General features: G+C 31.6%; 1 protein-coding gene, 2 long non-coding RNA genes, 1 other non-coding gene and 2 pseudogenes across 11 annotated transcripts; 3 read left to right on the forward strand and 3 right to left on the reverse strand.

The window, feature by feature from the left end:
* Nucleotides 1–15,330: 15,330 nt before the first annotated feature.
* Nucleotides 15,331–18,168, forward strand: LOC112707287 (AUGMIN subunit 5-like; annotated as a pseudogene).
* A 225-nt stretch (nt 18,169–18,393) lies between these two features.
* On the reverse strand, nt 18,394–20,064 carry LOC112705334 (uncharacterized). Its single transcript, XR_011864342.1, has 4 exons — nt 19,335–20,064; nt 19,076–19,177; nt 18,614–18,682; nt 18,394–18,501 (listed from the first exon to the last, which is right to left on the reverse strand). It is a non-coding gene; the product is annotated as an uncharacterized protein (transcript).
* A 4,755-nt stretch (nt 20,065–24,819) lies between these two features.
* On the forward strand, nt 24,820–27,583 carry LOC112707286 (AUGMIN subunit 5-like; annotated as a pseudogene).
* A 347-nt stretch (nt 27,584–27,930) lies between these two features.
* Nucleotides 27,931–30,989, reverse strand: LOC114924321 (uncharacterized). Of its 7 annotated transcripts, none has more exons than XR_011864820.1 (7): nt 30,504–30,989; nt 30,253–30,419; nt 29,222–29,264; nt 28,982–29,041; nt 28,723–28,824; nt 28,261–28,329; nt 27,931–28,148 (listed from the first exon to the last, which is right to left on the reverse strand). It is a non-coding gene; the product is annotated as an uncharacterized lncRNA (long non-coding RNA). The 7 variants fall into 7 exon arrangements; XR_011864823.1 differs by having other exon boundaries at nt 29,222–29,253; nt 30,504–30,982; XR_011864822.1 differs by having other exon boundaries at nt 28,982–29,057; nt 29,222–29,253; nt 30,504–30,982.
* A 2,108-nt stretch (nt 30,990–33,097) lies between these two features.
* Nucleotides 33,098–35,571, forward strand: LOC112707288 (uncharacterized). Its single transcript, XR_003156028.3, has 4 exons — nt 33,098–33,608; nt 34,387–34,451; nt 34,605–34,670; nt 34,754–35,571. It is a non-coding gene; the product is annotated as an uncharacterized lncRNA (long non-coding RNA).
* A 381-nt stretch (nt 35,572–35,952) lies between these two features.
* On the reverse strand, nt 35,953–38,731 carry LOC112707289 (DNA repair protein recA homolog 3, mitochondrial). 2 transcript variants are annotated; one of them, XM_025758963.2, is made up of 4 exons: nt 38,282–38,731; nt 37,816–37,964; nt 36,985–37,157; nt 35,953–36,346 (listed from the first exon to the last, which is right to left on the reverse strand). In XM_025758963.2, exons 2-4 carry the CDS (start codon nt 37,895–37,897, stop codon nt 36,314–36,316), a joined length of 288 nt encoding a protein of 95 aa, XP_025614748.1. In that variant the 5' UTR covers nt 37,898–37,964; nt 38,282–38,731; the 3' UTR covers nt 35,953–36,313. The 2 variants fall into 2 exon arrangements, 1 of the variants encoding a protein (XP_025614748.1); XR_011864827.1 differs by lacking the exon at nt 37,816–37,964 and having other exon boundaries at nt 38,282–38,698.
* Between the last annotated feature and the right edge of the window lie 33,358 nt (nt 38,732–72,089).

The raw sequence follows: 72,089 nt of genomic DNA on the forward strand, positions 1-72,089 counted from the left end.
ACGTCGCTATTGACATTGCTTGAAAATCAATAAGGTTGCTACCGCTGGTGTAAATTGAAAATAAACAAAAGAGGATTTAATACATTTAATTACTGAGCTTCGACTAGATCGAGATAGGGGATTTCATTTTAAAATTAAAGATTTTGATTTAAGAATGCCTGTAAAGCTTATTGAATAATTGTAAAAATATTATAATAATTTAGAATGATTAATTGTTGAGTTTGATTCGGATTATGATTGAAATTATGATTGATTTGAGTATAGTTATGTATGGTAGTTGATTGGATGATTATTATAATAATTTGGTTGAAAATTCTTATTTTGATTAATTATGTGAAATTGGTTTGGAAATGATTTGTAAATTGTTGTGAATGAGGAACTTTCGGCAACAAAGTTAACCAGAATCATTGAAACTTAAAAACACTAACCAGCATTTAAACCTGAATCCGCTAAACTAGAATCAATTTTCAGGCACTTTCAACGATAACTATAAATAGGAAATATATAAGACTCAACTTGATACTTACCCCATGCCGCCCTCTGGCGAAATATTTAACCATACGATAGGAGGTGGTGGTGGGGCATTAGTCCGTTAAACCCGCAACCTGTGGTGTCAAACGGGGTGGTCGGAGTAGAGAAAGGGGAGCCAGAAGTCCCGAGGCCGAGGGTACCAGAAGAAATCCTCCCTCTACACCGATCACAGTTATGACCATGACCAGCAGCCTGATTCGCAGCACCTCTACCTGTCGACATGCCTGCAAATATCAAAATATCAAATAATCTCAGCAAAATAGTCATCAACGCAGCAATTTACACAATTAAATAATTTTAAACACTTCAAAAATTCAAAACCTAATGTGTATTGAATCTAAGCTAACTTAATCAACCTAAATCCTCTAAGATTAGAAAACTAAACTGAACTAACTTTGAAACTGATTTAAAATTACAATTGAAATTTTAATCAAACCTAAACTAAAATTAAACAAATCAAATTTCATAGGGTAAAGTGTATCAAACTTGCAATATTAGGTAAGAAACTTCAAACATTTAAAATTAAAAAATGTCGGTTAATGGAAAAACAAATCAAATTCCATCAATGCAAATAATCAAAACTAGTGCAGAACAAGCAACGATTTCAAGAGATTGAACAAAATTTTCAATAAAAAGCTTTTTGAAGCATATTTACAAACATTCGACATCCAAAGTCATAAACAACATAATTTAGCAGCCTAATTAAGTCATATCCAAGTAAACTGTGCAACACCAATTCACAAAATTCAACATCAAACACAAAACAAAAAATCAGTAGCGTTGATCATAAATTCATTAAACAGCAGCCTAATTAATTCAAAATAGAAAACTAACAAAACAGGAATTAGCACAATATGAATGAGAACAATCAAACAACTAACCAAGTAAACTCAGCAGCAATTTCTCCATTAATTCAATCATCAAACTCAAAATAGTTTCAGACACTTTCAGCAACAATTTAGAACTTATAAATCTAAACTAAACTATCCTAACCACATAAATCCACTAAAACAAAAAATTAAACTAATTAAACAAATCTAATAAACTAAAACTAACTAATAATATTTGAAAAAAAAAGTTCAAACAAAGAACCTTGAATGCAGGGTGCAGAAAGCGACGAAGAAGGAGAGAGGAAGGCGACGGGGATCGGATTGTTGCCGGCGCTAGAGGTGGCGGTCAAGAGCTGCCGGAGCATGGAGATGCAGGCTATGGGCTGAGAAGAGCGAAAGGAGAAGGAGGAAAGAACCGCGGCGGCGCTGAGAGGGAGGGGGAAGAAGGAGAAGAAGGAGGCGTCGGCAGTGGGGTTGACGGCGATGGAGAGGGGGTGGCGACAGTGGTGGTCTCGGCGGCAGCAGCTGGAACGCGAGAGAGAGAGAGGGATGGTGGTGGTGTCAAATAAGGGGAAGGGGTTCGTGATTTGCATTTACGCCACCTTTACTGTCGGATTTACTGTCGAAAACTTCCAACGGTAAATCATTGCGAGTCACCAAAACACATCGTTTCACTAAATTGAGTTACAGTCGAATTAATCCGACGGTGAACCGATGGTAAATGACGCGCCAATTTAATTTATTTTTCCTTCAAAAATTACCGACAGATTTACTGTCGAAAAATAGAATTTGCTAGTAATTAAAAAATCTTACGAATTCGATGTAGTTACTGTCGATAAATTCAACAATAAATCTGCCGCTACTCTACAACGCTAAATCCGACGATAAATTTGACGGTATTCAACATTTTTTTGTAGTAATTAGTTGTGCCTTGCAAAGTAATAGATGCTTTGGGTCGTTTGAATTCAAGAATTGGCAACCTTGGTGTTCATTTACATTAGATTTACTGACAGGATAATTCCAATGGTAATGCGCAAGTCATTAATAAGTTAAACAATACGTTTGATACAATTGATTTATATGATCCAACGACAAATTCGACAATAATGTTACATGCCAATTTTATGCCTTATTTTAATGTCAAACTTAGAGTTAAAAACTGAAATCTGACAGTAAATTTTTGTGATAACGACTTTTTTTAATTCTGTGTAAAATATTCTGATATAAAATTCGATGGTAATTATTGTTAAAATAATTTTACAATAATTTTGACGTTAAAATACATTTTTCTGGCATTGTAAAGCATTAATGACACATAAATGAGAATAATAAGAAATTAATTAATAAATTAAGATGTTATTATAGACCTTTGATTTGAAAAATGAAGCATGTCCCAACTACCAAATTAGTGCAATCAAAATGCTCAGTTAGGACAGAATTGATTAACATTAATTTCATAAATTCTCCTGTATGCTGGACAGTGGTAAATGCAGCTTTACCTCAATCTTCTTTTGTTTTTCGTTTTTTTCTTAAATTTCTAAAGTGAAACTAGGATACCTAACATTTCTCTATTTTAGAAGAAAATGCCTACAAGTGGTACGGTCATGTATCTAAGGTCAGGTTTGCAGATTTTAAAATATTGTACATAATTATTTAATTATATTCATACATTTAGATAATCTTTTAAATAATAAATTTAAAATTTTATTACTTTTACTCATGTGATAATACCATTAATAATTTATGAAAATTTCTTTTACATTGTCACATTGGTAATATATAAAAATTAAATTATTCTCATATACTGAAAAGTTAAAGATAATGAAAGTAGAGATAAAAATAAATAAATATGAATATAATTACGTTTCTTTTCTGTCCCAAAATCTTTATCAAACAGAAATTAAGAGGTGGGTTAGATATTTAATTTATGCAATTCTTTCAGGTTGAATTAGTCTTTAACTGTAGAAAACCATAATTAATCACCTGTCAGCCTAGTTCATGTTTTCATCATGCCCCGTAGCGGGTTACGAAACTTTGCATCGAATATTTACCATATATATAAGAATCTCCAGCAATCGAGGAATTCTGACAATAATTTCATAATACTGCGCATATCAGCATCATAAGAATACAACAATTTGGTCCATAAGAATGAAGATAATGATTTGTAACATAAGCATTAATAAATGTACAGTATTATTCTTTTTCTTTTATTAAAAATGATCTATTTTTTACTTAGGGTCAATATAAATTTTCATATAAAATTATCTAAATATTCAATAATGTACTAATATATACAAAAGATGAAAACAACTACTTGTATACGTATTAATTAATTTGGTGACCAGTTTTTATTCGTTGTTTATCTAAAGAAAGTTTATACTAAACAGTACATAACAAATAAATTCAAAAAATCAAATACTTATACAAAAATGTTAAAAAATTATTAGAATTTATTGTTTTTAATCATTATTTTTAATCATCAATCCAATTTAAAAATATATTTTAGTCTATATTTTTAAACATTAATAATAAAAAATAATAAATTTTAATAATTCTCTATCATTTCACATATTTAAATTTAAAATATTAGTAATGTATAATATCTTTTATAATTTTTTATGAGCGGTTCAAGTAAGAAATTTTTTTTTTCCCTCTTTAAAGTGAGTAAAATAAGGTGAAAACTTAGATGAAATCGACTTTACGTGAAGTTAATATTTGAGAGCTATTAGATGAAAATTTAGTCAAATCATCTAACAGCTCTCAGATATCAACTTCATGTGAAGTCGATTGCACCTGAGTTTCCACCTAAAATAATCATACACGATAGAAGCATGAAATTAAGCGCAAAACCGTGTTCCCCTTACTCCTAGACTGGGGCTCGGAATAATTGAAGTACTACGATACGAGTATCTATTATTTCTTTTAGGATGTTCATACAACTATACAACTTGATGTGGCTCGTGGAACTAAAAAGGAAAGGCAACAAATTGATCTTTACAATGTAGTTAATTAAAGTCAAAATCCAACATCCTAAGTAGGACATTGGTAATGGTAATTGATAATTGATATTTGATAGTAATTAAAGAGATTAACATCTTTTTAAGGCAAAGTTAATTAAAATTCTGTACCAATGATGTGGTCCTTAGTATCATTGCTTCCTCTCAGGGGTGGCAGGGAAGAATATTGTCAGTGGAAGCACAAACATGGAGGGACATTTGAAAGAATCCATGAGAGAAATCATCATGGCCACCTCGTTAACAAGCTTGGATTTTGCCTCAAAATTAGATATTTCCATATTATTTACTATATTAATAATAATATTAGGTTCAACTCTAATTGGCTCAAAGAGATCCAGAACAAAGTTAGTTAAAAAAAAATAGAATATTTTGTTGACCATCTTGCTATTTGTGACATATATAATAATATGGTCATATGGTTAAAGGTAATGCAATATTTTTTTTCCCGCTATTATATTTGCACAAGAATCAAAAGCATTTGAATTAAGATGTAACTTTGATTAATTTATAAGGCAGAAAATATACATATACTTTTGAAATTTTGGAATTTGGAATAAGCTTTTACCACATTAGGCGCTTAATTGAATTCCTTCAAATTCGTGCAATGATGTTTTTTAATATAATTGAGGAGTCCTGAACTTCTGTTTTACCAGTTCTCATGCATACCTGACCCATGCATCATATGCTATGCAATTGCATGGACCTTTAACCAAGTTAAAAATGATTTAGTTTTAGTTTATCAGAAACAATAACTTAGACATTTTTGTGGGCTTAATATCTTAATTACAGTCTCTTATTGAATATAAAAACATTTAAGCCTCATTGATTATATAATTATAATATTTGGTCTAATAAATTAAAGTACTTGATTAAAAATAAAAAATGGAAGTTAAGAAACATTTTGGAAGGTGTAACTTGTTAGTGTTATTCTATTATTTTGAGAAAAATAGTTTTATATCATAATAATATCGGTATTTCTAAAACATAAAGATTTAGAATTCGATCTTTGTTGATACTAAAATTTTTTTAACATTAGACCAACACAAAAAAAATCCTATTCACAAATTATGCAAATTCCAAAAAAAGAAAAAAGACTCTTTTGTATAATTACATATTAGAGATAAATTATTTACATATTTTTTTCATCAATTTTAAGTTTTGGAAGAAAGTAGTTTTTATCACGGGAGACATTGTAAGCTAAGCTAACATGAGTACTTTTATCTTGAGGTAGCTTCTTCTATTATGCAATCTGTAAACTCTTAGATCTATGTGAAAAGTGGTCCAAATTTATCTCTGGTCCACATTAATATTAATCTAATTATTAAGTCATTTTGACAGTATTATTCTTGAACGTGATGATTTAAGACTCACATCTCAATGCAGAAATTATTATTAGAAAAAAAGAAATTAACATCGCTATAACACAACACAAAACCCTAGCACTGAAAAAAAAATCTCTTCACTTGAGGCTAAAATAGAAAAAGATTCTTAATAAGTGTTCTTTTCTTTGTCATTATTAATTTTGGTACATTTTTAAACAAAAATTAAAAGTAGTGGCAGATAAAAACTAAAATGAGTGGGAAGATAATATACAGTTGATTATTAAAAAAGGAAATTGAAGCTAGTGATGAAAAACAATTTTCTAGTGCAATGCATTATTATATTGGTGGATATAATGACTAGCATATATATCCATGGAAGATGACATTAGTATTTTAACTTTATACTTGTGCTATGATTATTATTGAGGTTGAAAAAATTGATATTACATTATCAGCACAATCTCAATTATCTTCAAAGCGTGTTGCAAGTGCATATATTTATATATATATATATATGCACATCATTTTCTTAATTATCAATATATCAACGAAATTAAAGATGGCCACATGATGAGTCTTGTTTAAATATTTTCAATTTCACTGTTCCTGTTTCTCAATCTACAGTTTCCATGTCCAATTTCGTATGGTGGAAACTTAAACCTCACCGACACATATTCTGATCCTCATTAAACCGACAACACAACAAGATCTTCATCATCATTCATCATATGCTGCAAAATTAATTTGATATGATGATACATATGAGTAACTTTTGTTATGTCTTTCTTGGCAAAGGGATATATTATTAGTACTATGCTTAGTGCAACCTTTGGTATGATTAAAATATTGCAGAAATATTATTAAGTGAGAAGAAAATTAAACAATATGGTAGAAACGCTCATGCAGTTATCTTTATCTGAAGTTAATATTTAAGAATCGTTAGATAATTTGATAAGTTTAACTAAATCATCATCTAACGATTCTTAATTATTAATTTCACATAAATACAACTGTACGTAAATTTTCACTAAACTTCTGCATTGGATATGATTATATGAAACGTATGCGGAGAATAATAATTATTATAGTTTGCATTATTCACAATTATTGATAACATTAGTATTTGTAGATACTTTAAACAATAATTGAAAATATTATATATATAATTATTTATGTATATATTCAACTCTTTTTATCGGTTAAAATTTTTGGAAAAATCGATAAATATCATATATAATAAAAAAATCTAAAATTCGATTCTCATAAAAACTCTCAAAAGAATTGATATAAGACAAAAATAAAAAAATATTTATGTAAAAATTTATATAAATTTAAAAAATATTCTTGCATGAGTTTATGTATTTTTTTATTAAAATATATAGGAAAAGTAGTATCACGGAAAAAAAAATAGAAATGATATTCATTGAAAATAGAAATACCATGGCCAAATTAAGTACTCTGTTTATAAAGGCAAATAAAGTCAAACTGGTCAAATTTATAATTTCCTTCGTCGAGTTGTCGAATCAAAATCTAATAACAGGGAGCATTCACAAAAATGAGAAACGAACAAAAATATTTAGAAGAAAACATAAATAAATTTAACAATTTAAAATTATTTTTAATTATTTTTTATTTTATTTTATATTTTTAATTATTACTGAAATAATTGAATAATATTAAAATAATAAACTTAATGATCAAAATTACTTATTAGAATAAAATATTTATTAAAATACATAATATATATAAAAAATGAGTTAAATTATATATATATATATATATATATATATATATATATATATATATTATTTGATTTTAATATATAAATAGTATTTTTTGTTATAAATATTATATACATATAATGTTATAAATATTAAACCAAATAAAATAATTTTGGACACATTGCAATACTATTTTCAAGCACTTAGACTCATTTAACTGTTTGAGCTAAGAACATATTAGTTTAACCCTCAACAATTATTTATATGAATGCAAATAATAAGAGAGAAACAAGAGAAGATACAAAAGAAATGAAACTTTAGTGGAGAAAACACGTTACTACCCAAGTGGTATGTTAAAAGTAACCTGCACATAAATTTTATTTATGATTCTTGGTCTATATAGAGTAGTCTTCCATTTTTTCAATAATTGATTGTTCATAACTCAATATAAAATATCTATTCTATATATCTACATACTAAATTTTTTTGATATAATTAATTCTATATATTTATGGAATACTTTACCATTATTCACATTCTTTTTAATGGTTTAGGATATTTCAGAATCTTTTAAAAATATTTGAAATTATTTTTATTTTTTAAGATATTCTAGGACCTATCGAAATTTTTAGAATACTATAAATCATTATAAAATAAAGCTTTTAAAAATATTTCATTATAGCATCCTTAGAATTAACAGCTTAAATTTTTACCAGAAATATTGCTTATGAACACTTAATAGTTACAATTTTTTTTTTGTGAATTTTAATAATTACTGTCAAATTATTGAAAGAATTTTAAGTAATCTAAAAATACTAGTATTTAAGTGATTTTAGGCGCTGATTTTAATTATAAAAATATATATAATATATATTAATTAAAATTAACAACTAAGATTAATAAAATAGCGATATTTTTTATACATTTGAAATTTTTTTGAATTTATTATCGTATATTATTAGTTCTACTACATGAGGGCTTGCATGCACATACATATGTTGGGAAGGTGAAGATTCAAAGTCCTTATCAGAGACACACGTAGCCATTTGAAAAGACATATGCCAAATAATTTGGTACTTTATTTATACATAAGACATTCTCTTTTTCTTTTTTCATATTTTTATGCTTTTACTTTTCGTTATGTCTCTATTATTCATATACCAATCTTTTTCTTTCGCTTTCAATGATAAGTTAACCCGTGAAAATATGAAAACGTTGTTTTCACAGCTTGTGTGGTAATGGAGCTCTTGCAAATTGCTTTATCCACTTACTGTTTAGGCCATTTTGTTGGTTAGTTGTCACTATGGAATAATAATAATAATAATTTACTGTATATAATTAAAATGAAAATATTTTAGTGCACAATTCTTCTTTTATCAACTAGTCTTATATTTATATCAATTAATATAATGACCAATTAATATAGACACTTTATTAATAATAATAAGGGTAGTTGTGTTCATGGATTTCTCTTGAGGTTGAATAGTTGATTCATTTATGCAATTTTAATTGCTAATAATGCTACGCAAACAACAATGCAAATTAAAATTATTTTATTTAATTTAATATTTATAATTTTATGTATATAATATTTATAATTATATAATATTATGTATTTACTAGTGATTAACTCACTATTCTAGGTTCAAATCTTTATTGTTTAATAGTGTATATTAAGTGTTGTTTCTTAAAGCTCTTTTTCTATTTTACTTTCTCTAATGATCATTATTGACACACAAAATATAATTTATCATTAATTAACATTTAACTGGGAAAATAAGAAAAGACTAGGACAATGATAATTAACAGAACTTGCATCATAAGTACAGTTTTAGAACAATATTCAGTGGGAGTGAATAAGTAGACCAACCTCTACAAAAGGTGAATAAAATATTAAAATTATAAATCATTATTACAAGATAACAAGAGAAAAAAAAGATTGAGCAGACATAATCTAATTAATCAACTCTACACTATAGCAGGATTCACCTTTTGAGAACTTAGCGTGGATTTATTATGGCATTGAACATACATTATCTCTCCAAGCTTTTTGAGCCATTATTAGCGTTATACAATTGTGTTAACATTGAGCTTAATTTTGAGAAAATATTTCTAAAGGGTAAAACACTTGTATAAACAAAAAAAACAATTCAACATTATATGAATCATCCAAAATAAAATACCTTATGTAAAGGTCTTTATGCATATATCTATATAAATTAAATTTATTGAATTCAATTCACACATTTTAATAATAATTGGAATTAATTATGGTAACACACTAACACTACATCGAATAAGTTTTTATTACTGCACTATATATATATATATATATATATATATATATATATATATATATATATAAAAGCTTAATTCTATTTATCTGCTGCATTCTATTTCAGCAGTTCAATCTGCATCTGTTTTAGCCGTTCCATCTACGCTCTTATTGTGCTGCGCCATCTTTTTTTATTGTCCTCTGTGCGCCCTATGAAGACCACTCTTATTACGCCATACCTGCTTATTTTTTCATTTTTTTAAAGATCGTTGCTCAAGCACAACATCTCTTTTTATATTTTTGCCGCCGGCAACTCAAGCTCCGCGGCACACATCTTCCTCCGTGTCACCATGTCATACGGCGTCTTCCTCAACAATTTTATCGGAACTTATCCAAACTATGGATTATTGATATCTTCTATCTACCAGCTTGACCTTTATTACTTTTAAGTTAATTATATTAACTTTAAAACATAAATGTCAATAAAGAAATATCCCATTTGAATTAACAAATCTAAAAATTTACGTTTTTATGCGCTTATAAATTTAAAATGGAACAATAAACGATTTCTAAAAATTTATTAAAAATTATCATTTGACTCATTAGTATTTAAAGAATCGTTACCGAGACTTTTGATGTTAAAAAAGCTAATATAAAGTATAGCGCTTTTAAGGTAGCATGAGAGTTACTATATATATGGTCCAGTAGTAAATCGAATTAACTAAGATTTGATTTAGTGTCACAATTTATGTTTAAATATAGTGTTCATGTAATTCGATTTACATAGATATATACATAAAAACATTCAAGTAACATTTTTGTTTTGGATGATTCATGTAATATTGGGTTACTTTCTATCTATATAAATGTTCTAAAAATTCATGAGATATGATTGAAATTAAGACAAAAATCAGTGAAAATTTGAATTTTTAGAACACTTAAAATGTATTATAATATTAAGGTTCAATGAATAAGTGTTTATACAGATTAAAAGAGAAAGCTTTTATTTAAAGATTTAAGTTTTAAATATAAAGAAATATAAAAAATTAATTTTTTAATAGTTAACGTTAATAAATTTTTTATTGTAAAATTATTTTTTTAAAAAAATTAAATTTTAAAATTATAATTTAAGATTTAAAATTTAAAATATAAAATTTAAAAAAATTACTTAACATTGACTATTTATAAAATCTCTACAAAATTGTAATTTTTTTTAATTTTATAATGACCAAAAAAAAGTTAACTCCATTGAAGTAAGCTAATCCAGATATACACGATGATATTGTGTAAGAAGTAAACCAAATGGGTGACTTGGTCATCTATATATTTAGGCCACAAATATCAAAATGCAGAATCCAGCATGAAATGAGTTTGTCGGCTTCTTTAATTTATGTTCCAACATTAACAATTCTCAACAAAACTTTAATGGATTATGATCTAGCATATAGCCTATCATAAACTTTAATTATATAGTTGAAAGGATGGATGACAAGATGGATCAGAAGAAAGTAAGAAAGAAACAATATAATGTCATTACTCATTAGTAATGCACTACTTGTGAAGTTAGTTGGTCATCTAGTCATACAAAATCAGTTATTTTTTTGTTGCAAAGCACAAACTTATATAATGTATGTTTAGTTGGGGTAAAACGTGATACACATTTTGATAGATAAGATTTATATAATTTTACATGTAAAAAATTTCCCTTCATTTTTGTTGCCAAAACAATTATACCTTAATATATATTTATTTAATTTTTGGCTCATCAATTGGAATTAAAAGCATTGAATAAACTAAACAAGTTAAAGGTTACCTTATCAAAATCTTGTGTTAACTTGTAAATTCCTATAATAATAAGTTGAATTTAGATTCTAATCAAATTTGTGAAGTAAATTTTAAGATTCAAGTTGTTATAAAATTATTCGTTTTTTAAAAAAAATTAAATTTACAAAAGATTATACACAAAAAAATTTACATCTTTAAAATACTCTATTATTCTCTCATACAAGAGATTTTTTGAGTTTGAGTAAATTTTTTTCATAAATATTTTTTACTTTATTATTAACTTTATGCTGAATTTTTTAAAAGTTTAAATTGATAGAAGGTGATACAAAAATAATTATATTATTTAACACAAGTAAACCTAAGTTCCACAAGTTTAAATTAACTATTTCAATGGAGGTAAAGAACTTGTTTGATACACTTCAGAACTGAAATTCATGTGATCATCATCATGTCTAATATCTATACATACATACAGTTAAATCCGATTTAGGTGGAAAAACCTTTCAGCCCACCGTTTCTATCGTGGGACCTTGTTGAATTAAATACTCGAATACCCGAATCTTGAATTCAATTCAAGTACCAGAAAAAGTCTATTCTCTTTTAGGTGATGATTGCAGTCATATGGAGTAAGAGACATGCTTTGAACACTCTCAAAGTGAGTTCCATCTTTGTGTTTTTTGTTGGGGGTAAAATGAATAGTGTGACACAAATAGAATAATATTATAGGTCGAGATGGATAATAAAGAAAGAGGGTCCTTAAGACAATTTAATGTGTGGGACAATGTTGAAAAATAAAATATGTTACTAGGCTTGTAGGTTGTATCACAGTGTTCCTACCTTGCTCTAAATGGGATTAGCGGCTACCAAACTTTCCAATATAAACTCTTTTAGATTTGAGGTTTTTTTTTTTTTTTTGTGCTATGTTTTTAAAATATGTTGAAGATCATTCATAATCGTTCACCCTTAAAATTTTACTTAAACATTATATACTTTATATTAATAAAAGTGGAGTGACATTAAAAAATGCATTAGTTATGTTTTTGAAAAATAAAAATACTATTTGTACACTAAAATTAGTTACTATATATTTGTGTATGAATATATGTGTAAGTTAACTCATTTTTAATATATATTTTATATTTTCATGTGTATTTAATACTGGTAGCTGATTTTAATGGCTAATTTTAGTATACACATAACATAATTATTTTAAAAAATATGAAAGTATTTCTTGACGAGTATAAAATAAGATATAAACAAAGTATAGTATGCTTTTTGTCTTTAACGTTTGCGATTTTTGTCAAAAATACTTCTAACATTTAGTTTTATTCAATTTTGTTTTTAATGTTTTTTACTTGTGTCTAAATTATTCCTAGACATCAATTCTATATAAAATATTAAGAACAAAATTAAAAGCTTTTAGGAATAATTTTGACATAGAAAAAATATTAGAGACAAAATTAAATAAAATTAAACATTAAGAATATTTTAAAAAAAATTATAAATATTAGGAATAGAACGTATGCTTTACCCGTATAAATATTTATATATTTCTACTCAATAAATTAAACGTTTGAGACAAGTAATTTTATTATATAATATCATAATTTTTTCTATCAAAGTATTTAGAATAAGAAATTTCTATATAAAGAAAATAAAAAATGAAAACAATTTGAACAAATTCACGTAAGCCGAAAAAGATAAGTTGATTCACGACAATAATACTAGTTAAAAGAAGCTTGTACGTAGAGCATGATTGTTATGTTTAGATAGTGCTAAGTAATGTGGATATATGTAACATTGTATCACAAGGATTAAAATTGACCTGTGTTCAAAGTTATGAGGTTGTTTGAAAACTAAGTGGGAGAGCTTTGCATGGTGGATAAGTTGGTCCCATTTGTATATTAGCAAATGCTTCTAAAAAGAGAATGAAGTGGTGTGTCTAATGTCTTGTCCCCTCAAGAATGACCCCTCATGAAAGAGTGGGGTTTCATAATTATGTCTTATGTTATTTCGTATCTTTAGAGAACTACCTATATGTTTTTCTCATGTCTTTAATATGTGAATAAATATATACCTTTATATTTACGCGGTTTTATTTATAATAGGCTAAATTGCTAAAGTACAGTTTTCACCTTAAACATTTTCTAAAGTTTTTGAATTTATCACTAATTTTTAAATTATTTTAATTTTACCCCAGATATTGTAAAAAAATTGAGTTTATCTCCCTTCTTTTTCAAAAGAATAGCAAGTAGTATGTTTAATACGTGTTTTAAGAATATATATGGTCAAAGACTAATTCGTTGTTGATTTGAGCTCTTTGCGATTGACTAATGAATTGCTGCATATACAAGACGGGATCCGAACTTTCAAAATTTGTTTAAGCAAATGAGTGAATTGACCACTCAACAATTTTTTTTTTTTTTTGTAGTCAGGGCCATTACTCTTTGATATTAAGTTGTGTAGTCGCAGGCTCACAGCATTTTTATTAGGTGGGTGCATTCTGGATCTAACATTTCTTTTTTCTTGGGATGTGTACCCTATTTCGTATAGAGCCCTGATCATTTTTACCGCAAAAGGGTCTAATTCTTGTTGGCCCGTTTTATTTATTAATCTTCTTTTACAGCGTTTTGTTAGGCGTGCTGTCTAAAAGCTGATACAAAAAACCTCGGAATATGTAAGAAAATGAAAAACTGAGCCATGACTCTGGACTAACTTGGCCCAAACTCAAATTGATTGATCACATTCAAGTTCTTCAAATTGGGCCTTATTGGGCTAATATAGCACATCAACCGTTATGGAAATTCTTTGGAATTGTTGTCAATATAAATTTCCTTCAATCCGTCCAAAACTAATTTCTTCTTCAAGAAAGAAAAGGACAAAAAAGTAAAAAAACCATTAGTTATATTTGGATCATCAATCAAACTTGTCTCTATATATTTGGACCTTTTTTGGGTAGTAAAATTATATTATTTTTGATGGGTCAAGCAACAGCAGATTGGAACCCTTACTCAATATAATAAAACATAAAATTTCCCAATACCAACAAAAAAAAAAACATAAAATTTCCGAACTCCAAAAGGAAAAAAAAAATACACCTGTGTATACTATCTACATGACCACATCCAATGATTGAAAAAACAAGAAATATTAAATCTAATGACCAAAAAAAAAAATCTCATGACCAAAATAACAATTTCAAAATTAAGTCCATTTTAAAATAGAAAGAATTTGATTCCCTCTAAAATATAGACAGAGCAACGAAGGCAGATTATATTCCCTAATAGCATGTGGATGAAACTTTTGATAAAAAATAGTAAAAAATTATATATATATATATATATTATTAACTGAACTCAATTCAAGTTTTTGGCTTTCAACATTTTTCATAGGTGTTTGCTACGGTACGATGATAAATTAATACGTACCGATACGTTTAAGATATAGACAAATAACAATAAGACATGTGGAATTTATTTTCCACATCAGCATTTAATTTTTTCTTTTTTAAATATATAGTATATCACCACTTTTACTAAAACACCCTTTTAATTAAATAAAAATAAAAAATATTTATTTATTTAATTTTATAAAAAGACTTAAACATCCTTTCTTTATTTGATTAGACAAAAATACCCTTTTAAATTAATCAAATTTTAGAATTCAATTAATCCTAATTTTATAATTTCAAATAATTAAAACAATAAAACACAAACATATTAAAAAAATAAAGAATCAAAATTGTTTTTTATCTGTGTTAAACATATTAAAAAAACAAAAAATCAAAATTGTTCTTCATCTGGTTCAGAAACCTTCTCATTCCCGCCTCCGAAAGTTTCAGTCTCCATCGTTTTGCTGGGATGCCCTAGCCAATTACCCAACCCAGCAACCTTAGCTCCACACAACGGCTAAACGCGAACCCATCCCTCCCATCACCCTCGAGCTCCTCCTTCCTTTCTTCGTCATCGATCTCACTCCCTCACCTCCGTCCATCTCCCGCCGCCGTCGCCGAAACGAGCTTCGAAGCCACCATCGGTATCGTGCAGCTCTGTTCCACCATCGTGCAGCTACTGTTTCAGCTTTGAAAGCACCGTCGCGCAGCTCGGTTCCATCGTCGCTGGGCTCGCCTCCTTTTTCCGTCGAGCAGCTCTGTTCTATCGTCGCCGGCGCTATGTCTGTTCCACCTGTCATCCCTTCGGTGTGCCCTTGTCCCCCTTTTGCTCAGGATCTAGGGCTTTGTTCTGTTCTAGGGCTTCTAGCTTCTAGTTATTTTTTATAACAATTATTGAATAATTGTTGTTAGTTAATTTGTGAACTTGTTCTGGGTTGAACATTCATATAGTACTACCTTCAACATTTCGCTCGGCTATGGCATTTTCTTGTATAGCTGTTATAAATTCAAACTTGTTTATAGAGATATAGTTCACAAATTAAGTTGAATTATTAAAAAGAGCCTTTTGATATAAATTGTTTATAGAGATATAGTTCATGACAGAAGATTATGACTTGGCTTGACCCATATAGAGCCAACCCCACCACCTAGTGAGTGGGAGAAGGCTATGTTTGTTGTTTTGTTGTGGAAAGAGTTGCATTAGGTATTTAATCGTCTCATATTTTGTCATGCTTCAACATAACTTTATCTTCAATACTGGTTCACTTAGGCACTGCTAGAAGCCATGGGGGCCAGTGGATCATCAGGGCAGGAAGCAATTGCAAATGTAGAAATGAATGCAGCAATTTTAACAGCAAGAGCAGGTGCTCGGGATCCATCAGCGATTCCATCTATATGCTGTGTTTCAGCTATCCTTCAGTATCCAGCTGGTATGTGTATTACTGTTTTGCATTCCCAATTGGCTATGTGAGATGTCTCTGATTATTAAGTGTTTTGGAGACTTGGAGTTAGGATCTCATGCATTATCAATTATGTAAATTGTTTTGGGTGAAATAAAATTGTCACTTGAATTTGAGGTTGGTATGATGTGATCAACATAGTCTATTTTATTGACTTGCGATCAGGTAATTCCTATAGCATGAGTAAATAGGGTATTAACTTTGTATAACAATATATATCTTATTTTTATTGTTTCAAGTCTATGTATTACTGTTTCATGTAATTTGAAGAGAAATTGTATATATATAGTGTGGTAAATTAATCTCTTGTTAAATGTGGGGTGGACAGGCCTGGAGGGTTCAGATGCTGGTCTAGCATCTGTGTTGGAGTCCCTGGAGTTCTGTCTGAAACTTCGTGGCTCTGAAGCTTGTGTGTTGGAAGATTTATTAAAGGCTATTAATCTTGTTCACATTAGAAGGGATCTTGTTCAAAGTGGTCATGCTTTGTTAAACCATGCTTATTGTGTTCAACAGGAATATGAAAGGTAAATATTGTATCTAACCCCAGAATTTAACATGTAAATTTGATTTTTCTTCTCTTTATCAGTTAATTGGAAGGTCAGGATAACTTGCCTTTTCCATCCTTTTCAGATTCATACCTTCAGAAATTGAATGCTCTTTTTTCTTCTTTATTGACATTTGATGTATTGATGTAGGACAAAAAATTATTCCGAGTTTGGCTGCAGAACAAGACAAGACCGTTATGGAGAAATGGTTGCCTGAACTTAAGGCTGGTGTTTTGAATGCTCAGCAGAGCTTGGAAGCTTGTAAATATGTCAGGGGTTTGGTGAGTTACCACTGTTATTATTACTGATCAAGTTAATATAATAATTGAAGTTGAGATGAAAAATTATAGGATGGGTTCATGCAGTTTCCAAATTTCTCTCTGGAAAACTTTCGCCACAATTTCCTGTTGCATATTTGTTTAGCAAAGTGTCATACACATGGATGAATAAAGAAAATTCACCAGAATTGCTGGTTTTTTTTCATATCCCTTTTGCAATTTCCATTTAAATCCCTGATTTTTAACCTTTTTATGCAGCTTGATGAATGGTGGGAGCAACCAGCATCGACGGTTGTTGACTGGGTGACAGTGGATGGGCAAAATGTAGCTGCATGGCATAATCACGTCAAGCAGCTTCTTGCATTTTATGATAGAGGAGCATCATGAGTAACATGAATGAGCACCCTTAAGGCATGAACTTTCTGAGGATTCCCATTTGTCTATACACTTCCCACTTTGTTGTCGCCATTGAAGACTTCATATCCTCCAGCCTCAGCTTCGCATGCCGTGACTGGGAATACCTTTTCTGGTAAACTTACCTTGAGATGGAAATGGGACTGCTCTATGTTTCTTGATTGACAAGAGACCACAGGCACAAGAACCTCATCCCTACTTCCCTTGCCCACTTTATATCCAGAAGTGTGATTTTGGTTGGTTTTGGAGTTTAGGTGGTGGTTTTGATTGTTCTTTTCACTGAATGTGATTAACAGCTAGCGGCAAATGGCAATGCAATGTTTTATTTTAGAGGTTGTAATTTAATTTGTTTGTTTAGCCAATTGAGGTTGAAGGCATTTTCAGCTCCATTTACTCTATATATTGTTTAAGTGGTGTGTACAATTTGGTAATTTTAGACTATATTTTAACTTTGCTAAGATGATGTAATAGGCTGAACTTTCAAACTTAATCAAAGTTCTACAAACTCAGGTTATAGATAAGCTCGTCATGTACCTGGGACTAAACTTGATGCTTAAATTCATACTAAAATAAAGTTTATTGCGCTTTATTGCTAAGTAATGTGCATTTTGGTATTCGAAAGTGTTCATAATCAATTAATCATGTTCTATAATTCCAAACGACGCAAGGTACTATACGATTGAACCATTGATTATGAACACTAGAACTAAATATATTCATAATCTTGTTCTGGCATGTGATCAACAATTCGGTCCAACTTTATTATGTTACAATGTAACATACTTGAGTTTTCATCAACTAAACAATTCTTCCGGACTTTTCATATAACATTGTCTGAACCAACTGAAAACAGAACATCACGAGCAAAAAAAGACTTCTACTCTACTTTTACTGTTCGCCAGGCAGTGTCTTAATGATATCAGAATCACCTGAAAATAAGATAATAATTAACAATCGAGTCATTAAAAACCTAAATAAGCATCGCTGGTTTGTTATAATATATTGTGTGGAATTTTATGTGGTCATGGAAAGAAATTATACCAGGATCAATAATGCTGAGGCAGCACACTCTGTAATATTTTCCACATGCAGTGCCCAAGTCGACATTGTCTGAAATCAACAAGAAATACTTTGTTTAATAAAAACAGAAAGAAACAGGAACCTAAATAATGCGAGTCAATCAACAAATTTCGGTAGACATCAACCTAATAAGTTGAGAAAAGGGAAACAACAAGCTCACATCATGTTCCTCGGAAAATACCATGTGCTAACAATGAAAATACCAAATGCTCACAGAATAAGAGAACATTTTTCAAAAAGATAGATGCTTCATTTTGAAGCAGAGTGCGAAGCAACAAAACAATATCGCTTTAGACTAGTACAATAATAAAAATATCCATCAGCTACTCGTTCTAATTTTACATCAACTGACGTGACTCTAGAGGCTCAAATTCTAGCTAACCTTAATAACACAATAACATTAGAGAGAGATTTAGAATTTACTCCCATCGTAATGATGGACTCCAACCTTTGCCAACATGGCATAGTACTCTATTTCTGACTTCCTCAATGGTGGGCAGTTGTTAGCGATGATAATCAATTTCCCTACAACCAAACCAAGAACAATAACATTTAACCAAATCATTTCAATGAATGTATAAAATTAGCAAAGGAAACAAAAACACACACAAAAATAGATCCAACTGATAATATTTTCAATTGATAAACTCTTATAAACTGATAAACAAAACCAGTCATTTACCATCCAAAGGAAATGCTCAAGCAGGGCTAGTTCAAACTACACATAGATCCAATCCATGCCCTGAATTTCACAAACACTAAAGTAATGCATCAAAGTAAAACTCCATGAAAAGAAACATATCAATAGCATCAAATTCACATTAATCGTATTATTTGACTTTTCTAAAGTCAAAACTAATCCAAAACATATTAAGATACATACATGTGAATCTAAATACACATATGAGCCGAGTAAGTTTACCTTTTTTCTCTGATCAGACAGCATCTTCAAAACTGAGCATAAACTACCCAAATTATCAAAATCAGAAACATGAATCGCACTATTCACAATCTAGGAGAGGCATACCAATTTCAAGAAACGCATAATTGGCACAATTTATCAAGCATACCAATAATAAATATTCAATCATCTACTTATCTAGTTAATTCAATTCATCTATTTTTTTGTTAAAAACAAAGATGAAAAAATTATTTTTTCTATAACAAAAGATTGGTCATAATCAAGGTCCATATTCATGTGAGAACTTGTGTAACGCTATAATTTCACTTATAAAAGCATGCCAAACATCTCTCCTCATTTCACCTCCCAAATCAATGAATTCCAGTATCCTGCTATTTGAAAAAACCATACTTATTATGAGCAGAAAAAATGGAAACAGCAGAGTCAAAAAGTGCAGACCCTAAAGGCCCAACCGTTGCATTCTCTACCTTTAATCCTTGTTGTGTAAGATCCATTCTCATGGCCTAGATCAATTCTTTGGCTTTTTGTGCTTCTCTCCACTTGCATGCTTTCTTCCTTGCTTCCTTTGACCCATGCTTAGCCTATTTCAACCTGAGATTACTAGCAAACACATCAAGGCATCTTATGGAATCAAAGAAGAACTAGAATTCATCAAAATAAGGCTTAAAAAGCATGTTTTTACACTTAAGCACAAATATGGGAAAGATAACAAAACCATGCTAATTCATAGGCTAAATGTAACAAAAGGTTATCAAAACACTCTAAACTCAATACAAAATAAACCGTCAAATTGGGGTTTGTCAACCTCCCCACACTTAGACCTTAGCATGTCCTCATGCTAAAATAAGAAAGAACTAAGGGGTATGACATTTATTGAATGCAACTAAACTATATGAGTCCTATCCTAAATGCAATCATCTAAGCAAATGCAAATGCTTAGTTCAAACATATCAAATTGCCAAGAGACATGTGTAAGTATAATAGTTAGGGCAATAGGAATTAAGTCCAGACCACAATTGTATGGAATTATCAAAAAGAGTTCAAACTTGCAAGAATATAGATAATATGGGTGAATACATGTAATTGAACTTTTGAACCCTCACCGGATGTGTATCCGCTCTATTCACTCAAGTGTTTGAAGGGTTAATTCACTCAATTCTCTTCTATTCAAGCTTTCCAAAATTTGATTTTCTTCTAACAATCAACACTATTCAATGCATGCATACACTCATCATGAGGTCTTTCATTTTTGGTTGTAATGGGGTTAGGGTCAAGGTAGGATCATTTATGGCTAAGTGGACTAGGATTTGAATCTTTGATTAGCATAGACTCCCCCACCTAACTATATAATGACCTATACAAGTTCAAACTATTCTAACTACTCATTCTTCACTTTTTCTTACGTATTCATGCATTCTTATTTGATTCATAACACCTGTGCATTGATTCCCTTTTTTATTGACTTCACTTTGGGGCATTTTGTCCCCTTTTATTATATTTTTTTCTTTTCCATCAGCATTTTCTTTTCTTTTCTCTTTTTTTTTCTTTTCATTTTGATGATTAGATTTTTGACGGTTTAGAATTTCACTAATGAAATCTCGTTGTAAAGTATAGTTTCTAAACCAAACAATAATTCTTTCATGCAAAAAGTTGTTTGTCACTAGTACAAACCCCTAAATTTATAAACCGAAGTATTGAAACCTCGGGTCGTTCTCCCTAGGAATTACAATAAAGTGTCTTGTTATTGGTTTGAGTTGTTTTGGGGTTTTGATAAGAGGCGTGAAAGTAAATGGCAATGAAAGTAAACTAACAACTATAAAAGACTCTTGGCAAGGTATGAAAACTAGAAGTCCTATCCTAGTTATCCTTCTCAATTGTGATGAGAATTGTTCATTACTACCACTTAGTTAACCTCTAACCATGAAGGAAAGTCAAGTGGATGAATCAATTTGATTCCTCAAGTCCTAATCAACTCCTAAAGGAAAGACTAGCTTTAGAGGCATTCAAGTCAATTAGCAACTTCTAATTATCAATCAACAAAGGAATTAGATAACTCAAGAGTCACTAACTACTCTACCTAGGCCAAGAGGAACAAAACCTACACTAAAACCCAACCAAGCATTTCATCAAACACTTGGAAGGCATAAAAGAAAAGCATAGTAAATTGATAACAAGAATAAAATCTAACAACAACTATTGCAAAGAATTAATCAACAACAATCAAGGAAATCACAATTATCATGAATTACCTCAAATTGCATTATTGAAAGAAAACAAAGGGCAACAATCTATCCAAAACAAAATGAAGAATTACAATTATTAAAGCACATAACTAGAAAGAGAGAGAGGAGAAGATTAAGAATTGGTAAATGAAAAGTGAATCAAAGCATGAATTAAATCTAGATCTAAGAAGAGAGATTAACCTAAATCTAATCCTAATTCTAGAGAGAAGTGAGAGCTTCTCTCTCTAAAACTAACTCTAATTATGCTATATGCTAAATCCAATGATAATCCTCCTCCTTCCCCTCAATCCTTGATCCTTTTATTCCTTCTAGCAGCATTTGGCGCCAAAATGGGTTCAGAAACCCTCTCAAATCGCCAGGCACGTGTTGCATTAATGAGGTCATGTGCCGTCATCGACGCGTGCGCGCACGGTACGCGTGCGCGTCCCTGGCCTGCTTCGCAATGTGCGCGCGAGCGCCTTGTGCGCGTGCGCGTGCATGGCCTAGATCAATTCTTTGGCTTTTTGTGCTTCTCTCCACTTGCATGCTTTCTTCCTTGCTTCCTTTGATCCATGCTTAGCCTATTTCAACCTGAGATTACTAGCAAACACATCAAGGCATCTTATGGAATCAAAGAAGAACTAGAATTCATCAAAATAAGGCTTAAAAAGCATGTTTTTACACTTAAGCACAAATATGGGAAAGATAACAAAACCATGCTAATTCATAGGCTAAATGTAACAAAAGGTTATCAAAACACTCTAAACTCAATACAAAATAAACCGTCAAAGTGGGGTTTGTCAACCTCCCCACACTTAGACCTTAGCATGTCCTCATGCTAAAATAAGAAAGAACTAAGGGGTATGACATTTATTGAATGCAACTAAACTATATGAGTCCTATCCTAAATGCAATCATCTAAGCAAATGCAAATGCTTAGTTCAAACATATCAAATTGCCAAGAGACATGTGTAAGTACAATAGTTAGGGCAATAGGAATTAAGTCCACACCACAATTGTATGGAATTATCAAAAAGAGTTCAAACTTGCAAGAATATAGATAATATGGGTGAATACATGTAATTGAACTTTTGAACCCTCACCGGATGTGTATCCGCTCTATTCATTCAAGTGTTTAAAGGGTTAATTCACTCAATTCTCTTCTATTCAAGCTTTCCAAAATTTGATTTTCTTCTAACAATCAACACTATTCAATGCATGCATACACTCATCATGAGGTCTTTCATTTTTGGTTGTAATGGGGTTAGGGTCAAGGTAGGATCATTTATGGCTAAGTGGACTAGGATTTGAATCTTTGATTAGCATAGACTCCCCCACCTAACTATATAATGACCTATACAAGTTCAAACTATTCTAACTACCCATTCTTCACTTTTTCTTACGTATTCATGCATTCTTATTTGATTCATAACACCTATGCATTGATTCCCTTTTTTATTGACTTCACTTTGGGGTATTTTGTCCCCTTTTATTATATTTTTTTCTTTTCCATCAGCATTTTCTTTTCTTTTCTCTTTTTTTTTTCTTTTCATTTTTTTTCTTTTTTTCTTCCAAACTATATACAGGAACATCAATGCATAAGGTCTCTATATTTAATCAATACATGAATATGTACCCAATTCCTAAAATATGAAAGTGTACTACCCCTTTTTATCCCCTCCAATGTTCCCAAGCCTTACCAACTTTGAATAATAACCACTCTCTGTTTATAGAGCCCTGATCATTTTTACCGCAAAAGGGTCTAATTCTTGTTGGCCCGTTTTATTTATTAATCTTCTTTTACAGCGTTTTGTTAGGCGTGCTGTCTAAAAGCTGATACAAAAAACCTCGGAATATGTAAGAAAATGAAAAACTGAGCCATGACTCTGGACTAACTTGGCCCAAACTCAAATTGATTGATCACATTCAAGTTCTTCAAATTGGGCCTTATTGGGCTAATATAGCACATCAACCGTTATGGAAATTCTTTGGAATTGTTGTCAATATAAATTTCCTTCAATCCGTCCAAAACTAATTTCTTCTTCAAGAAAGAAAAGGACAAAAAAGTAAAAAAACCATTAGTTATATTTGGATCATCAATCAAACTTGTCTCTATATATTTGGACCTTTTTTGGGTAGTAAAATTATATTATTTTTGATGGGTCAAGCAACAGCAGATTGGAACCCTTACTCAATATAATAAAACATAAAATTTCCCAATACCAACAAAAAAAAAAACATAAAATTTCCGAACTCCAAAAGGAAAAAAAAAATACACCTGTGTATACTATCTACATGACCACATCCAATGATTGAAAAAACAAGAAATATTAAATCTAATGACCAAAAAAAAAATCTCATGACCAAAATAACAATTTCAAAATTAAGTCCATTTTAAAATAGAAAGAATTTGATTCCCTCTAAAATATAGACAGAGCAACGAAGGCAGATTATATTCCCTAATAGCATGTGGATGAAACTTTTGATAAAAAATAGTAAAAAATTATATATATATATATATTATTAACTGAACTCAATTCAAGTTTTTGGCTTTCAACATTTTTCATAGGTGTTTGCTACGGTACGATGATAAATTAATACGTACCGATACGTTTAAGATATAGACAAATAACAATAAGACATGTGGAATTTATTTTCCACATCAGCATTTAATTTTTTCTTTTTTAAATATATAGTATATCACCACTTTTACTAAAACACCCTTTTAATTAAATAAAAATAAAAAATATTTATTTATTTAATTTTATAAAAAGACTTAAACATCCTTTCTTTATTTGATTAGACAAAAATACCCTTTTAAATTAATCAAATTTTAGAATTCAATTAATCCTAATTTTATAATTTCAAATAATTAAAACAATAAAACACAAACATATTAAAAAAATAAAGAATCAAAATTGTTTTTTATCTGTGTTAAACATATTAAAAAAACAAAAAATCAAAATTGTTCTTCATCTGGTTCAGAAACCTTCTCATTCCCGCCTCCGAAAGTTTCAGTCTCCATCGTTTTGCTGGGATGCCCTAGCCAATTACCCAACCCAGCAACCTTAGCTCCACACAACGGCTAAACGCGAACCCATCCCTCCCATCACCCTCGAGCTCCTCCTTCCTTTCTTCGTCATCGATCTCACTCCCTCACCTCCGTCCATCTCCCGCCGCCGTCGCCGAAACGAGCTTCGAAGCCACCATCGGTATCGTGCAGCTCTGTTCCACCATCGTGCAGCTACTGTTTCAGCTTTGAAAGCACCGTCGCGCAGCTCGGTTCCATCGTCGCTGGGCTCGCCTCCTTTTTCCGTCGAGCAGCTCTGTTCTATCGTCGCCGGCGCTATGTCTGTTCCACCTGTCATCCCTTCGGTGTGCCCTTGTCCCCCTTTTGCTCAGGATCTAGGGCTTTGTTCTGTTCTAGGGCTTCTAGCTTCTAGTTATTTTTTTATAACAATTATTGAATAATTGTTGTTAGTTAATTTGTGAACTTGTTCTGGGTTGAACATTCATATAGTACTACCTTCAACATTTCGCTCGGCTATGGCATTTTCTTGTATAGCTGTTATAAATTCAAACTTGTTTATAGAGATATAGTTCACAAATTAAGTTGAATTATTAAAAAGAGCCTTTTGATATAAATTGTTTATAGAGATATAGTTCATGACAGAAGATTATGACTTGGCTTGACCCATATAGAGCCAACCCCACCACCTAGTGAGTGGGAGAAGGCTATGTTTGTTGTTTTGTTGTGGAAAGAGTTGCATTAGGTATTTAATCGTCTCATATTTTGTCATGCTTCAACATAACTTTATCTTCAATACTGGTTCACTTAGGCACTGCTAGAAGCCATGGGGGCCAGTGGATCATCAGGGCAGGAAGCAATTGCAAATGTAGAAATGAATGCAGCAATTTTAACAGCAAGAGCAGGTGCTCGGGATCCATCAGCGATTCCATCTATATGCTGTGTTTCAGCTATCCTTCAGTATCCAGCTGGTATGTGTATTACTGTTTTGCATTCCCAATTGGCTATGTGAGATGTCTCTGATTATTAAGTGTTTTGGAGACTTGGAGTTAGGATCTCATGCATTATCAATTATGTAAATTGTTTTGGGTGAAATAAAATTGTCACTTGAATTTGAGGTTGGTATGATGTGATCAACATAGTCTATTTTATTGACTTGCGATCAGGTAATTCCTATAGCATGAGTAAATAGGGTATTAACTTTGTATAACAATATATATCTTATTTTTATTGTTTCAAGTCTATGTATTACTGTTTCATGTAATTTGAAGAGAAATTGTATATATATAGTGTGGTAAATTAATCTCTTGTTAAATGTGGGGTGGACAGGCCTGGAGGGTTCAGATGCTGGTCTAGCATCTGTGTTGGAGTCCCTGGAGTTCTGTCTGAAACTTCGTGGCTCTGAAGCTTGTGTGTTGGAAGATTTATTAAAGGCTATTAATCTTGTTCACATTAGAAGGGATCTTGTTCAAAGTGGTCATGCTTTGTTAAACCATGCTTATTGTGTTCAACAGGAATATGAAAGGTAAATATTGTATCTAACCCCAGAATTTAACATGTAAATTTGATTTTTCTTCTCTTTATCAGTTAATTGGAAGGTCAGGATAACTTGCCTTTTCCATCCTTTTCAGATTCATACCTTCAGAAATTGAATGCTCTTTTTTCTTCTTTATTGACATTTGATGTATTGATGTAGGACAAAAAATTATTCCGAGTTTGGCTGCAGAACAAGACAAGACCGTTATGGAGAAATGGTTGCCTGAACTTAAGGCTGGTGTTTTGAATGCTCAGCAGAGCTTGGAAGCTTGTAAATATGTCAGGGGTTTGGTGAGTTACCACTGTTATTATTACTGATCAAGTTAATATAATAATTGAAGTTGAGATGAAAAATTATAGGATGGGTTCATGCACTTTCCAAATTTCTCTCTGGAAAACTTTCGCCACAATTTCCTGTTGCATATTTGTTTAGCAAAGTGTCATACACATGGATGAATAAAGAAAATTCACCAGAATTGCTGGTTTTTTTTCATATCCCTTTTGCAATTTCCATTTAAATCCCTGATTTTTAACCTTTTTATGCAGCTTGATGAATGGTGGGAGCAACCAGCATCGACGGTTGTTGACTGGGTGACAGTGGATGGGCAAAATGTAGCTGCATGGCATAATCACGTCAAGCAGCTTCTTGCATTTTATGATAGAGGAGCATCATGAGTAACATGAATGAGCACCCTTAAGGCATGAACTTTCTGAGGATTCCCATTTGTCTATACACTTCCCACTTTGTTGTCGCCATTGAAGACTTCATATCCTCCAGCCTCAGCTTCGCATGCCGTGACTGGGAATACCTTTTCTGGTAAACTTACCTTGAGATGGAAATGGGACTGCTCTATGTTTCTTGATTGACAAGAGACCACAGGCACAAGAACCTCATCCCTACTTCCCTTGCCCACTTTATATCCAGAAGTGTGATTTTGGTTGGTTTTGGAGTTTAGGTGGTGGTTTTGATTGTTCTTTTCACTGAATGTGATTAACAGCTAGCGGCAAATGGCAATGCAATGTTTTATTTTAGAGGTTGTAATTTAATTTGTTTGTTTAGCCAATTGAGGTTGAAGGCATTTTCAGCTCCATTTACTCTATATATTGTTTAAGTGGTGTGTACAATTTGGTAATTTTAGACTATATTTTAACTTTGCTAAGATGATGTAATAGGCTGAACTTTCAAACTTAATCAAAGTTCTACAAACTCAGGTTATAGATAAGCTCGTCATGTACCTGGGACTAAACTTGATGCTTAAATTCATACTAAAATAAAGTTTATTGCGCTTTATTGCTAAGTAATGTGCATTTTGGTATTCGAAAGTGTTCATAATCAATTAATCATGTTCTATAATTCCAAACGACGCAAGGTACTATACGATTGAACCATTGATTATGAACACTAGAACTAAATATATTCATAATCTTGTTCTGGCATGTGATCAACAATTCGGTCCAACTTTATTATGTTACAATGTAACATACTTGAGTTTTCATCAACTAAACAATTCTTCCGGACTTGAAAATTTACTGTCGCCATGTTGCACGCTATCTATGTTACTCAGAAATATATATCGAAAAAAATTGATGGTAAAATTACTCAATGCGTATCTGCTAGAATGTAGAATCCCAAAAGCAATGCAACTCATACAGAATAGCTTAAAACTAAATAAAACTTTTCATATAACATTGTCTGAACCAACTGAAAACAGAACATCACGAGCAAAAAAAGACTTCTACTCTACTTTTACTGTTCGCCAGGCAGTGTCTTAATGATATCAGAATCACCTGAAAATAAGATAATAATTAACAATCGAGTCATTAAAAACCTAAATAAGCATCGCTGGTTTGTTATAATATATTGTGTGGAATTTTATGTGGTCATGGAAAGAAATTATACCAGGATCAATAATGCTGAGGCAGCACACTCTGTAATATTTTCCACATGCAGTGCCCAAGTCGACATTGTCTGAAATCAACAAGAAATACTTTGTTTAATAAAAACAGAAAGAAACAGGAACCTAAATAATGCGAGTCAATCAACAAATTTCGGTAGACATCAACCTAATAAGTTGAGAAAAGGGAAACAACAAGCTCACATCATGTTCCTCGGAAAATACCATGTGCTAACAATGAAAATACCAAATGCTCACAGAATAAGAGAACATTTTTCAAAAAGATAGATGCTTCATTTTGAAGCAGAGTGCGAAGCAACAAAACAATATCGCTTTAGACTAGTACAATAATAAAAATATCCATCAGCTACTCGTTCTAATTTTACATCAACTGACGTGACTCTAGAGGCTCAAATTCTAGCTAACCTTAATAACACAATAACATTAGAGAGAGATTTAGAATTTACTCCCATCGTAATGATGGACTCCAACCTTTGCCAACATGGCATAGTACTCTATTTCTGACTTCCTCAATGGTGGGCAGTTGTTAGCGATGATAATCAATTTCCCTACAACCAAACCAAGAACAATAACATTTAACCAAATCATTTCAATGAATGTATAAAATTAGCAAAGGAAACAAAAACACACACAAAAATAGATCCAACTGATAATATTTTCAATTGATAAACTCTTATAAACTGATAAACAAAACCAGTCATTTACCATCCAAAGGAAATGCTCAAGCAGGGCTAGTTCGAACTACACATAGATCCAATCCATGCCCTGAATTTCACAAACACTAAAGTAATGCATCAAAGTAAAACTCCATGAAAAGAAACATATCAATAGCATCAAATTCACATTAATCGTATTATTTGACTTTTCTAAAGTCAAAACTAATCCAAAACATATTAAGATACATACATGTGAATCTAAATACACATATGAGCCGAGTAAGTTTACCTTTTTTCTCTGATCAGACAGCATCTTCAAAACTGAGCATAAACTACCCAAATTATCAAAATCAGAAACATGAATCGCACTATTCACAATCTAGGAGAGGCATACCAATTTCAAGAAACGCATAATTGGCACAATTTATCAAGCATACCAATAATAAATATTCAATCATCTACTTATCTAGTTAATTCAATTCATCTATTTTTTTGTTAAAAACAAAGATGAAAAAATTATTTTTTCTATAACAAAAGATTGGTCATAATCAAGGTCCATATTCATGTGAGAACTTGTGTAACGCTATAATTTCACTTATAAAAGCATGCCAAACATCTCTCCTCATTTCACCTCCCAAATCAATGAATTCCAGTATCCTGCTATTTGAAAAAACCATACTTATTATGAGCAGAAAAAATGGAAACAGCAGAGTCAAAAGGTGCAGACCCTAAAGGCCCAACCGTTGCATTCTCTACCTTTAATCCTTGTTGTGTAAGATCCATTCTCATGGCTCTCTTCTCTCCCAACAAGTCAACTACTGGAATGTGTATTTGACGTTATCAATAGAAAAAGATAGTGATCCCTTTCTCCTTGCAGAAGAACTATTCTAAACCCCTCCTTCTACTCATAATGAACAAATAGAAATTCTAACAAACTTTTAACAAAATTTTCAGCATAATTTCAATAAAGATTAATAAGATTTTCAGCTAATCACAATTTTAGCAAAATTTAAGCACAATTTTAACAATCCAATAGCCTTAGGTGTTTCTTAGTTGAAAAAAATCCAACAACAATACAATATCACAACAATACAATCCAATTACAATATCACAGTAAACCACAGCAACTCACTCCAACCCAGTAATCTCAAGTCTCAACAGTCAAAATTATTCAACAATTATTCAATTCAGTAACAAATCCACGGATTAACTAACAACAATTATTCAGCAATTATTCAACCAGTAACAACAGCAAGGTTCACAGACTAACTAACAAGTAACAAGAATTATTCAACAATTATAGTTTAAAAAAATTAATACCTAGAACTAAATGCCAGAACAGAGCAGAGCAGATCAGTAGCAAGAAAGGAACAGGGCACGACCGAAGGGCTGACGCGATGGAACAGAACTGGCACCGTCGAGACAGTGGCTGCGCGACGGAGGCAGAAGGCGAGGCCGGCGACGGTGGTTTCGAAGCTCAAGCGTGGCTGCACGATGGAGGAGAACGACGTTACGACAGTGGCTTCAAATAATTAATATAAGAAAGAACAAGAAGAAGGAAAAAAAATCACCCTAGGATGGAGCAGTTCTGAAATTCAAACAGTACAGGGAAAGGGAGGAGCTTTAAATCGCGACGGAGATGGCTGAATGGACAGAAAATGGCGGAACGATGGCTGAAAGGCCGCGGAACAGAGGCTCGAACACGCGGCGTAGAGGACTGAACAGAGGGCTAAGCAGCTCGAACAAGGGTTCGCCAAAAAGGGCAGAACAAGGGTTGGCCAAAAAACAGACGCAGAAGCTTGGCTAAAAAGGAGGCGGATGCGTGGCGAACAAGGGCGACGTTGCGCCGAAGCTGTTGCAGCGGCGGTGGCTGGACGTTGAGGAACGGCGACGAGAGATGGCTGTTTCGGTGCTTCCTCCAAGCTACGTTCGAGTTCTCTTCTGTCTTCTCTGCGTTCTTTAGTGTGTTCGTTCAGAGGCCAGAGAGAGGGAAGTGAGGGAGTGAGGAGGAGCTCGGTGAGAGGAAGGAGGAGAGTGGCTGAGTGAGACTGTGAGAGAGGAGGGGCCAAGAAGGTGCTGCGCGTTTTGGTTACTGGTTAGGGTTCCTCTAACCAACGGCACCAATTTGAGCAAATTTTAGAAAACCGGTCGGGTCCCGGTTCGGTTCGACCGACCGGTTCTCGACCGGTTCGATGGTCCAACAACGGTTTCTGAATCTTTCAGTTTTGATATATGACTGATTCTTTTTTTATACCGGTACACGGTTCGACCAACCGGTTCGAACCGGTTTTCAGAATCTTGGTCCGAACTGCTTTTTCTTCCGGTTCATGATTTGATCGGTTCGACCAGTCAGTTCGAACTATTTTCAGAACTTGGCGTTTTTCCCTTATTCCAAAAATTCGGCCAGGTGACAGTTCGGTTCGACCGACCAGTTCTTGGCCGGTTCGACAGTTCAATTGCGGTTTTTGAGATTGGAGGCTTTAACATTTGTCTTTGTTTTTTGTAGCGGTTCATGGTTCAATCGGTTCAACCGGCTGGTTTCAACCGATTTTCAGAAGATAGATTATAACCATTCTCTCATGTTGTTTTTATTTTAAAATGCTTAATATATTTTAGTATCAAATTTTCAATTAAGCTTACAACACAGAAGTGGTTCAAGGAATCAAAATGCTAGAGTGAAAATTAAGCTTCACCTAAATTCAACTATAATCGAACGAAAGACAAAAATATTAATTTTCAACAAGAGTCCATAAAAAATATAGTGCATAATAATTTTTTAAGTAAAAGAGATGAAAATAACAAGTCTTAGTAGTTATTATAATCTAAACATGACTACATGACAATTACAATTATTTAATTTTTGTTTGACTCCTTTTGTTTATACTTATTGTAATTCCTGGTAGCAGATTCAATGAAATTACGCAGCATCAAGTTGTGGGGCCTTAGAATCAAATCCAACGCAAGTCGCATCCTTGTACCATGATTAACCTGAAAAATATAAATATTTTAGGTTACCAACAAAACCATACACATTCGCAAATGAAGTACCATTGTTTTTTTAGCAAAAAAAAATTACATTTACTGTATAACTATACGTCTTCCTGTAGTTTGTCATCCAGGTTGCCACCCATACCCCACAATCATTACTATGTTAAATAAGACGCAATTAGCTTATGCAGATAAAAATTTGAAAGAAAAAAACACAAATACAGATATTCCTTACTTGTTCTCCTGTTTCTAGCATTTCCACAAATTCAAAATCAAGTAGCCTTGGCCTGAATGGAGTGTTGTATTTATAGAACGAGTCATACTTGAGCATATCTTCCAGATATTTTGCCTATTCATATAGAAAAAAAATTAAATAAAGGACGATATTTGGAAAAAAAAAGCAATAGTAATTAACTCAACAAAAACAACAATCAACAATCAAAGAAATTAACCCAGAAAAAACAAGAATACTCAAAGAAATTGAATGAAGGAGGAGGGGAAATAGTTGGATTGATGTATTTCTCATGCATTCCCTTGTTCTTCACTTGCTTTAGCACAGGGGGGCTAACAAGATTTGTAACGTGGGAGCCGCTAAATCTTGAAAGGGGCTGCTTCTTCTTATGGCTTGAAAATGATGTCTCAGTGCAACTTTGCAGCAACACTTGGTTTTTCTTTTGTTTCGTTGGAGTAGAAAGTGCTGCACTAGGCTGAGAAGCATTGGAAGAAAAATTAATGTTTGGTTCAAGAATGGAAATTGAATGAAGGAGGAGAGGAGCTTGAGTAGTGGGGATTGCGGCTGGCGGAGATGCGATGACGGCGCCGATAATGGTGAGGATGCCTAGCTGCTATTCTGCTCTAATGTGGTTTTTACCTTTTAGGGTTGGGTTTGGTCCCCTTTTGGAGAAAGAAGGGGGAGGAAGTAGTAGCAGCATTTGGAGAAAGAAATAGGATGTCAAACATACTGGTATTTGCCAGCTGTGTTTTCGGTACGCAATGTCTTTTTCAGACTTGTTACCATTTTTATTTATTTTATCTTATTACTTAATTGGTGTCACTGACTTAGCCCCTAACTAAACCGATCAACCGAATCGAAAATCGAACAAACCGATAACCGAAAAATCGAAAAAAGCATGTTTTGCTGTTTTTAGTTCGGTTAGGTTCGGTTTTCGGTTCTGATAATAAAAACCCCAACCAAACCGGCCAGGTAAAAAACCAAAAAAAAAAAAAAAAACAAAACACCCCCCCCCCCAAAAAAATGAACGAAACCTAAACCTAAACCAGTAACCCCCATTCGGCCATTCCCCCAAGCCCCACTCCCAAACGAACCCTAGCCCCTCTCTCCCTACTCCCTAGGTCTCACAGCCTCGCTCTCTGCAACTGCCATCGCCGGTGAGAGACCTCCTCCCACCACCTCGCAGCCACCGCCACCTTCCTCCCAGCGCAACCCTTCCACTGCTCCCACCCAGGACCTCCTCGCGGACAGAGCAGCCCAGCACTGCAGCACACAGCCAGCGCCCAGCGCCCAGCAGGTCGGCACCACCCTTGCAAGTCGCACCCACCACCATCCTCAGTCCCTCGCAACTCGCAAATCGCACCCAGCAGGCCAGGACCAGCCACTCACCCAGGACCACCCAGCGGACACAGAGCACCGTATCAAGTCAGATATGGAGCCCGAGCCACCGAGTCAGGTATGTAACTTTACTGAAATTGCTGTTTTGTTTGTTTTGTTGAATTACTGAAACTGCTTCTGGTTTGTGTTGTTCTGTTGAATTGATGAAAGTTTGAGTCTTGTTTTGTTTTGCTGTTTTGTTGAATTACTGAATTACTAATTGCTGTCTTTTACTCATACTGTGTTTCTTTCATTATTAGAAAGTTGGGGAATAGATTCTGTATTCCAATGTCATTGCTGTTATTTTTTTCCCTTTGATTGCTTGTTATTCAGTAGTGGTTTAGAGAAGGAAGTTCATCCTCGAAGGTTACCTAATTCATGACTTTAATCAAGAATTGATTCAGATATACCAAACCATTTCGTGGAATGCTTTCTTAATTTTTCCCTTTACCTCCTTGTTTAACTAAAAGGCTAATGTAATGATTGTTTTAAAAACTAAATGGCTGTTGATAAATCTTGAAAAAACCTTGATTTATGAAGAGTATTAGGAAGTTTAAAGTGACAGAAGATTGCTACTACCTAACATGAGTAATTTGCCATGGTGGAGCTGGTGTTTCCATAAGTTCTTTTCTTATTGACTCGTTAGAATTTCCATTTCTGATAGTCAATAACAAAAGTAGAATTTCTATTCTGAAAATTTTGTCTCTGGTCTCAATTTTTCATATAGTTTCTTTTGGAATTTGTCTTCTCTCATATATCGTGCTAACTTAATTATATGTATTTAATGCTTTCATTGTAAAGATGTCATTATTAACTTGCTTGGGCATTTCTTGACAACCAATATGCGACTTGTGTAGATCTTCGGGATGATAAGCAGTTTTTTCAAGATCATCTTGGTGCAGTGCCTATCACCACAGTGCAGGTACTTCCTAGCTTTCATTGCTTCCATTACCAATATCCATTGCTATCGTTTTGTGTCTTATTTCATTGCCTTTTAGCCTTCAGTTGGTGTTCATAAGAGAGACCATCTGCTTACTTTATACATTAGTGATCTGATTTTCTCTCTTTGTTGAAGGGTGAGGAACTGAGAAAACTTATCGGTGCTCCAGTTTACATCGAATGTAGTTCAAAAACACAGCAGGTACATATATGTTCTCTGCATCTATAAAAGTTCCAAAGGTTAGATAATATCACGTCCCTAACGATATCTGCCTTTGAATACAGAATGTGAAGGCTGTTTTTGATGCGGCCATCAAAGTAGTTCTCCAGCCTCCAAAGCAGAAGAAAAAGAAGAGAAAGGGTCAAAAAACCTGTTCCATATTGTGATCTTCTCAGTTCTAAATTGGTAGTTGGCAGAGGATGACATGACTGTAGCCATTTCTTGGTAGTCTTTGCCATTCTATATCTTTGCAGCATAACACATGATGGTGTTGGTGTTCCGGAAACATTACTGAACCAAATGTTCGGACGAGAGGGACAAAAATCCGAGGAGGGTATTAGTCTGCTCATCAGCAGAAAGTTGCTGAAGCTGATGTAATTAGGGTAATTTGGTTTGATGTATGTGATTTGATATTAGTTGTTGTTAATTTTGACAAATTGTTTAATTCTTAATGGAAGAAAAGAAACACAATTTGTTTAGAAGAGAAGGCAATAATGACTTGGAAATATGTATTGAGATTCCTCTAGTAGATGTACTCACAGGGTGCTCTTTACCAATTCCTATATTAGGAGGGGAGAACTTGACTTTGTCATTTGAGAATACTGTTGTATACCTTGGATATGTAAAGGTTATTGAAGGTCAAGGCATGCCAACCCTTAAAAACGATGGGAAAAGAGGTGACCTCCATGTCAAGTTTCTAGTTGACTTCCCCAAAGAATTGAGTGATGAACAACGGCAAGAAGCTTTTAGAATCTTAGAAAATTGTTGTTAATGATGACCATAGTTGTACATTTGTATATTTTGTATGCAGATATGAATGCATTTGCTATCAGTTAAAGACACAAATTTTCTGTTAATGATAGATATACAATTCATGACTCAATGTTGGCATTGGATTATTTCTCCATAAGAAATAGCTGATAATTACATATATTTGTGTATATAGTACCTATAACCAGTTAACCACTGTTTTATGAATATCTTACTAGATTTCGCTGTAAATTTCATTTTATTCTGCATTCAACTTCTAAAATAAAAAGTTGGTAAAATAAATAAAAAATCTAATTATTCTTGAATGAAAATGATAATTAATCTTTATTTTATTATTTTAAAAATTTTCCTTATATTAGAGAATCTTTTTCCTCCTACTTTATAAGTTCTTTATCTTTCTTGGGGGAACTATTCCATCCGCCTATAGCTTATTAGCTTTGAGGAAGACAGAACAGACATCAAACCTTCAATATTTAAGAAAGAAAAAAAAAGCTATAAAGAATATACATATACATTATATACACATTCTTTTTCGTTAGTTTTATTTTCATTTGGACCAAAGAGAGAGAAAGTTCAGTCACCTATATGATATGCCGTACAATATTCCTATATTAAGTATTAACAAGTACTTATGATCAAAATCTAATGTTCTACCACTATCTGTCATTATCCTGATTCTCACGGTTTTCATCGTGAGGAGTTTCAGCAAAAACTTGTCCCTGGTCTCTAACATCTCTGAACATTGAAAAAAATGAGTTGAGCCCTCAGATGAAGCACCTCCTAAGATCCATAATAACATAGAACTGAATGAATTCATGGAACCGGGGTTCGGACCGCCTTCTGCTTGTCGAATATCAGCTTGCCCAGGAATCTGCACGGGGTTTAGGCTACAGAATAAAAGGCATTTCACAAGTTGAATTACATCAGTAGAATTTAAACCAGATTAGCTTCACCAAACTCTTATAAACTGATAAACAAAACCAGTCATTTACTATCCAAAGGAAATGCTCAAGCAGGGCTAGTTCGAATCTTAGAATGGAAATTAGTTTGACTTCATTACAATCTTTGTGATGTATAATAAGAAAAAAAGTTAAGTTCAATTCATTAACAATTAGCAATAATATCACTATATAAGTACATAGATCTATAAGAAAAATATCCAATCTCAGATCATTTGAACTCAATTAAAATCAGAATAAAAAACAGAAATGCTATATAATACAAGTAGAAGCATATATCTTTGAACATGAATAAAAACAGAATCAATCAAAAAATTTCTAGTGCTGATGAATCTTTTTATAAGAAGGCTATTTTGAGTTATTACCATAACTAAGTAGAACTAAATGATAATACTGGCTAAAATCACATTCTATTGGTGAAAATTTTATAGTTCTTATACTGATTTGGCAAATCCTATAATAGATAAGGACTTAAGTGCAGCCACCACTACCGATATAATCCTACACAAGTTACAATGGGAACCAAGGAAAGTATTAATTAAATCAAAAGGGAGCTGCATACTTACACTGTCAACAATAATTACGTCAACTGAACCACTACGGATTAAGGTATCCACAAGACTAAGTGCTTGTTCACCACAATCTGGTTGTGAAAGCAACAAGTTTTCAGTATTCACACCAATGGATTCTGCAAGTGCCTTATTGAGAGCATGCTCAGCATCAACAAATACACAGTAGCCTGCACGAAATGAAGATATGAATGCAAGCATAAACTAACTACAAAATCCTTAACATAGATTCCTTACAAATACATCATAGTAGTAAACAGACAGCCCTTCTTACTTATCTTCGGTATTATGATGTTATTAATTGTGGTAACTTCATTTTTATGATCAAAATAGCATAAATTAAGCCTGAAATGTTGATATAGCCCACCAAGATACTTGTAGTACAAAATTTAAATTATACACATTATACCTCTTACTTCTCTCTCTGCCAAAAGGATAAGAGAAGTGGAAAACAGAACACAACCTGTTCACAACTGGAAACTAGCTAGGTGCTAGCAACTACAAATTGTTGCTGCAGTGCAGAAACAGTGATTAATGAGGAAGTAGAGATATTTATCTAGTGATTTGCCACTTCCAAGTCATAATTGAGTTACAAGACACTGACACTGGGATAGGCATTCATTTGGTGTTACAACAGAGAAGAATACATCCACTGTATTATCACAATGTATACAGAAAATCAAAGGGAGGGAGATTAAAGCAAATGCCTCTTGTGATTGACAATAACATATTGACAAGTTGACAACTATAGGGGTTATGGTCACATTACAACCCCAAAAACAATATAGACATTATCATCAGGGGCAAAAATTAGCATCTATAGATAACCTCCTTGCTCCTGTGCCTCTGAAATCACATGTAAAGCAAGAGTTGTTTTCCCAGAAGCCTCTGGACCATATATTTCCATCATGTATCATCTACGTTTTGTACATTTTGTGACATATATTTAACGGCACCGGAGAGTTGGAAGTTGAAAACTGCAAGTAAACATCGTTAGCCACTCTGATCTGTTATTGACTTAATACAAATTTTGAACCTCTAATAAACCATTAGATATTTAAGCAAAATTCAAATATAGCATTAATATCCAGTTTAAGATAATTAGTAGTACAAGAATGGAACCAACTCCCTGCATTAATGATAATTAATCAATCAATTTGTTTCACTCTTCATTAGTAATCAAATAATCATTCAATAAAAAATTAAAACACAAAACATTCAAATATTCAGTAATCAAATAATCATTGACCATGGCATAAATAAAAAACGCAGAAGAAGTTAGTAGTGAACTGACCGTCGAACTCTAAGGTTTTTTTCTTGGTTGAGCTTCTGCTCTTTGAACTCGAAGGAAGGAAACTGGAATGGAGATGGGTTTTTCTTCTGAGCAGTCTGAGAAGAGGGGGCAGAATCGTGACGGTGACAGAGGCCAGGCGACGAACACAACTCAGAAGACGGTAGTGGGTTGGAAGAATTTGCGACGACCAGACGAAGACGATGGTGACTGAGCGCCCGACGGACGGCGGCAGGAGCGCGATGGAGCAGATGAATACCAGAAACTGACGCGCCGAGGTCGAGGAAGAAGAAGCTGCGATTCTTGAAGGATGAAGAAGTACGGACGACCAGACGACGATGGTAGTGGCTTAGAGCGACGGACGGCGGCAGTCCTTGCGGCGGTGGTGGAGAAGCTAGGGTTTCTGTTTCAACTTCCTTTATTGATTTGGGGAGAAGCTGTTAAGATAAAGGTATTCAAAGGGTATTTTTGTCTAATCAAATAAAGGAAGGATGTTTAAGTCTTTTTATAAAATTAAATAAATAAATATTTTTTATTTTTATTTAATTAAAAGGGTGTTTTAGTAAAAATTGTGATATACTATATATTTAAAAAAGAAAAAATTAAATGCTGACGTGGAAAATAAATTCCACATGTTTTATTGTTATTTGTCCATATCTTAAACGTATCGATACGTATTAATTTATCATCATACCGTAGCAAACACCTTTTTCATATAAGTGTATCTTTCTTAAGAACTCATATATGACCATAAATTCTTTAAAATATAACGTAACATGAGTCTGATATATAGCTGTATGCTTTACATACAACACCAAACAGCTTTAACAAAATAATTGATAACTTTAATTACAAATTTAAAAGTTCCAATTTATACCAACCAAAAAATAAAAATCTGACAGTTGTTTACCAATAGCCCAACAACTTATGAGATTGTCAGAACAGCCATGGAGGAAAAGAAAATAGCTCCGTCTCTGTTTGATTTTATAATATATGAAAGGTGTTTCATGCTTATTTGAATATATCTATAAATATGATATTAGCAATAATTGCTAGTGAGGAAAGGAATGTAATGTGTAGGTCCAATTAATGTTATGTCTACTTCATATTTTCATCATTACTTATAAATGAATGGTCCTACAGTGTCATTGCCTTTTATAATTTATCCAATAAATATACATCAATATTTATAAAATGAATGGGTAGAGAAAATAAACTAATAAGCATTATTTTTTTTTAGTGTATAAGATGATAATAATGACGTACAGATGAGGTCACTGTGTGCAGTATGGTGGTAGCCAGAAACTAATCAGCATTTGGTAACAATTAACATCCTCTTAATCATAGATTAGCTTATTTTAATCATAAGATCGAGAAGAATGTATATATTACAACTTCTTGTTCAAACTGTACCTATAATAATTTTTAGTTGAAATCATGGTTAGATAATGATTAAGAGGATATGATTACTTCATATGGAGGCAGTTTCATGATACATATATCCATATTATTAAGACACGTTGATTAATTACCACATTAGTATTTTGACGAAGGTGATGAAATCTTAGCTTAACCTTATTATATATACATGTAAGAGATTGCTTTCTAATAATGACAATTAAATCCATAAATAGAATCATAAAATATATTCATACTAGTACTCCAGTTATTAAGTTATACTTTTTGCTATTTTTAAACTATTAAAAATATAATTATTTATGTATATTTTTTATTAATTATTTTTTTAAAAAAATACTTCCATAATATAATATTAAAATTTTTATGACCTAAAAGTCAAAAGTTCTTTTTTTTTTTTAGTTTTTCATGATATTGTTTAACTCGCTAAGTCAAGAATTAATCCGTTACGGATCGGAACTCTATTTAAGAATTTGTCGTTGGCCAATGAGTTGTTACATACACAAAGCGAGATTCGAACCCCTGATATTTACTTATACTAGTGAGTTAACTACTGAACTAATCTAAATTGGTTTAAAGTTTAAAGTTTAATAATCATTACTAAACCCCAAAAGAAAAAGAAAAGTTCGCATTAGGTAAAATAAAAAAGAAGTAAATTTATGCAAACCTAAAAAAAAAAAAAACTTGTATGAAAGGATATCTTAAAGATTGATATAACAATTTATATGTTTCTTTTTATTAACTTAAATTTTGATAGGAAGATTAAATTAGTTAAAGATCTATCAATTAATTAATAATTAACAACCATTACACCCTTAAATATTAAATTGTCAATAGTTACATACAATTAGGTTATTAAATAAAGCAAGAATTGGAGGCAGTGACGATGCTAGAAGAAATTTTAGAAAATTGCCGCATTATACATGTGTATGCTTAAAGGTTGTCCTTAATTAATTGGTGAAAGTCTAAAAGATATTCCTATGGTGTATATAAAACATCACACAGCTGTAGACAAAGTAAAAGAAATAGTATAGGGTTTCTCTTATTAAAGGAGATTGAGTGAGAAAGAGAGAAGAATAATAATGCTAAAATATTATTAGCTCACAAGAGGACAAGAAAAGGAACAGCTTTCAAAGGGCGTCATCAAAATATTTAAGGATTTTAAGGAAGGTTGAGAGAATAGTGGGGGCCAAATAATGACTACAAGGAATGTTTCATCAAAGAGGGTCAAGATCCATGTCAAACCCCATCCCACTAGAATATGAACAGAGATGAATTCTTCAATTATTTTATAAGCATTATGTATGCTTTAATTTCACCTAACTATTAGGGTTTATAATAAATTTGTATTTAAAAATAGTTTTAATCAAAGATTGTTAAAAAGCACTAAATATTATTAGGGGTTTATTTACCGTAAAAGAAGTATCCATGTATTTATTTAATTGATTTTTATATACATTTAATTTTATTAATTTAATCATTAATTGAATAGAAAATTTTCATTAAATATATCAAGTGTATAAAATCTTTATATGTTTACAAATTATTAAAGTTCTGGTAAAGTAAGAGTTTGGAGAGAAAATCAAAAAAAAAAAAACAATGTTTGAAGTATAAAATAAGGGTTAAGTATTTTTTTTCATTTCTAAGGTTTTGGATCAAAATTGAAATCGTTTTCGACTTTTTTTTCGTATTAAAATCATCCTCAATGTTACAAAATGTTATAAAATCGTCTTTTTGTCTATAAACATTATTTTTTGGACAATTTTACTCTTAAACAAAAATAAAAAAAATCCTTCTTACCCTCACCACTAACTTCTCTGCATCATCATCATTGCTACGCATCTCTCTTCCTCTCCCTTTCTCTTTTCATCCCGTTACCATTGCCACCATAACTGTCACACCTTCTTTCTCTCTAAATCACTATCACTCAGCCACAAACTAAATCCAGCAACAGCAACAACCAAATTCAGCAATTTCAGTAAATTCAGCAACAGTAACAATAAAATGAATCAACAGCAATAGCAACATCCACAAAATAAATGAACAACAAAAATTTTAAATTTAACAACAATTTAACAATCATCAATCACAACTTAAGATTCAAAATAAAAAACAACAGAAATTTAAAAACAAAAAAGAAATGATGGTTATGTTTTTCAAAAATTAAAAGAAATATAAAAAAAAGAAGAACGAACAGAGAAGGAAGAAAGTGATAGTGCAGGAATCTACTGCCATCAACCTCTGGCCGCCGCCGCCTTCAGTGCACCGATTCTACCCTCCGTCTTCCTCCCTTTCTTTTCTTCTTCCTCTTCCTTCCAACTGTCACCCACCGTCGCCGTCTGTCGAAAGCCAGCAGCCACTACAAGCACCGCCTCTCCCTTTTCCAAAACTCGATCCCAAACCCGCACCCTCTGATCTCTCGAAACTGCCGCCCACCACCTTTGATTTCTAGACAAGGATGAATTTGAGGGCCTCCTATTGAACACCCCTCGTCTTATCACAATGCTTCCCACTCCAATTCCACTTTTCCTCTCACCCATCCCGACGCCATCTTAAATCAGACGCTGATAATCGCTCTAATGCAAAATTGCTGCGGTGCTTCATCATCACCCCCAAAGAGAGCGAACCAGAAACAAAAATCTTCTTCTCAGTCCTTTCTCTCGCTTACCCAAATTTCAGAGGAAAAAAATAAATAAGAAATTTTTGCATAATCGTGCTCCCATTCAAACCCAGATCGAGTTTCTTCAGCTGCTAAATCCTGTTCCATCAAAGTTACAATATTTTATGCATTTCTGAATCATAGAGAGTGAAGAGAAGGAAAAGTTTGGTTTTAATGATTTGGTGAGGCAGAGCAGGAGTTTGGAGAAAGAAAGAGAGAAATAGGCTCGGTGATGATGATAAAGAGGGTTGGGGGTTGGGGGTTAGTGGGGGAGGGAAAAGGGTTTTTTTAAGGGCAAAATTGTCTGAAAAAAATTGTTTATGGATAAAAGGATGATTTTATAACATTTTGTAATATTGAGAATGATTTTAATACGAAAAAAAGATCGGGGGCGATTTTGATTTTGACCCAAGATCTTAGGGACAAAAAAAGTACTTAACCCTATAAAAAATTATAACAAGTTTCCCTCCTTATTATTTATTTTTACTTTTTTTTGTGTTTTTTCCCAATTTTTCTCATTTTTTATTCTTGATACAAATTTAATTCTAATCGGTTTTTTTTAACAAGTGAGCTCAACACAATAAAGTAGAGCGACGAAGTCACAAACAAAGTCTCAAACAATAAATACAACGACTTATAACATAAAAATAATCCCTATTGTTATCTCCGACATTGCCATCAACAACCAAAAAGATCCAAACTACACCGTTCTCTATAACTATTCAAAGATCTGAGAAACACCTCTTTCACTTCAGTATCCTTGTTATTGAAGATCCTCTTGTTCCTTTCTTGCCATACATTCCAAATAATTGCGAAAAAGCATATGAGCCACTTGTTACGCTCCTCTTTCCTATTAACAACTTCTGTCCAACTCTCAAAGTGTTCTTTTAGTGAACTCGGAATAGCCCACAGCCTCCCAGAGTCAGGTAGTCATTCACACCACACCTACCAGGTAAACTCACAACCAAGAAACAAGTGATAGATATGTTCGACTTCTTTTTTACACTATACACACATGTTATCATCGTGGCTAATAATTCCTAGCCTATGCAATCTTTCTTTGGTATTCACTCTTCCTATCAAAATAACCAGACAAATAACCCCACTCATGGCAGAACCAAACATTTCCATAATGTTTTGGTGAAATTGTAGCTGGTGATGTCCTTCGGGAGTATTTTTTACAGCAACACCTGCACAAAGGAGTTAGTTGAAAAAATACCTTCCTTGTAAAACTTCCAAATAACTCTATCTTGCGTATCACAAGCTAACTTCACAAACCTTAAGGTCTCATGCAATTGATCCACCAATTCTAACTCCCATTGGAATAAAACTTGCCTCCACTGGAAGTTTCAAATCCACTCTAACCCGTCCCAAAACCCACAGTCTCCTATGACAGATCCTCTTTGGTTTGAAATAGAAAAGAGCCTCATAAAACACATCTTTAATGCACTGCTTTGTAGCCAAATAACTTCTAGAATCGGGTCCTCCTTCCATCACCCACCTCCATAGACAAACTAGTAATCATCTTATCTTTCACATTACGATCTTTGAACTGCAACTGGCAGATATCCTTCCAGGGACCCCGTGTACTAGGCAGTTTTTGAGATGATAGCATCACATTAAGGTACAAGTTATGAAAAGAGCATATATAATCTTCCATAGGTGACACTCCTCTTTTCAAAATCGCCACCACCACTTGAAAAGGAAGGTTGTATTCTTTACCACGGCATCACCCACCCCCAATCCTCCTAACTTTTTAGGAGCCTGAACCACTTCCCACTTGATCAATGGCAAACCATTCCTGCCTTCCTCCTTGCTCCATAAAAATTTTCTCTGCAACGAAATCAACTTGTCTGTTACTGCTTTCGGCATCTTATAGAGGCTCAAATAGTATACCGGCAAGCTATTCAGTACTACTTTAATAAGGACTAACTTACCCGCTTTATTGAGCACATTTGCCTTCCACAAGCTAAGCTTCTCCTCTACTTTATCAATTATTGGTTTCAAACTGCTCACTTGTCTTGGGTTTGCTTTTAAGAAAATACCAAGATATTTGACTGCAAGATTAGCCTCCTTACAACCCAATAGGTTGCACATATTGTAGGTCCACGGCTGGTCACAATTGATTGGGATCAAACTTGACTTATCGAAGTTGATACTTAACCCCGACATCATCTCAAAACATCTTAGCAACCTGACATAGTTTCTAATGGTCTCCTCCTCTGGCGGACAGAACAATATAGTGTCATATGCAAACTAGATATGTGATAACTCTATATTATCCTTACCAACCAGTAATGGTGAAATACGTCTGTTTCTGACTGCCTCCCCAACCATCCTATGCAAGACATCAACAAGTACAAACAAAAATGGAGACAATGGGTCACCTCGTCTCAAACTCATCTCCATCTTAAATGGTTATATTAGTGAGTTGTTTATCGATATCGGTATAGAAGTTGTACCAACACATTCCTTCACCCATTCCCTCCACCTCCAACCAAAGCCCATCTTCTATAACACTATATCCACGAAGCTCCACTTAACCGGATCATACGCCTTCTAAAAGTCTAATTTAATGATCGCAGCTTTCTTCTTCTTCATCTTTAACTATTGTACTGTTTTGCACGCAATAAGTGCCCCATCATGTATTTTTCTACCCTTGACAAATGCACTCTAGGTCTCCCCTACCAGACCTGGCATCACTGATATCATCCTGCGGACCATCACTTTAGAGATTACTTTATACATGCAACCTACCATGCTAATCGGTCGGAGGTCCTTAATCTCTTTGGCTCCAGTGAACTTTGATGCTAGGGTCACCCACGTAAGATTCGAATCAGAAGGCAGCCTTGATGAATGAAAAATTCAAGTACAGATGATGTGAACCCTGCACCAATTTTGTCCCAGCATTTTTTAATGAAATTCATGTTGTACCCATCATTTCCAGGAGCGTTAGATGACTCACAATCCCAAACCTCCTCCATTGACGACATTCTCTCCAATGCTGTAGCCTCTTCTTTGTTGATCCGATTTACCAATCTATCCCTAAACCCCACAACAGGCGATCTCTCTTGATGATACAAAGTCTTATAAAACTCTTTGATAGCAATCTTGATCCGCACTTGATTTCTTATCAGCCTTCCATTAATCATCAATGCATCAATACTATTATTCCTCCTTCTTGCCGACGCCAAGTTATGGAAGTACCTAGTGTTCTTATCCATGTCCCTCACATGCCTAGACCGCGACATTTGCTTCTAGTGTATTTCTTTTCTCACATACCACCACTTACAACAGCTTACCACGGCCTTTCTTCTAGCCTCAACTGTATCATCACACACTCCATTGCCAGCCATTTCATCTAACTTCTTTATCTCCTCCTCAAAGCATTGAATTTTCTTGTCCATGTCACCAAATTTGTCCTTATTCCATCTCTCCAAAGGTAGCGTTAAAGCCATCAATTTCTCTGTAAACTACAGCTCCCCAAGATTCCTCCATTCCTTCCTAATCATTCTTAAGAAACCCTCATGTATAAACCAAGAATCTAAGTTTCGAAAAGGTCGTGGTCCACCTCTGAATTTGGAATCCTCTACTATAATCGGGTAGTGATCTGACAAACCTCTCGCTCCACCTTTTAATTGAATTTTCTGAAATTCCTCAAGCCATTCTACACTTAACAGAACTCTATCAATACGATTCCAGGAGCCGCCTCTGAACCAAGTAAATTTTCGATCATACAATTGTAAGTCCACTAACTGCATATATTGAATCCAGCTACAAAGCTCAATTCCTCCCACATAGCCAGTTTCTCCATTTTAGTAAGAGCACCATATACTAAACGGAACGTACAATTGAACTCATAACCATCTTTCTCCTTTATAATAATTACTCATTTTAAATTGCATGTCATCCCACATTAACAACAGACCTCCGGATGTGCCTTCCGACTCTACAAACTCTCACCCCATAGCATCGCTCCCCCAAATACGTACCACATCAAACTTAGTCATAAGTTGCATCTTAGTTTCAACAAACCCTAACATATTCACTTTTTGCTTTTTTTTTCAGTTCTTTCACCATATTTAATTTCTCAACACTCCGTAACTCCCTAACATTTCAAGAACTAAAAATTATTTTAAAATTGTTTTACCCACCTTTTTTACGTTTTTTGGTCTACATCTTCTTGCCTTCTCTTTCTGCTTCGCTAATCTCCTCTTCTGAGCTAATGCCTCATTCTGCTATTGAAGAATTGTCATGATATAATATTCATCATTGTACTGGACAGCTCCTGATTCAACAGCCAGCACCCACGTCTTCCTATTTTCCAGCATCTGCTCCTTTCGTTCCTAATCTTTACCATCACTGCTTCCCGGATTTGCAACACCAATGTCCCATGCAATCCCAACCCCGACCTTGCCTTCATCAACCTCCACACAGTTCAAAGTTAAACTGTCTATAGATGCGTCATCTTTGCCTATAACACGACCAACTTGCAGACGAGCGATATTTTTCCGAGGCACTACACAACGCACCGCCGCTTCCTTGTTAATGTTGTCGTCCATGGAAGAATGCTGCCCTGTCATCGCCGTGTTTGAATGATACCCAGGTGACGGGACAAACTCCGTTGGTGGGCATGCCTCCGGTTGAAGATCGCGGGCAGCAATCACCGCTGCAGATCTAACCGCACCGTGTCCCACACTAGCCTGTCGTTCCTCACCGGCTACAAGCTCTCCCAGGCTTCGCGAAACCGTTCCACCGTCACACCCTGAGATCTCCCCTTCAACTTGATAACGAAACGCAGTGCATAACCCAGGACTCGGAGCGGGTTCAACCCGGTCACCCCTCGCCCGACCCGAATTCACAAGCCCACCTCCTATAGCCGCTTTAGCATGAGTGTTAATGTGATCTGGGCTTTTAACTAAGGAAAGGAAGCCCACACTCTCTCCTTTGGCACACCTGTTACAACCTTTTTTGGGCCTACTAAGAAGCCTGCTTCGGGTTTCCTTTTTTCTCCAACAATCATTTTTCTTTGGCCCATCATTATTATAATCACAGCTAATTATTTTTTCTGATTCAGCATCATTAATTATCAAATCATTATATCCCATAAAATTCTCACTACCCTCTAAAACAGAATCATCCGTTTCCCTTGCTGCATGAATTTGAATTGAATTGCAATTACTCCATTCATTCAAAATATTCTCTGAAATTACTACTCTACCCTTATCTGTTTCTTCCTCCCTTGGCACCGCTATCACCAACTCAGCCACCGGATCTCTGCTTTCCACTCGATGCATGGTACTCAAATTGCTAGCAACCATCTCGCATGCTTTTGGGAGATAAGGATAACCTTCTTCTTCAATCTTGCACTCCACTCCATAGCTCTCATAATCAACCTCTTTAACCAGGACATCGAATCTGCTAGTACCAATTGTGACATGAATTCACTCGTTGATGATGTTCATGATACAAGTATCTATTTGCACCTGTCCCACACTGAATGAGTGGCATGATTTAGTGGCTTTGTCACATCCAATTACTTCTTTCCATTGGCTTCCTATGATCCTGAACGTCTCTGCTGACCATGTATGCAGAGGAATACCAAAGCACTCTAACCATACCCTTCGAGTTTCACTGCGCTCCTCCTCATCCCATCGCCATACGCTATGGAAAATTTTTAGCAAGTCATTCATTTTGAACGTGTAAATTTCTTCTGCATTCAAGACATTATCAAAGGTCATGAGTGCCTTGTACGCTCCTAGTTCTTATACTTGTACAACTTGAGGCACAATTTTTCCAATCATAGACTTCAAAGAAGAAAAGTCAATAGCCTTTGTCGACCCACCTATTAGACTCCTTTGTAGCCAATCCAGGTTCTCTTTTGCCATCGGAATTTCCATCTTCTTTGTCCACCCATTGCCATGCGGATCATCTTTTTTTCCATCCTTCCTCATCTCTTCCACATTCTTCCTCTAAGATCTTGTACTTTACTCAACTTGAGTTTGAATTTTGGCAATGTTCTGGACGACCTCTGCCTCATGAATTCTCTTCCTATTCTCCACTTTGTTGATACCTAATTTCTTCGACTGAAATAACCTTTTCTCGTAGCCTCATTCTATTCATCTCCGCAATAGCCTTCAAAGCTCCCCCTTTGTTGTATACCGGATGAACGCAAACACATAGATATTACCATTTTTTTGTTTTCGTGAGAGATAGATATCATTTATACGTCCAATCTAGTTGAATAAGTGGTACAACTCCCTTTTTGATATATCTTCAAAAAAATGATCTACAAAAATAAAGAACGATTCGTTTTCCAAACGACAATACTCTTCTCGATTCCAAACCCTCGGATCTCTACGAAATTGCCTAGTTCTACCCCTCCCGATATTTCCCTCTCCCTCTCCCTCTCTCATTTTTTCTCTCATTTTTAAAAGAGGCCCTTTAGCTAATTCTAACCGGTTACTATTCCAATCAATCAAATTCAGATTTGATCGGATCGGGTTCAATTGCAAAAATATACTAAGACAATCCGATTAAATTTAATCGGTTTAATTTTTAAATTTACTCGAATCCGATCCAATCGAGTCTGATTATACCTCTAGTCTCAATTTTTTTAAAAGAAAAATTATCCAATCTAATACTATTTAAAAGAACAAATAAAAAAGAAGCTCAAATGTAAGACGTAATCAAATTAAACATGATATAGAAAAACAAAATATTAAAAGGTATTTTCCAAAATTTTCAATCAACCCTATGATAAATTTTTTAAAGATTAATTTTAAATGTAAAAGTACTTTGATTGATTGTGTATGCTTATTAAAGTCTAGAATTTTTCATGCGATAATAATATCCTCAAGAGCACCTTAATTCGGAAAACTAATCCTATAAATTTAATCATCAATTTGAAAATATAAAAAATGGTTTTGATTAATAAAAATTTAAAAATATTTTAATTTTTATTAAAAACAATAAGATAAAAATATTCAAAAAAAATGACACAATTATTATTCTAAAAAATATAATTTCAAATATTAGAGACAAAAAATAATATTTTAGTTTTGAAAATAATATCGCGTAGCCTATTTACTATTGAATGATTATGGTCATTCCGTAACCATTTAAGAATTTGGCGATCAACGATATTATAAAGAATAACAACTCATCATATTTTAGGTGACGAGACACAGAGGCCACTAACTTGCCCTGATGCAAGTCAAATTCTTTTTATATTTTCTCTTCCTTATCGTCATCGCACTCATAATCATATCATATATGCCCATCATCCTTACCTAGCTACCTTAGGCATCCTCCTTTTTTATATTTTTATTTTATATAGTAGAATAATACTCCGCACACATATTTTCAAATCAAAGAATTTTCAACTAAGTCAATGAGAAGAGAGAGATGGTAACAAAGGGCTATACATGAGTCAAATTAAAAAAAAATTATATGCTGAATTTAAATAATAAGAAGAAAAACATGCTAATAATACCAAAAAATTCTATTTTTGTGGGTGTCGGGATTGATTAGGATAACAAAGATTTAGACAGGTTTGTGAACGACAAAAAATGTTTCCACACTTATTAATTGATTAATATTGTCCCACGTTAAAAGATGGGTACGGTGTTTATAATCTAATTTAATATACAGAAAAAGAATATTATCAACCTTATAAGTTATAATGGTGTGGCGATTCAGAACCATTAGGAGTGACCTTAATAAACATTATTGGCAGAAATATCCTTTTATTTGTTTATTTTATTTTAAGAAATTGTTGGAGAAAATATTTAAATACTAATAATTTTACGTTATTCTTTTGTAAGTGTCATTTTGCAAAGGACTTTTTGTTAATTATACAAGATCATTGAGATGGAATGATTTAGTAGTAAGAAGCTAAGTTTTAGTATTATGTATTGAAAGGTTTCACCGGAAAAGTCGAAGTGTGCAGTGTTCTTTTTGCTGAATTGTATGCAATTTGGAGAGGTTTACTTCTTGCTTGGACGAGTGGATTTCGTGAGGTTATTTGTGAAACAGACTGTTTAGAAGCTCTTTTCTTGGTAAACCAAAGAATGCTTGGTAAGGATATTCCGGAATGAAATTTGACAAAGCATATACAGAAGGTTATGAATTGGAATTAGAGAGTCTCTATTATTTTAATTTAGAGGACTGCAAATAGTGTTGCAGATTGTATGGCTAAAGCAGCTGCTTCTGGTACGGACATTCACTCGAATTGGAGCCAACCATGGAGTGAGTTTCAACATCTAATAAATTTAAATATGATCCTAACCAATTAATTTAGTTTTGTCTCTCTTTTTTTTTCTTTTCTATTTAGTCACAAAAAAAAATCCATTATCGTGAATATTGTCAAAACAATCCATATACCATCTTATTATAAATTGAAAGGTATTTTATAGTATATGTTTCGAGGCATATTTTGAACCAAAAATAATGTGAATTGGACTTTTGAAAAAGAGGTCGAAGACGACGGTAAAAATCGTCAGTACAGAATAACGAATAGAGATATCTATAAAGGTTTTTAAAGTTTAAGTTAGTAAGAGTTTAAACAAAAATATAGAATGGATTAAAGAATATTTATAATGTTAAAGTATTTATAGAAAAGAAAAGTATAAGTAAATAATAAGAATATTAAATAACGTGAATAATGAATATGTCAAATGTTTAATTTATTAGGTGTTTAAATAGTTATCCTAATGTTAGAATTTAGAAAGTAATTTAAAAGTGAAGTATTTTTTATTTTATTGGATCAATTCTAAAATCTATTATTTATATTATTCACAAAAATTATTGTCTACCTAACATAATTTTTATAAAAAATGATGACTTAATTATATGTAGAAGTCATCCTATCTGACGACAGTGAGTAATTACTTTACTTACTATATAAAAAATTACACCATGATATATTGATTACTGCTCGTAATTATAATTGTAGTAGTGGGGAGAAAAACGGTGACTTACCCCTCAAGTCAGATCAAACTCGGATCATCGAATCCGAACTTATTAACAAGAAATTAAAATAAAAGGATAAAAGAATAAAAAAAAGACACAAAAAAAATACTATAGAAACATAAAAAGATAGATAAAAAATTGTTTACAAAATTTTTAAAAAATTTATTCTTAACAATTTAAGTCATTTAAAGAAATTTTTTTATTAGATTAAAATTGAAAGAGACTAACACACAAAATTATCTTAGTATTAGATTTTTTAATCTTTTTCATACAACAAGTAAAATAAATCACTCACCTCACTTGATCACACAATAAAAATATGCATAAAGTAATTAAAAAATTTTATTCATCAAAAGTTGTTTAAAATGACTCACAAAAATGTTTAAATAGATCCCTAATAGGTTAGCCTAAAAATAGGTTAAATCTTTTTGGATATGATTCTAAAATTAAAGATAAGATAACTAAAAGATATGATAACTAAATTAAATCAGATTTGATTTTATTAGATTAGATCAGATTTAATTTAAATTTAAACATAAATACTACTAAACAAATTAAAACTAAATTAAATCTTCTAATAAATCCTAACAACAAAACAAATTAACATAGGTCTAATAATTTCAAAAATTAAATAATAATTTTATACTTTTTACTAAATTTAAAAATTATTATTGGACTTCTTACTATACGTTATACTATCCTAACGTAGTCTAATAAATTTTATCATTTTTCTCTTAATTAGTATGTACTTGATATAATTCTTTATGTACGAGTGCTGTCAAATTCTTAAAACTTTTTTTAAACTTTTTTATATGTGCTCTAATAATGAGGTCTTCAAAAAATGTAAAATTTTTATTCTGTCATTTTATTTTAGAATGTCTCAATTATCCTTCCCAACATGTATCACTCATGCTAATTCAGGTAGACTAACTCGCGCGCCTTAAAACGTCTTTACTATGGGTTGGGTGTGACCTGTGATGATGGAGAATCTTTGTTATGGGTCATGATTGTTACTTGGGTTAGTGTATAAGTAGGATATAAGAATTTATTCAATTCAATTTATTAATGGAATTAGTTTTAGATATTTATTTCTGCAAATTTTATATTTTAAATATTCATTTTTAAAAGAAAAAAATACATTACAAATCTTATATTTCTCAATAATATAATCATTTAGGCTGCGTTTGTTTTTGGAGACAGGACAGAACATGTCACTAAGACAGAGACAATAGAACGAAAACACCAAAAATTATTTTTTGTGTTTTGTGTTTGGATACGATGGACAAGACACTGATGTAATGTCCTGTATTATGTTTGGATAGACATGGACAAAACTAAAATAGTATGCAAAATGACTGAAATAGCCATATAATTCCAAATTTTTTACATCGTACAAATCAATTTAATAAAAAATAAGAGTACGTGAGAGTACAAAAAATTACAAGAAAAATTAGTCTATGAACCAATAAGATAAAAATGATATTAAAGTAACAAAATTAAAAATAAATAAAGTAACATAAAATAGAGAAGTGAATTAAATCTCCATTAACACAACATGCCATAAAGAAGAGAATGAACAATAAAAAGGAATAAATTAATTATCCAATCAAATAAAAAATTCTAAAAAGAAAGAGAGTGTCTAAAAAAAGAACACATAGAAAGAAGAACTCCCATGTAGAGAAGAAGCTAAAATTAAGAAAAATAAGAAGAGATAATAGTAGAATAATAAAAAATATCTAAGGATAGAAAGGGAAAAATTTTGATTAAAAAATCCGTGTCCATCTTTTTAAATTCCGTGTCCATCATTGTCCTTCGTAAAAGAGTGGACACAAAAATATAAAATAGTGTCCTGGAGACAATGTGTTCCGTGTCCATGTCTCTACCTCCAAACACGTTTTAAACTTTCGGTGTCCATGTCTTTGTGTCCTGTCTCCGAAAACAAACGCTACCTTACTTCTTGTAATATTTTTTAAAGGAAAAGTATATGGAACCAAAAAATTACTGACTAAAAACTAAATAAAATCACATTAATTTATATTAATAATTAATTAATTTTAAATTTTTTAAATTTAAAATTTAAAACTTAATTAAAACCTAATTAAAACTATAAAAACTTTCCTCTTCTCTCTCATATTAACCTACTCACTTCTAACAATCACACACACAAATTCCTCTCTCTCCCAGGCTCTCTCTGCCTCCTCACCTGAACCCACTCCTCTCTGTAACAGAGTATGTGCTGCAAGGTGTCGGTTATCATCTCGTCTAAATCTCTACCGCAGAGCCTATAAAATTTGCTACAAGCACTGTAACTGTATGTCCCAGGACACCGCCAGCAACCAAGAAAGAAAGGCAGAAATTTAAATAAAAGAAAATAAAAAGTAATGCTAATTTTTTTTTCATTTCTGTTTTTTTTTAGCTGGACTAAACAAAAGAAGAAGCATAAGAGATGAAGCGAGATGAACGGACAGAGGAGGGGGCTCTTGGTTGGGGTGGGGATTTGATTTCGGATGTGATTTTAAAAGGATGAACGGGTGGTTGAAGAGAAGGGTATTGACTGCAAATTACACACTTGATCTTAGTCAAAAGGGATTTTTAAACAATTATATAAATATAAAAAAATATTCATTTAATATGAAAAAAAAACATCCTAATACTTAACAAAAGAAATATCCAGTTATAATTTTAAAAAAATTATGAAATTTTAAAGAAATAAAGACATTCACATTTATAATACAAAAAAATTCGAAAAATATATAAAAGAACATCCATTTAGTATGAAAAAGAAACATTCTGGTACTTAGCAGAAAAAACATCTATATATATTAATTCGTAAAAATTTTAGATTCACCCAAACGTATTTAGCTAATTTTTGGCTAATATCCTTTTGATTTTCTAACATTACTCTTTTTTAAATTGAGTTAATATCATTTGATTCTAACATATGTGAATGTGACAGAGCTACATATACACAAACTAAATTTTGTCATTAATTATTGATGAAAATATAATAATATAGATAAATTAAGCTAAAAAACATACTCAAAAACAACGGTCCTTAGCTTTGACGATGCCACTTTTCCGAAGCAGACACATATAGTTGATATAGATATGCGGCTGTGTATTGGAAGCTAATAGGGAAGTGGAAATCATAGTTGGTTTCTTCAGAAAAGAGTGTGATTGGTGAAGGGACTTTTATTCCAAAAAACTGATGAGCAACAATAATAATTCCATTCTTGGTGGGTGAGTAAGCATATAATAATATAAAAATAAAAAAATACAATATTAATATTGGCAGAGAATATGGGTAGAATTAACAAACAGGATCGGCCAAATTTAGGGAATAAATTAAAGCTTTCTCATCACTTTCAAGAAACATGTATGTAAATGTCTAAATGAATGTAATAACACCAGTGCATGAATCCCTCCTCAGTTTGTTGATTATCAAGTTCAAGTTGTTGTTCTCAACCAATTATTTGGACAAGGGTAATTAGTGAAGAGTTTGAAATTGGCTTCGCTTCGCTTCATTATTTGTTTTAATATGCCGCTAAACAATGGAGTTAAAATTTGAATTCCTAATATTTATATTTGTGTTATAAATATATTTATTGTGAATGTTTTAACGAGACGTTAAATTTTTAGTTAAGAGTTAAAATTTTGACTATAAATATTTTTTTATGTTCTTTAATATATACAATCAATAATAGAATTATATATCATTCTTTTTATTCTCTTATTTTCTTCTCTTAAACTCTAATTCTTGTTTTCATAATACATTATCAGCACAAATAATCAAATTCTATTCTAGGACTAAGTAATTATCTTTTTCTTATTACTCATTTTATTTTCTCTCCTTTTCTTAAATATCATTATCAATTTTTTTATATATACATTTACGTACATTTCTTTATATATATATACCACACATAAATAACTATTTTATCATTTTTTTTATAAATATATTTTTTTTGTTTTAATCCATATATGCATATATTTTATTTTAAACTCATATAAATTCATATATGCATATAATGTAATATCATTTACGTAATACTATTTTTTTCTTTTTTCGGTTTTGTACGTCATTTTTTTTTTGTGATAATTTTTTTATTTAGTTTGTTATATTATTATTCTTATTTGATTTATTTATATTATTTATTTTTTATATAAATATAATATTTTATTTAATATTAATATCATTTCCTGAAGTGGGTGATAATTAATCATATACAAAATTATTTTTTGAAGTGAATATAATTAATTATAAATATAATTATTCTCCGAAGTGAATGATAAATATTATTTTTTTAAATGAAGATATAGCAGCTGTAATGCTAGTATCACAATTTTATTTACATTCTCAACAATGAATGTATAGTTTCAATAGTTTATTTAAATTAGTTTTATTATTTTAAAAAGAATAATATAATTTATCAATTTTTTGAAACAAATTTATTTATTTATTTATTTATTTTACTTATCTTCCTTTTTTATATGTATTATTAATATTATTATTTTTAATTATTTACTTGCTTTTATTTACAGAGCTATCATATTAAATTTGCAAAAGTTTGAATTTACCGTTCTTGATTTAACCGACAAAAATTATTTAGAATGGACATTTGATGTTGAAACTCATTTGGTATCCAAAAAATTTGGAAAAATCATAAAAATGAGGTACAATCGTCAAGCGAAAATAAGACTAAGGCACTAATTTTTCTACGTTAGCACCTCTATGAGGGGTTGAAATTAGAATACTTTAACTGTTAAAGATCCACAAGAACTATAGACAAATTTAAAAGAGAGATATGAACACCAAAAAGATTGTACTATTGCCTAAAACTCGTTACGAGTGGATACACTTAAAGCTGCAAGATTTTAAAACAGTCTGCAAATACAATTATGCACTTTTCAAAATAAATTTTTAACTGAAATTGTGTGGCCAAAATATCACAGATGAGGACTTAATAGAAAAAACTTATTCCACATTTCACGCTTCCAACATGTTGTTGCAACAACAGTACTGTAAAAGGGTTTCAAAATGTATTCTAATCTAATAAGTTATCTCCTATTGACAGAACAAAATAATGAATTATTAATAAAGAACCATAAAATTCGTCCTACTGACTTAACTGCTGTCCCTGAAGTGAATGCGACATTTTGTGAACATAAAAGAAATCACGATCAAATATTGGTCAAAATCGTGGCCGTAGACGTTTGATTTTGGTGGCCCAAGCAATGACATTTTTTTTGAATGGTGCAATTTTCTTTTTAGAAGAACATTAATAAAGAAATATTTTATTTTAGATCATTTTTTATCTATTTTTTTATTTTCTTTCTTTCTTTAGTTATAGTTTCAAGTTTTCTTTTAAATTTTTTTATTTTTTTATTAATGGTAATTTTTATTTTTCGTAATGAAGATATGGATATTTCTCATACTTCACTCAAGTTCAACAATAAAGAAGTATGTCTCGTTGACAATGTTTAAACACATATAATATTTAAAGACAAAAGACATTTTGTCTCTCTTGTTACAAAGAAAGCAATGTAAGTACGATTGTAAGTAGTGCAAAAATGATTAAAGGCTCCAGAAGAGCTACTATAGTATTACCTAAAGGAACTAAGTTCTTCATAAATAATGTACTACTATCAAGTAAGTCTCATAGAAACTTGCTATATTTTAAATTTATCCACTAAAATGGATACCATGTAGAAACTGCAAGAGAAAAAAAATAACGAATATTTTTATATTACAACTATAAGATCAGGAGAAAAATGCGTGTTGAAGAAACTATCCACTCTTTCTTCAGGTTTGTACTACACCATGATTAGCAATGTGGAATCATATGCCATAGTAAACCAAAAGTTTACAAATAGAAATATATTTACAATTTGGTATGACCAGTTATGTCATCCGGATTCAATTATGATGAGAAGAATCATCGAGAATTCATTTGATCATCTTCTAAGAGAAAATAAAATTCTCCGATTCAATGAATTCTCATGTGCTGCATGTTCTCAAGAAAAGTTAATTACAAGACCATCTAAAAAAAAAATTGGGATCGAATCACCATCTTTTCTGAAATGCATTCATGGTGATATATGTGGACCCATTTATCCACCATGTGGACCATTTAAATATTTCATAATTTTAATAGATACATCTTCATGGTGGTCCCACGTTTGTTTACTATCAACTCGCAACATGGCGTTTGCAAAATTGTTAACTCAAATAATTAAATTAAAAACTCATTTTTCATAATATGTTATAAAGGCAGTACGCCTTGATAATGCTGGTGAATTTAGGTCACAATCATTTAATGATTATTGTGTGTCAACCTCAGAATAGTCTAGCAGAATCATTGATTAAACGCTTTCAGTTAATAACTAGACTATTACTTATGAGAAATAAACTGTCCGTTTCAATATAGGGGTATGCTGTTTTGCATGCTGCAGTACTTATATACGCTTAAACCAACAATTACCTAAATTCTCCTTTTTACAACTGGCTTGCAGTCAGGAGCCAAATATTTCTCATCTTAGGATAAATATTTCTCCACCAAAACGCATAAAGATAGGACCCCAAAAAAAATTGGGGATATATGTTGGTTATGAATCACCGTCAATTATAAATATCTTGAACGCACGACGGCTGATTTATTTAAGGCAAGATTTTCTATTTGCCACTTTGAGGAAATAAATTTTCCAAAATTAGGAGGAGAAAATAAGCAGTTAAAAAAGGAAATTACTTGAAATACATTGTCATTATTTCATTTAGATCCACGCACTAGACAATGTGAAATAGAAGTACAAAAATTAATTCATATGTAAAATATTACAAATAAATTGTCAGACACATTTACTGACCTAAAGAGAGTAATAAAATCTCACATTCCAGCTGGAAATGCACCAATAAAAATAAGTATTTTGGAAGGTCAAATTGTTAGTGCAAATGAAAGTAATCCACGCCTAAAGCGTGGAAAACCAATCAGTTCTAAAGATAAAATTCCCGAAAAAGGAAAGAGATAATCAATCATGATGATCACAATATGGAGACAAATACTCAAAGGAGATCCGAAGACATAACTATTGATGAAACCTCTGAAGAGGTTCAGGTACCTGAAAATGAAGTGATCTCGATAAGTTATGTTACTATTGAAAAAATATGGGACCGAAAGAATACTGTTGTTAACAACATTTTTGCTTATAATATTGCTGTAGAAATAGCAAAGTAAAATGAGGATCATGAACCAAAATTTGTCAAAGAATGCAGACAGAGAAATAATAGACCAAAATGAAAAGATGCAATTCACATTGAATTAACTTCACTTAGAAAACGTGAAATTTTTAGTCTTATAGTCAAAACCCCTGAAGGTATAGAACCAGTGGGATACAAGTGGATTTTTGTGCGCAAACGAAATGAGAAAAATGTCATGATGGATTCAATAACATTAAGATCTGATGGATAATAAACATCTTCTTGACCTTTCAGATTTAACGCTCTAATACCATGTCATGATACCGCTCATCCCAAAAGTTTCAGCTGATGAAAAAAGGTAACACTAATGATTATATCTCTAATATTGCATAAACCTATAAATATTTCATTATCTCCTCATACTTTTTTTTTTGATAAATACAATGATAATTTTATTTTTTTTATAAATAAATTTATTAGTGTTTAAATTTTTTATAATTAAAAATATTATTTATCTTATTTAATTTAGGCGGTTGTTGGTGTATTCTGATTTGTTTTATTAGAAGGTATATTTATGATATGACCTACTAATAAAAATAGCTAGCTAGTTTAATGGTGGCCAGACAATTAGTTCCTGATCGATCATTTTGACTTCATGATAATTTTATTTTTGTGTGTAAAAATGTATGTGAAAGGGCTTAAAGAGGATTGAAAATAGCTTTTGTTCATTGTACTGTTCTAGTTAGATAATTTATTTTGGCTTAGGATAATGACATGAGAATGACTAAAATTGAAGTAATTAAGTTTCAACTTTCAAATGAATTTATTATTTGTCAAAGATTTAATATGAATAAAATAATGTATTATATTATATTAGGCTTCTCTCAAATAGGTTAGAAGTGAAAAGAAACTACTTCTGTGGTATGCCACGTGTGGGTATGACCATTAATTAATTAATCCACGCACTTAAACCAACAGTTTTTGTTTTGTGAAAGAAACTATTTTTAATATTCTAATTATTTAGCTTTCAAAACGAATAATGTTTTAAAAATCAAAAGAATTTTTTAAAGTTAAGAAAACCTAAGTTAATTCTCAAACCATTTTAAAGAGGAAAAAGTTTAAATATTAAAAATGATAAATTTATACGTGAAAAAGGAATAAATAATTATTTTGGTTTTATAAAAAATTTAAATTGACAAAATAATCCAGAAATTAGAGAAAGGAGTATGACCTCCAAAATATCAGAAATTTGCGACAAAATACACTAACTAATGCATGTGATCTAATTGGTGTTACTGCAATTGGTGGTCTTACAAATGCATTTTGTCACAAATGTATAATATTTCGGAGGTTAATTTTTTTTAAAAAATTACAAAATTAATCGAGAACTAAATCAGTCATTTATTTATATCTGATTCATGTTATATTTTTAAAAAACGAAACAGCAAATTTTTATATTTGCAAAAGAATTATGTTACGTGTACATTAAAATTAGCCATTAAAATTAGTCACCAGTATAAAATACATATTAAAATATAAATACACATTAAAAATAAATTAATCTACATATATATTTATACACAAATATATTAGTAATTGATTTTGGTATACAAATAATATTTCTCTTTGCGAAATTCTTATTGGGTGTTTTAAGTCAAAGGCTTTGATTGTAAGCCATTCAATATGCAACCCCAAATATTCACCGCTAAGTTAGTCAAACTCCAAAATTATATCAGTTGACTTCTGTTCTAGGGTTATACACCGTTGACTTGTAACTAAGCAATTAGTACTACCAAACTTTGAGATCATCTATTGGATCATCACTAACAAGAATCTATCACATCAAAACTATTCAATTTCACATAGTTATCTATATGTGAAAAATATCTTCCACAACATGGATGATTAAACCCCATTCAATCAACCAACGTACCTAGGATTAATAACTTAATTAATCAAATCCATCACTTTCAAATTATTCCACATCGGTTAATTAAGTGAGTGATATTATCTCATTGATGTTAATTAACAAAGACATAGTTAGACAAACATTATTGGTGATGATGTTTGAGAAGTAAACCAAGTAATAATTATTATGAGTCTTTTGGCGTGTAAAGCAAAGCGTGTTTCAAATATTACACTACCCCCAAACACCCCAATTGAAACTTTGTGATTGACTTGTTAAAATTAAAATAATAAAAAATAAAATAAAATATTGGAGTTGAAAAAACAAGTCAAACACGTTGCCGGAGTAACAAAAACACATGGAACAATTGGACTTCAACCAATTAAAGGAGCTTTGATGGCTTAATCTTATTCTCTATCTCCAATCTCAATCAATGTGACACACTCACAGAGAGTACCGAACATGTTTCAGCATGTACTTCATTTCAAAAATAATAAAAATAAATAATAAATTGGAGACGAGAAAAAAAAATTGGTTCATATATTAAAATAATGGAATTTACATATTTTCTATTTTTTTTTATAAATCCAGACATATTCAAAAACAGAAAAATGCATTTTAATTCGTGTCTAAAATAAAAATAAATTAATATAATAAGTAACAAATTTAATTTGTACTTGATAACATTTTAGGCATTTTTCTTCCTTATTCATATGATTCACTCGTGTGGCTTTTTATCCTCATTATTTCTTTACTCATTCATGTGGGGGAGGTCACTCCTCACTAGTTTGTGTCTTCACATATACACATATTTTAGCCTTACTTTCATCATTGCATTGTCACTTTGCACACCTAATGCTTACTTCATTATGACCTCATTTCTCTATTTTTTTTCCATTTTAGTTTTTAATATTTATATAACATTGTTTGTATTTTTCTATTTTTTTTTCTATTTTAGTTTCTAATATCTATATGACATAGTTTTTGGCAGGGCTTTCATCAAATGTTTAATTCGCTAAATTTGAGTAAAAAATTAGATAAAGTTTAATTTAGTCTATGAACTGTCTTTAAAAAAAATACTTGCAATAAATATACACTACCTCATTCAATTAGTTTTTTTTTTGGCTTTTGCATAAATTTTACATAGTTTTTTTTATTTGTCTTATCCTAATTTTTTTTGTGTTAATAATAATCAAATTCTAAACTTTTTAATTATAAAAATTTTGATATTATATCATAAAATTATTTTTCTTTCAAATTTAAACTAATAAAAAAATAAAAAATAATTATATATCTAATACAATAATCCTCTTAATAACACATATATGTTGTACACAAACGGTTGGAAATTACAATTTACATCATAAATTGTTAATGATTGCCAAAACAAAGCAAATAACAATGCATCCAAACAGGCTATACTTTCATGCATATATGCAATGTTTTTAGAACTATATATCTATATAGGTTAATTATTAGTGGGTTTGTCGGAGATTGTTTTCTTGTCTTCATTTGGAATTTTATGAGTGATTAATAAGTGGAGCTATTATCATTCGGTTAATCATAGGAAACACCTTATTTTGGCATCTATAATTTGGTGACTTCCACGTTACAGCATATACACTATGGTGGCTCCCAATAAGCTAAGGCCTAAGGGTCTTACCAAATTTTCCAGATCTTATTGCTATTCATCAAAGACAAATTAATTTTCAACTACTCATCGAATTTGAACACAATATGTGTGCAAAAATTTGTGATGCAACAAATTAAATACAGAACGTGCACTACTTGTCAATTAATTGTTGATTCTTGTTATGTTTGTCTTGATGGATCTATATAGATAAGGATGTTTCAATGTTTTTAATTTTGACCATTGCTTCTATTGTCAACCATTCCCACTTCATTATATTCTTCATATTAATTGATCATTTGCTGAAATCTTGGAAAGTAATCAATCAATTGCAAGTGGTATATCATATGTCTTAATCTGGGATGAGCCTTCATCTTTTTGGAGAGTTCATTTTCATCATCAACTAATGGGATTGCCAACTTGGGCTGCATTGTTGAAATAGTTGTAATTATTTATGGGTTACACAGATTATGTCTCTGGTGGCTTTGGGAGTGACTGGTTCTCAGTTTGGGAAGAATATTCCGACAATTTTAAAGTACTTCAATTAGATATAAGGAGTTAATAACATGTACTAAGCTAAATATTAGATAGCTAGTCATGTTAAGATAAAGATCTTATAAGATTTAGTTAAACTCTTCTATTTTAATGTATATAGTTAGTTGATTCAATCCGCTATATTTCTACTCTATAATATGTAGCATATATATAACATGAATATATAAATCATTTGAACAGATAATTATATTAATTAATTTAATTTTAAACACAAATCACTCTTCGTGTTAATTTATAAATTGTATTCTAACTATTAATTAATATAATTATGTTTTAACAAACAAAATGATAAAATAAAAAATCAACTAAAAAATTAATTATTTTTTAGTTCATATTAATATTTTTTAAAATTTTAAATTTTAACTTCTAAATTTAAATCTAAATCCTAATATTAATCAATTAAAAATTACTAATATTAATAAATTTAAAATTAATTCTCTATTTTTATTTAATAAAAAATATTCAAACAAAATACATCAAATTGATGCAAAGAATTCTCCCATGGGGTGCATTAGGGGTGGGAATTAGGCAAACGAAATGATTAAGACGGCAGAATAGTATTTAATATTTAAAAAAAAGTAATAAAAGAGAAAAAAAGAAGGTCATTTTCAGGGCTCTGACTCTCAAGAGAAGAGAAGAGAACAGAAAGAGAGAAGAGTGGGTCCCTTTTGTCTTCGCACGCCTGCACGCTCCGTGGGTCCCACTCGTTGACTCATTTTCCCAATTCCTCAAAGGTTTTATACTATTTCATAATCTTAATCATTTTTTTTATTTATTATTTAATTATTTTCCCAGTCTCTTCTTGTCTTCTAGTTTCAACGTGATTCAATTACTTTCACACTAGAACCATGTCATTCGTTGATAAATACCAAGAAAACTTCACAATCAGATGTTAGTATAATATATATATATATATATATATATATATATATATATATATATATATATATAATAAAAAATTATAATTGTATAAATTATTTTATATTATCATTATATTAAAATTAAATTCTTATGTATGATTATACCATTCGTTTATTTTCTCAGAAAAATAATCTTTTTAATCTAAGTTAATTATATAGTAATATTATGATCCAATATCAATAAGCCCATCGATTGTCATAATGTCAGTGTAATAATATGGCAATCATCTCTCTTTTTTTAATACACAAATTTATGGGAGCCTCCTGTTTAAAAGTAAACTTGTAATTTGAAACAGTTACTCCAAAAAAAAAAAAAAACTTGTAATTTGAAATAAAGTATATCATCAGATGAAACAAACGTGAGATAATCATAATTGTTGCAAAAGAAAATAGTATATATACAAGATGAAATTTCTGGTATCTTAGCTTTAACAACTCTCTTTGATGCTAAAATTTTTCAACCGTTTAATTATAAGATTTATCCACGCCTTTACTTTCATGATGATGAAATATCAAACGCAATTGAATTCAGGAATAAATCCACACATAGTAAAGTATAAAGAAGGAGATCATAATATATATATATATATATATATATATATATATATATACTAGCTAGAAACAAGAAATAATATGATTGTCTAACTTAATTTAGTAGGAGAATAAATAATTCATGTCAGTTGAGTGATTTATTTGGTTTTTAATGGGTAGGTGGAATTCCTTCCAAACGTGCTTCATAAAATCTAGTTGCTATTGTTATTGACAATTAATCAAATAATTATTTATCTATACTTACTTTTAAGATTAGGAAATGGAGTTAAAATCCAAAGTCACTTTTGAAATTGGCCACTTAATAGTCATACATATTTTTGTTGGGAATAAGATATTTTATAATTTATTAAGGTTAAATGATGTTATTTTATTAAGTATTTAGTCTCAAAATTAAAGTGATATTATTTTGTCTAGTACAATATAAAAGGATATGTGCCAAATTATTCACGACGTTTGAGTAATTTAATAGAAAGGAACGAAAAAATATTATGGTATAACTTTTTTAATCTCGAAGATGTTTATAGTACAATTGAAATATCAAAAATCTTTTTGGTATAAACAATAAATATCAAATACTATTTTAAAATTTAACTCTTAGAAAATGATTTCAATGCACTAAATTCATTTTTAGAGTAAGCTAAACCTATTTAATTATAATATGAAAATACTTGAATATTCTTGAGTTAACTATGATGAATGAATAAATTAAAGGAAAAGTCTAGGAATCAGCAGTTTTATTGAATTTTGGCCAACATGTAACCAGTAGTAGAAGGTGAGTCATTGAATGAAATCTCATACCAATCTCACACCATCAAATCATCATTGATAGCTAGTTGATGGCTAACAATCACAAAAATTACTGGCCCTAGCATTGCTCTAAATTAAAGAAGACGTATTGGAATACTGCACCTAGGACCATATTTTTATGGTTACGTACAAAAACTAAATATAAGATGTTACTCTTTTTGCAAATTTGTCAGCGGTATAGGGATTACTTCCTCCAAATAAAGACGTGCAAATCTTGAATGAATCTAAAAAACAATTTCACCTTTTCTAGCGGTCAATTAATTGAATAAAATGATTATATCATTTGTCAAACATCAAATCCATATTTAAATCCCGTTTTAGATTTCACCAGGGACGGGAAGTGAGCTATCCTCAGTTTATCTGCATTCAATTTTGACTTATGAAAATTAAGCTAGATTTATGACTAGATGCATTAACAATTAAATTTGTTATAATGTTACTTTTTTTTAAATTTAAGTTGTTAAAAAATATATAAATAATTATATTTTTAACGCATCTTCTTAAATACAAATTTTTTGGGTTTATATATATATATATATATAGTTTTTTTTATCTTATACTAATTATTTTTTAAAAAATAATAAGGATGAAACTATAAACCTTTTGGTTATAAAAATTTTAATATCATATTATGACACTATTTTTTTTAAAAGTTTAAATTAATAAAAAGAGAGATATAAATAATTATATTTTAAACCGATTTTAATAATTTATTTTTTAAACTTACATTCTACTCATCCAAAATTTATAAGCGGGTTGACTCAAATAATATAAATATAATATATAATTCTATATAAATAAATTATAATTTATGTATAAAAAACTATCAATTATATATATTATTTATCTATTAATTATAGTTTATACTTTTTATCAAAATTATACATAAAAAAATAATTATAAAGTTTTATATCAAAACACACTACAAAAAATACTGGCTGAACTGTCGATAATATTAAAAATTAATGGCAAAATTGATTGTGCGATATGTCGCTTTTAAATGTATCGATTATTTAAAAATCTAATAAAATCAACTGCTTGTCAGACTATTGATACTTTTTAAATAAAATTGACAACTCTTTTGTCGATAATATGAATTTAAGAATTTTACATATTTAATAAAAGCAACTCCATGTTATGTAAAATCGACGTCAAGTATGTCGATATTTGATTTATTAAAATTGACAAACTAACTATCAATTTAATTATTAAAGTACCGACATCGTCGCCGGCTATTTTCTTCTGCCTATTTTTAAATTAAAAAAACGATAACATTATCGTCGATTTTAATAGTCATATTTTTTAATTAATTTTTTTCATTTCAAAAAATAGACAATTAATGCATATAAAATTTTAAATATAAAAATAAAATTTATACTAAATATTAGATAACGAGACAAATATACTTTTAAATATAGAAATAAAATTTATCCTAAATATTAGATGATGAGTTTGCAAACTTATCAAGATAATAAACAATCCTCAAACATAAAGATTCAAGACAAGATAAATAACTAAGTTTAGACTTATATTCGTCTAAATCGCAATCTATTAATAATACAAAATATTCAAAGTAAAGTAAATAACTTTACTGTACTCATCTAAATAGTCTTTAACTGAGTCGTTGAGATCGTCGATATCATCCTTCATCTGAGAAGAACCATGTAGCTGTCCTGGCTGGTGGCTGCGGAATAGGAGGGGATTGTTTGCATAGAGTTGTGCTTCTCTTAGAGTTTGGAAAAGTAAAAGGAGGGGGGCGCATGATCTAGAACTACTAGGACTCATGACCCTCACATACCCAATCAAGTTGTTGAATTGACGACTAAATTGGTCCATTTGTGAGTTATTGGTGTTGAGATCCTCACCCAAAAATTCAACAGTCTGTTGCCACTTCATTTTCTCTCTTTGGTAGCGATCTTCAAACTCTCTATATTTAGCAGCATGTTGTTTAATTTTCTGCTCGAGTGTTGTGATCCGTTCCCTAAGATCCAAAACATCGGTGCTGGTTATCGTGGTTGGCCCATTAATTCGGGGTTGCGCCATGAAAGAGTTCCTTACCTCACCCATGCCATATACCTACCTCTTCGTTTTTCATCCACTATCTCAATCCAAATATTTTTCTTAGAGACAAGTGGTGGATCTATTAGACCAGCTTCTATAGCATCCTGTCATTCTTGTTCAGCGTGAAACATGCATTCTTGAAATATCTTTTACAATGAGTAGAAATGATGGATAAACTACTATAAGTATCAATAATACGAAAATTAAGAGGATATATGACAAAAACAAGTACAACACTATAATAAAAGAAGGTATCAAGTCATTTTTTTTACACATTTTAATTTGTAGAAGACTAATTACAATGAAAGAAGGTAAGTTACCTTTATCATTCGGGAGTGTTCATTAACCCATTGAGTCTTATCCTCTTTGCAAATATGAATATGTTCAAAAAATTCATCCATACACAATAATTTTTTAAATGATACATTCTACATAATATTAATCAACATGGCAAAAATAAACTACCAAAAACAGCAAGCATAACTATGTAATAAATTCCCTAATGTTACTAATTATTATTATTATTATTAAATAATTGTAATAGGCCTATCAAAATCCTTGACCAACATGTTTATTCTCTTATTACAACTCACCATATATAGTATATGGACCAAAACTTACAATTAAATTACATAAACAAATTTTTAAATAGAGATTATTAGTGATGTTAATGACCTAAAACTATGATCCCTTTGACCTAGATTATTATTCTATATTTTTTTCTTTTTTTTATAGTCATTTACCCTAATATTGTATTAATGTTTGTGCCATTTTTAAACATTATTTAGATGGTCTTGTTACACTAAAATTAAATTGATAGGAGGGCAATGTCTAAAGATTCGTATATTTTTAATTTTGTTAGTCAAATTTCCACTTCTTATAACAAAATGTGATTAATTGATTATCCTATTATTTCTAAATAAGCTACCAAAAATACCAAGCATAACCATGTAATAAATTCTCACATAAAACTTACTAAACATAACCTCGCTTTTAAAAAAGTGGTGCCTCCTGTAGTGTAAAAGAAGGTACCTCAAATCAATTTTTTAGCAGTTGTATTTCTCGTCTATAATTGTTTATAGATATTAGTATTCTAACATCTCATCAATTCACCAAGAACTTTTGGTGGGATCCAATATGGACGAGCATTTTTTTTTTGTGAATGACATGAAACATACCTCATAGGCATTTGGTAGCTCTAAACCTCCAAATTTGATAGATGTCATTCTCTTCCGTGTCAAGAATGTCAAAATTTTTCTATTTTAAAACAACAAATAACATCTTGCTATTATAATACGTACTATGATATATAACATTGTAAAATACGTAAAACAAGATAGATAAAATTTATCCTCTATTATGTCCACCATATTTTTCGAGTATCATCGTCTGCCTTATCAAAATTCAACCAAGGCTTGTTGTAGTTTTTCTTGAAAATCTGAAAAATGCGCTTCAAACCAGGCTTAGGTGGGTGCCAACTACATCAAAAACCAAAAAAATAGTAAACACATAGTACTTAGTAAAGATGAGACAGTAAAATTTAAAGAAATAACAAACCATTTGATACCATCATATCTAAGCTTGGGAGCATTTGTGGCGGAGTGACCAGTGGCAGTTGATGTTCCTTGACCCTGAGTATTTTGGGTACTATCAAATGTGGTTTGTTTTTTTTCACAAAATCCTCCTTGACTGGGAGCTAGATCACTTTGCACACCATGTGAGGCAGTCTTAGAAGGCTCATCGGCTTGTTGAGCGCATGATCTTAGCACCCGAAGTAGGTATCATGCATATCTGAGGCTCTTGACGAGAGAGGGTACTAGTGGCAACAAGTGACAATCTCTCACTACTCGAAATAATTGTGCCTGATGATGACCCAACGAGAGTGTATAGATCCGCATACAAGTCAACGTGGTAACCGATAGAAAGCCTCGGCCTCCTCTTTCGACCTTAGCAACAGCCACGACCATAAGCAAGTTATTATCCATATCATTACCGATACAACAAATTACAAAAAAAAAATTAAAGTAAATTAACATATTTACAAACTAAGAATATATTATTATCTTCTATCATAAATAACTTAGTTAAACTTATCACGTTCTAGCTTATTATTTATTCAATCTATCTAGAATAAAATAAAATAAAACATTACGATTTAGATATCAAAAAAATAAAAAATAATACACCATTATATATTTAACAAATTTGAATGTTATATAAATTCTTATTGGAATTTCATCTGTTCCCTTTATCATTCATTAGATTTCGTATTGTTGCATTTTTGCCAAGTGAATTTATAGGGTTCCACACTTTGAATTTATTTGAATTTGGTAGCCATGGTACACTCATATCTTGACTATTCTCCCATCCCCAATTCTCCACAGCCCTCTTATGTTTAATACATCTTTTGCACTCTAAATGCTTCTCCAAGTGTAACTGAAAGAGTACCGTGTTGATGACTCAAGAAAGTTTGATCTAGAAAAGTATCGGGCTTTAATGATTCAAGCTGCTATACATTCTAGTTTCTTCATTACACGCCACCCCTGTTTTGCTAGCAGCGCCGAACTGAATGCCTCAAAATTATTTCTAAATCAGAGCCCATCTTCACTCTTGCTCATGCAAAGTTCTTCCTATTTGACCCAGTGAATCATCCTTTTTCCATTTTCGCTTCCCCAAAATCTTTTAATCATTGTATCAATGTGTTGACAAAGACCTTTGGGTATTTAAAAACAACCCATGATGTATGTAGATATTGATTGTGTCACTGCTTTAATGAGAGTTTCTTTTCCCAGTCATGAGATGTACTTTTCTTTCCAACCCTTAACGTTCTTTTATATTATCTCTTGGATGAAATTGAAAACTTTCTTTTTGGATCTACCTACAAAGGTTGGAAAGCCCAAGTACTTGAAATGTCATTGCACTGCCTTAATTCTCTGTCTCGATCCTGTTTGGTATTGGACTAGTACTTCTTTGATCCTTTGAATATATTGGTTCGAAGCTCTTGTAAAAAGAATGCTGTCATCCACAAAAAAGAGCTGGTTTACCTCTGGTGTTCGTTTGGCCAACTTGATTCCTCTAATAATCTTGCTGTTTTGGGCTTTAATAAGCAATTTTGAGAGAACCTTTGCACAAAGCACAAACAAATTTGGGGACAAGGGATCTCCTTACCTGAGACCTCTGGAAGGCTTAAAGCTTCTACTTGGTGCTCCGTTAATAATGATTGAGAATGAAACTAATGACATACAATTCCAAACAATATTAATCCATTTTAGAGAGAATCCCATAGAGACCATCACTTCTTTGAGGAACGTCCATTCGATCCAATTGTATGCCTTTGCCATATCAAGCTTCAGACCTATATAACCTTTTTGTCCTGTCACTTTCTCCTTAATGAAATAAAATATTTTCAAAATTTATCAAATTGTTATCTGTAATAAGTCCGTTATGCACAAACGCACTTTAGAATTGTCCAACAATATTTGGAAGGATTTGTTTGAGTCTACTCGCAATTGTTTTAGTAACAAGTTTGAATATCACATTACATAAAGAAATAAGTCTAAAATCTTTAGGGGGGAAGGGTCAACACCTCGGTTTAGTATCTCCAGCGCTTGTTCTATGACTTCTTTTCCTACGATCTTTCACATCTTTTCCTATGACCTTGGTGGGATGCATTTGTTTGAGTGCTTGCATAACTTCTTCTATCGTAAAGTCTTGATCTAGCACTTCGCTTTTATCTTCATCAATTCTTCCCTCTACCATTAGAGTCGTCTCTTTGACACTCTCTACTTTGTCAGAGGTGAAAAGCTTGTCAAAATAATCCACCGTAACTCCTTCAATATTTTCTTCATCTTCAAAGCTCACTTCTAAGTCGTTCTTAATAGATTTCACCCAATTTCTACTCATTCTTTGTGAAGCCTTTTGGTGAAAGAACTTGGAGTTTTTGTCTCCATGTTTGAGCCAATTTGTTCTTGACTGTTGCACCTACCAAATTTCTACTCCTTTTTCTTACTTCATGGAATTAAGATGTTGAATCTTATTTTAGAGGGTTCTAATCCTTTTAGGAATGTCACTAAAGTTCTCCTCTCCACACTTATCTAGATGTTTTTCAGAAAGTTTTCAGCTTCAAATGGATTGGTTCTTCATTCATCTCCTAAGCTTCTTTGACCGCCTTTTCACAATCTTCATTCTCCAACCAGCATTCTTCAAATCTAAATTTGTATGTTGCTCTTCTCTTTCATCTTTGATCCCCTTCCAAGTATACTATGATCAGCCTATGATCAGACTTATACCTACACAAGTGCTAAACTGTTGTCTTCGGGTAGTTTTCAGTCCATGCCATTGTTGCCAAAGCCCTATCAAGAGTGGCTGAGAGTTTGATAAACCAAGTTCTTGGAGCCCATTTAAGACCGTGCACGACCTTATGTATCCTACAAACATGAGACTGAGTTCCTTGATGAAAACGTGGGGGGCTAGGACATATACATAATTCTATTAAGATCACCATTCAAAATAATATTGTTAAAGTCAAATTGTCAAATTTTCTAATTGAATGACAATATAACCCAAATTGTAGTAAGCTTTATGATAGGAGCAAAACCTTAATCATAGTCAATCCCTTATTCTTGGTGATTGCCTTTGAAAACCAACCTATCTTTGTATGTCATAATGTCACCATTTGGATATCTTTTAATTGTAAAGATCCATTAGCAGCTAATAACCTTCACAAAAAGATCAACAGTGACAATAGACCAAGTTTTGGTATTGTCTAGAGCTTCTAATTCATCCATCATTGCGTTGTGCTAGTAAGGATCCTTAAGAGCACTAGATATAGATTTTGGTATGTATTATTTACAAGATCCAAAGTGGTAGTTATAGTAGCAGTCAGTGCCTTAGGATTTATTGCACCATATTTTGCTTTAGTAATCATAGGATGTCTATTTTAGACACACAATGGAGGTGGTGAGTTTTCTAATTAAATAACACCACCTCTAATGGAGATACTATCAAGATGCAAAACATTATGAGAAATATTACAACAAGTAGTTTGAATATGAGTAGAAGATGCAAGAGAAGTATCATGTTGATGAGCGTCAAAATCGAAAATAGAAGTAGTTTTGTGTGAAAGTTGTGATGTATG

Source organism: Arachis hypogaea, chromosome 8 (assembly GCF_003086295.3).
Source record: "Arachis hypogaea cultivar Tifrunner chromosome 8, arahy.Tifrunner.gnm2.J5K5, whole genome shotgun sequence".
Lineage (NCBI taxonomy): Eukaryota > Viridiplantae > Streptophyta > Magnoliopsida > Fabales > Fabaceae > Arachis > Arachis hypogaea.

Bases quoted from the DNA above. Each gene is read 5' to 3' on its own strand.
- LOC112707289 (XM_025758963.2), bottom strand. From the start codon at position 37,897: ATGATGGAAATATATGGTCCAGAGGCTTCTGGGAAAACAACTCTTGCT. The intron at 37,158-37,815 runs GTTATCTATAGA...CATTTCGTGCAG, and splicing joins AGAGGCACAGGAGCAAGGAG to GCTACTGTGTATTTGTTGAT. The intron at 36,347-36,984 runs GTAAGTATGCAG...TTTATTCTGTAG, and splicing joins ACGTAATTATTGTTGACAGT to CCTAAACCCCGTGCAGATTC.